The 71681-nt window shown below is 44.9% G+C and overlaps 4 protein-coding genes across 4 annotated transcripts; 3 read left to right on the top strand and 1 right to left on the bottom strand.

The window, feature by feature from the left end:
• The first annotated feature begins 16458 nt into the window (after positions 1-16458).
• Positions 16459-17586, top strand: LOC124690380 (cyclin-F2-2-like). The gene is made up of 2 exons (XM_047223770.1): positions 16459-16588; positions 16664-17586. Exons 1-2 carry the CDS (start codon positions 16459-16461, stop codon positions 17584-17586), a joined length of 1053 nt encoding a protein of 350 aa, XP_047079726.1.
• A 16039-nt stretch (positions 17587-33625) lies between these two features.
• LOC124692706 (26S proteasome non-ATPase regulatory subunit 6-like) lies at positions 33626-36228 on the top strand. Its single transcript, XM_047226137.1, has 8 exons — positions 33626-33803; positions 33888-34002; positions 34683-34773; positions 34871-35016; positions 35103-35322; positions 35392-35500; positions 35614-35782; positions 35892-36228. The coding sequence occupies exons 1-8, from the start codon at positions 33641-33643 to the stop codon at positions 36064-36066; spliced, it is 1188 nt and encodes a 395-aa protein (XP_047082093.1). The 5' UTR covers positions 33626-33640; the 3' UTR covers positions 36067-36228.
• A 97-nt stretch (positions 36229-36325) lies between these two features.
• Positions 36326-38659, bottom strand: LOC124692708 (protein HHL1, chloroplastic-like). The gene is made up of 6 exons (XM_047226138.1): positions 38301-38659; positions 38076-38213; positions 37879-37965; positions 37746-37793; positions 36788-36995; positions 36326-36672 (listed from the first exon to the last, which is right to left on the bottom strand). The coding sequence occupies exons 1-6, from the start codon at positions 38565-38567 to the stop codon at positions 36659-36661; spliced, it is 762 nt and encodes a 253-aa protein (XP_047082094.1). The 5' UTR covers positions 38568-38659; the 3' UTR covers positions 36326-36658.
• Positions 38660-51350: 12691 nt separating this feature from the next.
• LOC124687821 (protein CNGC15b-like) lies at positions 51351-53733 on the top strand. Its single transcript, XM_047221557.1, has 2 exons — positions 51351-51545; positions 51672-53733. Exons 1-2 carry the CDS (start codon positions 51418-51420, stop codon positions 53731-53733), a joined length of 2190 nt encoding a protein of 729 aa, XP_047077513.1. The 5' UTR covers positions 51351-51417.
• Positions 53734-71681: the final 17948 nt, after the last annotated feature.

Raw genomic sequence — 71681 nt, 5'->3', positions numbered from 1 at the left:
GCTTAAGACGTGGCAGGCCTCGTGTGGGCCTACCATCTACCACGGGGTTTCAGCCGGTTAACGCCGTTAACCGCGGCTAACGGCGTCCGCCACGTGTCGGCTTGCATGACGTCGGCGGTCAACGGGCTCCCGGAAACACTTGGGCAACGGTCCGATTTTCCGTGGCGGAAGGGCGCCCAAGCGCGACGAACCGAAAAAATCGTCGTAGGACTTTGCCTGACGCAGTTTCCACAACAGAACCCATATCGTCGGGTTAGGCCCATGGGCGACAAAAAATACCCCTTAGCGGACGATTTTGAGACGTTGTCTATCAGAACTTTTCTTGTAGTGTACTTATGCTCGATAGTGGGTTCATGCCTGCATTGACACCTGGGACAGTGACAGAAAGTTCTAAGGTTGTGTTGTGCTGTTGCCACTAGGGATAAAACATTGATGCTATGTCTAAGGATGTAGTTGTTGATTACATTACGCACCATACTTAATGCAATTGTCTCGTTGTTTGCAACTTAATACCGGAGGGGGTTCGGATGATAACTCGAAGGTGGACTTTTTAGGCATAGATGCGGTTGGATGGCGGTCTATGTACTTTGTCGTAATGCCCAATTAAATCTCACTATACTTATCATGTCATGTATGTGCATTGTTATGCCCTCTCTATTTGTCAATTGCCCGACTGTAATTTGTTCACCCAACATGCTTTTATCTTATGGGAGAGACACCTCTAGTGAACTGTGGACCCCGGTCCATTCTTTAATACTTGAAATACAAATCTGCTGCAATACTTGTTTTACTTGTTTTCTCTGCAAACAATCATCTTCCACACAATACGGTTAATCCTTTGTTACAGCAAGCCGGTGAGATTGACAACCTCATCTGTTTCGTTGGGGCAAAGTACTTTGGTTGTGTTGTGCGGGTTCCACGTTGGCGCCGGAATCTCCGGTGTTGCGCCGCACTACATCCCGCCGCCATCAACCTTCAACGTGCTTCTTGGCTCCTCCTGGTTCGATAAACCTTGGTTTCTTTCTCGAGGGAAAACTTGCTGCTGTGCGCATCATACCTTCCTCTTGGGGTTGCCCAACGAACGTGTGAAATACACGCCATCAAGCATATTTTCACGGCGCCGTTGCCGGGGAGATCAAGACACGCTGCAAGGGGAGTCTCCACTTCTCAATCTCTTTACTTTGTTTTTGTCTTGCTTTATTTTATTTACTACTTTGTTTGCTGCACTAAATCAAAATACAAAAAAATTAGTTGCTAGTTTTACTTTATTTGCTATCTTGTTTGCTATATCGAAAACACAAAAAAATTAGTTTACTTGCATTTACTTTATCTAGTTTGCTTTATTTACTATCGCTAAAATGAGTAATCCCGAAGTTGAAGTTCGTTCATTTAAGCAACAAGGGGGAGAATGTTTAAAAGATGCTTGGTATAGAATTAGTGATGCCCATAATAGGTGCACTAAGAAACACTCCACTACTATTCTACTCAGGAATTTTTATGTTGGTATCTCTAGCTGGAATAGATATGTTCTTGATTGTCTCGCGGGAGGTAACTTCCTAGGTGCTCCCGCTTTAGAAGCTAGCTGCGTTATTGAGAGTTTATTTGGAACACCACCTGTTAATGAAACTAAAAGTGAAACCTCCCTTGAGGATGTTATGAAAAAATTGGAAACCATAGAGAAAAATTGTAGCGTTGAAACTAAATTGGAAATATTACTTGATAATACTTGATAAACTTGATAAAATCCTAGGAGGAATTAATGAAAGGATTGCTACTCTAGAAACTTGTGCTATCCATGATAACCAAACCCATAGAATTGGTAAACTTGAAGAAGCTATGAGAAAATTGGGTTCAACTTTTTCTTCTCTTAAATTTAATGAGAAAGCTTATGTGGGTAAGGAGCAAAAATTCATGTATGTTTCTAAGGTGCCTAAACCAAAGAATTACTATAGGCCTAAAATTGATAAAACTCCCAACACCGCTGGTAATGATGTTGATGCTTCGTCTCTTGATGTTACTTGAGATGCACTTTCTGCGCCTAGCTGAAAGGCGTTAAAGAAAAGCGCTTATGGGAGACAACCCATGTTTTTACCTACAGTACTTTGTTTTTATTTTGTGTCTTGGAAGTTGTTTACTACTGTAGCAACCTCTCCTTATCTTAGTTTTATGTTTTGTTGTGCCAAGTAAAGTCTTTGATAGAAAAGTAAGTACTAGATTTGGATTACTCGCGCAGAAACAGATTTCTTTGCTGTCACGAATCTGGGTCTAATTCTCTGTAGGTAACTCAGAAAATTATGCCAATTTACGTGAGTGATCCTCAGATATGTACGCAACTTTCATTCAATTTGAGCATTTTCGTTTGAGTAAGTCTGGTGGCCTAATAAAATCCATCTTTACGGACTGTTCTGTTTTGACAGATTCTGTCTTTTATTTCGCATTGCCTCTTTTGCTATGTTGGATGAATTTCTTTGATCCATTAATGTCCAGTAGCTTTATGCAATGTCCAGAAGTGTTAAGAATGATTGTGTCACCTCTGAACATGTGAATTTTTATTATGCACTAACCCTCTAATGAGTTGTTTCGAGTTTGGTGTGGAGGAAGTTTTCAAGGATCAAGAGAGGAGTATGATGCAATATGATCAAGGAGAGTGAAAGCTCTAAGCTTGGTGATGCCTCGGTGGTTCACCCCTGCATATATTAAGAAGACTCAAGCGTCTAAGCTTGGGGATGCCCAAGGCATCCCCTTCTTCATCGACAACATTATCAGGTTCCTCCCCTGAAACTATATTTTTATTCGGCCACATCTTATGTACTTTGCTTGGAGCGTCGGTTTGTTTTTGTTTTTTTTTTGTTTGAATAAAATGGATCCTAGCATTCACTTTATGGGAGAGAGACACGCTCCGCTGTTGCATATGGACAAATATGTCCTTAGGTTCTACTCATAGTATTCATGGCGAAGTTTCTCCTTCGTTAAATTGTTATATGGTTGGAATTGGAAAATGCTACATGTAGTAACTCTAAAATGTCTTGGATAATTTGATACTTGGCAATTGTTGTGCTCATGTTTAAGCTCTTGCATCATATACCTTGCACCCATTAATGAAGAAATACTTAGAGCTTGCTAATTTGGTTTGCATATTTGGTTTCTCTAGAGTCTAGATAACATCTAGTATTGAGTTTTGAACAACAAGGAAGACGGTATGGAGTCTTATAATGTTTACCATATGTCTTTTATGTGAGTTTTGCTGTACCGTTCATCCTTGTGTTTGTTTCAAATAACCTTGCTAGCCTAAACCTTGTATCGAGAGGGAATACTTCTCATGCATCCAAAATACTTGAGCCAACCACTATGCCATTTGTGTCCACCATACCTACCTACTACATGGTATTTACCCGCCATTCCAAAGTAAATTGCTTGAGTGCTACCTTTAAAATTCCATCATTCACCTTTGCAATATATAGCTCATGGGACAAATAGCTTAAAAACTATTGTAGTATTGAATATGTACTTATGCACTTTATCTCTTATTAAGTTGCTTGTTGAGCGAGTAACCATGTTTCGGGGACGCCATCAACTATTTCTTGTTGGATATCATGTGAGTTGCTATGCATGTCCGTCTTGTCCGAAGCAAGAGAGATCTACCACCTTCATGGTTGGAGCATGCATATTGTTAGAGAAGAACTTTGGGCCGCTAACTAAAGCCATGATTCATGGTGGAAGTTTCAGTTTGGACACATATCCTCAATCTCATATGAGAATAATAATTGTTGCCACATGCTTATGCATAAAAGAGGAGTCCATTATCCGTTGTCCATGTTGTCCCGGTATGGATGTCTAAGTTGAGAATAATCAAAATCGAGAAATCCAAAATGCGAGCTTTCTCCTTAGACCTTTGTACAGGCGGCATGGAGGTACCCCATTGTGACACTTGGTCAAAACATGTGCATTGCAAAGATCCGGTAGTCCAAGTTAATTAGGACAAGGTGCGGGCACTATTAGTATACTATGCATGAGACTTGCAACTTGTAAGATATAACTTTCATAACTCATATGCTTTATTACTACCGTTGACAAAATTGTTTCATGTTTTCAAAATAAAAGCTCTAGCACAAATATAGCAATCGATGCTTTCCTCTTTGAAGGACCATTCTCTTTACTTTTATGTTGAGTCAGTTCACCTATCTCTCTCCACCTCAAGAAGCAAACACTTGTGTGAACCGTGCATTGATTCCTACATACTTGCATATTGTACTTGTTATATTACTCTATGTTGACTATTATCCATGAGATATACATGTTACAAGTTGAAAGCAACCGCTGAAACTTAATCTTCCTTTGTGTTGCTTCAATACCTTTACTTTGATTTATTGCTTTATGAGTTAACTCTTATGCAAGACTTATTAATACTTGTCTTGAAGTACTATTCATGAAAAGTCTTTGCTTTATGATTCACTTGTTTACTCATGTCATCACCATTGTTTTGATCGCTGCATCCACTACATATGTTTACAAATAGTATGATCAAGGTTATGATGGCATATCACTTCAGAAATTATCTTTGTTATCGTTTTACCTGCTCGGGACGAGCGGAACTAAGCTTGGGGATGCTTGATACGTCTCCGACGTATCGATAATTTCTTATGTTCTATGCCATATTATTGATGATACCTACATGTTTTATGCACACTTTATGTCATATTTGTGCATTTTCTGGAACTAACCTATTAACAAGATGCCGAAGTGCCGCTTGCTTGTTTTCTGCTGTTTTTGGTTTCAGAAATCCTAGTAACGAAATATTCTCGGAATTGGGCGAAATCAAAGCCCGGGGCCTATTTTTCCACGAAGCTTCCGGAAGTCCGAAGACGAGACGAAGAGGGGCCACGGGGTGGCCAAACCCTAGGGCGGCGCGGCCCCACCCCCGGCCGCGCCGGCCTATGGTGTGGGCCCCCGTGCCGCCTCTTGACTTGCCCTTCCGCCTACTTAAAGCCTCCGTGACGAAACCCCCGCACCGAGAGCCACGATACGGAAAACCTTCCGGAGACGCCGTCGCCGCCGATCCCATCTCGGGGATCCAGGAGATCGCCTCCGGCACCCTGCCGGAGAGGGGAATCATCTCCCGGAGGACTCTACACCGCCATGGTCGCCTCCGGAGTGATGAGTGAGTAGTCTACCCCTGGACTATGGGTCCATAGCAGTAGCTAGATGGTTGTCTTCTCCCCATTGTGCTATCATTGTCGGATCTTGTGAGCTGCCTAACATGATCAAGATCATCTATCTGTAATTCTATATGTTGTGTTTGTCGGGATCCGATGGATAGAGAATACTATGTCATGTTAATTATCAAGTTATTATACATGTGTTGTTTATGATCTTGCATGCTCTCTGTTTCTAGTAGAGGCTCTGGCCAAGTTTTTACTTTTAACTCCAAGAGGGAGTACTTATGCTCGATAGTGGGTTCATGCCTACATTGACACCTGGGACGATGTGATGTAAAGTTCTAAGGTTGTGTTGTGTTGTTGCCACTAGGGATAAAACATTGATGCTATGTCTAAGGATGTAGTTGTTGATTACATTACGCACCATACTTAATGCAATTGTCCGTTGTTTGCAACTTAATACTCGGAGGGGTTCGGATGATAACCTCGAAGGTGGACTTTTTAGGCATAGATGCGGTTGGATGGCGGTCTATGTACTTTGTCGTAATGCCCAATTAAATCTCACTATACTTATCATGTCATGTATGTGCATTGTTATGCCCTCTCTATTTGTCAATTGCCCGACTGTAATTTGTTCACCCAACATGCTTTTATCTTATGGGAGAGACACCTCTAGTGAACTGTGGACCCCGGTCCATTCTTTAATACTGAAATACAAATCTGCTGCAATACTTGTTTTACTCGTTTTCTCTGCAAACAATCATCTTCCACACAATACGGTTAATCCTTTGTTACAGCAAGCCGGTGAGATTGACAACCTCACTTGTTTCGTTGGGGCAAAGTACTTTGGTTGTGTTGTGCGGGTTCCACGTTGGTGCCGGAATCTCCGGTGTTGCGCCGCACTACATCCCGCCGCCATCAACCTTCAACGTGCTTCTTGGCTCCTCCTGGTTCGATAAACCTTGGTTTCTTTCTGAGGGAAAACTTGCTGCTGTGCGCATCATACCTTCCTCTTGGGGTTGCCCAACGAACGTGTGAAATACACGCCATCAATGATACTTTACCTCCTATATATGATGATTACAATGATGACTATTATATTTTCAGTCCACCTACTATTGAGGAGAAAATTAATTATGATTACAATATGCCTCCTATATATGATGATTATGGTGATGAGAATAATAATGATAGCTATTTTATTGAATTTGCTCCCACTACAATTAATAGTAATGACTATGCTTATGTGGAGAGTAATAATTTTATGCATGTAGCTCATGATAAAAATGTTTCATGTGATAGTTATATTGTTGAGTTTGTTCATGATGCTACTGAAAGTTATTATGAGAGAGGGAAACATGGTTATATGCATCTTAATAATATTAAGTTTCCCTCTTTATGTTGAGAATCTTGAAGTTGCGCTTGTGTTACTTTTCTATGCTTGTTGCATTATGCCTACATGACTTGTTTATTTACAAGATTCCTTTTCATAGGAAGTGAGTTAGGCTTAAATTTGTTTCATACTTGTTTTTTGATGCCCTCTTTGCTCCAAATCTCATCCTTATGTGAGCATCATTAAAATTGTTGAGCCCATCTTAATGGCTATAAAGAAAAGCACTTCTTGGGAGATAACCCATGTTTTTATTTTGCTACTGTTTTGTTGTGTCTTGGAAGTTGTTACTACTGTAGCAACCTCTCCGTATCTTTATTTTATTGCATTGTTGTGCCAAGTAAAGTCTTTGATAGTAAGGTTGATACTAGATTTGGATTACTGCGCAGAAACAGATTTCTTGCTGTCACGAATTTGAGTAGGTCTCTCTGTAGGTAACTCAAAAAAATCAGCGAAAATTCATGAGTGATACTCAGATATGTACGCAACTTTCATTCAATTTGAGCTTCTTCATCTGAGCATGTTAAGTGCCTCTAAAAAATTCGTCTTTACGGACTGTTCTGTTTTGACAGATTCTGCCTTTTATTTCACATTGCCTATTTTACTGTGTTGGATGGATTTCTTTGTTCCATTAACTTTCAGTAGCTTTGGGTAATGTCCAGAAGTGTTAGGAATGATTGTGTCCTCTCTGAACATGTGAATTTTTGATTATGCACTAACCATCTAATGAGTTTGTTTTGAGTTTGGTGGGGAGGAAGTTTTCAAGGATCAAGAGAGGAGGATGATACAGTATGATCAAGAGAGTGAAAAGTCTAAGCTTAGGGATGCCCCCGTGGTTCATCCCTGCATATTTAAAGAAGACTCAAGCATCTAAGCTTGGGGATGCCCAAGGCATCCCCTTCTTCATCGACAACTTATCAGGTCACCTCTAGTGAAACTATATTTTTATTCTGTCACATCTTATGTGCTTTACTTGGAGCGTCTGTATGTTTTTGTTTTTGTTTGAGTTTGAATAAACTCGGATCCTAGCATTCCTTGTGTGGGAGAGAGACACGCTCCGCTCGTTCATATGAACACTGGTGTTCTTAGCTTTACTTTTAATGTTCATGGCGAAGGTTGAAACTGTTTCGTTCATTGTTATATGTTTGGAAACAGAAAATGCTTCATGTGGTAATTGGTATATTGTCTTGAAGAATTTGATACTTGGCAATTGTTGTGCTCAAATAGATCATCTTTAAGCTCTTGCATGATGTACTTTGCACCTATTAATGAAGAACTACCATAGAGCTTGTTGAAATTTGGTTTGCATGATTGGTCTCTCTAAAGTCTAGATATTTTCTGGTGAAGTGTTTGAACAACAAGGAAGACAGTGTAGAGTCTTATAATGCTTGCAATATGTTCTTATGTAAGTTTTGCTGTACCGGTTCATACTTGTGTTTGCTTCAAACAACCTTGCTAGCCAAAAGCCTTGTACTGAGAGGGAATACTTCTCGTGCATCCAAATTCTTGAGCCAAAACCTATGCCATTTGTGTCCACCATACCTACCTACTATGTGGTATTTCTCTGCCATTCCAAAGTAAATTACTTGAGTGCTACCTTTAAAATTTCATTCTTTGTCTTTGCAATACATAGCTCATGGGAAAATAGCCTTAAAAACTATTGTGGTAAAGAATATGTAGCTTATGTATCTTATTTCTTATAAGTTGCTTGTTGAGCGGTAACCACGTTTCCGGGGACGCCATCAACTATCACAATTTTGTTGAATATCATGTGAGTTGCTATGCATGTTCGTCTTGTCTGAAGTAAGGGTGATTTATCATGATCAAATGGTTTGAGTATGCATATTGTTAGAGAAGAACATTGGGCCGCTAACCGAAGCCATGTATCATGGTGGAAGTTTTAGTTTGGACATTAATCCTCAATCTCTTATGAGAATATTATCTGTTGCTGAATGCTTATGCATTAAAGAGGAGTCCATTATATGTTTTCTATGTTGTCCCGGTATGGATGTCCTTAAGTTGAGATCTATCAAAAACGAGAAATCAAATGCGATGTATCTCCTTGGACCTTTGTACAGGCGGCATAGAGGTACCCCTTTGTGACACTTGGTTGAAACATATGTTATGCAATGATAATCCATGGAAATCCAAGCTAATTAGGACAAGGTGCGAGCACTATTGGTATTCTATGCATGAGGCTTGCAACTTATAGGATGTCTTATGCATAACACATATGAATTATTACTACCGTTGACAAAATTGTTTCTATGTTTTCAAAATAAAAAGCTCTAGCACAAAAATAGTAATCAATGCTTCCCTCTGCGAAGGGCCTTTCTTTTACTTTATGTTGAGTCAGTTTACCTACTTCTTTCTATCTTAGAAGCAAACACTTGTGTCAACTGTGTGCATTGATTCCTACATATTTGCTTATTTGCATTCATCATGTTACTTTGTGTTGACAATTATCCATGAGATATACATGTTGAAGTTGAAAGCAACTGCTGAAACTTAAATCTTCCTTTGTGTTGTTTCAAAACCTTCTATTAAGAATCTATTGCTTTATGAGTTAACTCTTATGCAAGTCTTATTGATGCTTGTCTTGAAAGTACTATTCATGAAAAGTCTTTGCTATATGATTCAGTTGTTTAGTCATTATCTTTACCATTGCTTTGAATCACTGCATTCATCTCATATGCTTTACAATAGTATTGATCAAGATTATGATGGTAGCATGTCACTTCAGAAATTATTCTTTTTATCGTTTACCTACTCGAGGGCGAGCAGGAACTAAGCTTGGGGATGCTTGATACGTCTCCAACGTATCTATAATTTCTGATGTTCCATGCTAGTTTTATGACAATACCTACATGTTTTGCTCACAATTTATAATGTTTTTATGCATTTTCCGGAACTAACCTATTAACAAGATGCCGAGGTGCCAGTTCCTATTTTCTGCTGTTTTTGGTTCCAGAAAAGCTGTTCGGGCAATATTCTCGGAATTCGACGAAACGAAAGCCAAACATCTTATTTTACCGGGACGGACCAGAACACCGAAGGAGAGACGGAGAAGAGGCCCAGGGCCTCCAGACCACAGAGCGGCGCGGCCTAGGAGGGGGGCGCGCCCAGGTGTGGTGTGGGCCCCCCAGGCACCCCCTCGCGCCGCCTCTTCGCCTATATTATCCCTCGTGACCTAAAAACCCGACACCAATTGAAGAAACTCCAGAAAGACTCCAGGGACGCCGCCGCCATCGCGAAACTCCGTTTCGGGGGACAGAAGTCTCTGTTCCGGCACGCCGCCGGGATGGGGAAGTGCCCCCGGAATCTATCTCCATCGACACCACCGCCATCTTCATCGCCATTGCTGTCTCCCATGATGAGGAGGGAGTAGTTCTCCCCCGAGGTTGAGGGCTCTACCGGTAGCTATGTGGTTTATCTCTCTCTCCCATGGTGTGATCTTTATGTGATCATGAGCTTTGTATCACTATTAATCTATGTGCTACTCTAGTGATGTTATTAAAGTAGTCTATTCCTCCTCCATGATGTAAAGTTGACAGTGTGTGCATCATGAAGTACTTGGCGTAGGTTATGATTGTAATCTCTTGTAGATTATGAAGTTAACTATTACTATGATAGTATTGATGCGATCTATTCCCCCTTTCATAGCTATTGTTGACAGTGTGTATGCTATGTTAGTACTCGGTCTAAATTGCAATGGTCTATTATGCACCCTAGAGGTTACTTAAATATGAACTCCGTGAAGTTGTGGAGCTTGTTAACTCCGGCTTGAGGTGTGCTTTTATAGCCCTGCACAATGAATGGTGTTTGTTATCCAACAAGAGAGTATTTGAAAGTAGCACAAAGGAAGAGAAGTTATTTATTTATGTGATCATTGTTGAGAGTGTCCACTAGTGAAAGTATGATCCCTAGGCCTTGTTTCTAAGTATTGAAACACCGTTTCCAACAAGTTCTGTTACATGTTCGCTTGCTGCCATATTTATTTCAGATTGCAATTACTACTTACAATCATCAATATTACTTGTATTTCACTATCTCTTCGCCGAACTAGTGCACCTATACATCTGACAAGTGTATTAGGTGTGTTGGGGACACAAGAGACTTCTTGTATCGTAATTGCAGTGTTGCTTGAGAGGGATATCTTTGACCTCTACCTCCCTGAGTTCGATAAACCTTGGGTGATTCACTTAAGGGAAACTTGCTGCTGTTCTACAAACCTCTGCTCTTGGAGGCCCAACACTGTCTACAGGAATAGAAGCGTGCGTAGACATCAAGTACCCGAGTAAAGCATTAAGACTCCGTGAACACACGTGATCCTCACAACATAGCCATCCTCTCTGGCTATCCCAATTCTTGGTCACTTTGGAGCCTCGGGTTCCGGACAACAATATGTGTATACAAATTGCAGATATGATCAAAAATAATAAGTATCCTCACGAATCAATAACATGTTCAGATCTGAGATCATGGCACTCGGGCCCAAAGTGACAAGCATTAAGTATAGCAAGTTGCAACAATGTCAAAATACTAACACCAGATACTAGGCACTATGCCCATAACAATCTTATAGCTATTACATGACCAATCTCATCCAATCCCTAACATCCCCTACAGCCTACAACGGGAAATTACTCACACATGGATGGGGGGAACATGGATGGTTGATGGAGAGGCGGCGGTGATGGCGATAGCGATGATCTCCTCCAAATCCCCATCCGGTAGGGTGCCGATGGAACTTCTGGTCCCTAGATTGGGGTTTCTGGTGGCGGCGAAGCAGCGAAACTGTTTCTGGAAAAACGTCGAACCCCCCTCGATTTTCAGGTCGAGGGGCATCTTATAGTGCGAAGGAGAGGTCGAGGGGGTGGCCGAGGCGGCCACACCACCCCTAGGCGCGGCCAAGCCGGGCCCGCGCCTAGGGCAGGTGTGGGCCCCTCGTGGCCCCCCTCCGTCTCGTCTTCTGGCTCCGTGAGTCTTCAGGTGAAATATGGGATTTTCTATATTTTCCGGGATTTTTCTCGGAAGTTGGTTTTCTGGACAAAAACAAGACACTAGAGCAATTCTACTGAAAGCAGCGTTAGTCCGCGTTAGTTTTTTTCAAAACACACAAGATATAGGGCAAACAACAGCAAAAGTGTTCGGAAAAGTAGATACATTTTGGATGTATTAAACAGTAAGGCCTAGCTGTTTGTTGGCCAATGATGGGCCTTGTACTTAATAAATTGGCCTGTCGTCGGCTTAGTGGGCTGGCGTAAAAAGCCTAATCGAGCTAAAATCCTCATATTAAAAGTGAGCCTAGCGAGGTTTTACGGACAGATCCAAATGCACTGTTCAGAATTGCTTACAGACCCAGTTGGCCACTGAGGGTTGGGCTAGTTTGCTAATTTTGGCGGCCCACTTAACTAATGGGTAGGCTTGTTAACTCAAACCATCATTAGTGAGCCGGCCTACTCGTCTTGATGGGCTGGCCTATAGATACACCGACATGCCGTACAATTTAAGTGGGCCGTCCACCTACTATATCCTAAATGGGCCAATCCATTTAACAAGTTGACTGGTCAAGGCAAGACATTCTACCTACATGTGCACTTAATGGGCCGGCTCATTTATTTAGTTGACTAGTCAAACCAAGTTAGTCGGCTTGGTCCAACACCTCATTGGGCATGCCCGGTCTTCTTTATTGAGTTGGTCTTCTTAAGACGTAGTAGGTCTTGTGTGGGCATGTCATCTACCATGGGTATTCAACTAGTTAACGACGTCTGCCACGTGTCAGTTAGCATGACGTCAGCAGTGGAACGGCCTCCCCGAACTCTTTTGCCACGTTTCGAATTTTTCGTCGACAAAGACTCGTCAATTGGGAAATCCTTGGTGGATCCTTAGGTGGCATGATATGCACCACAGAATTCGTTTCGTCGCCTTAGACTCTTTAACCACGAAAAACACCCCTTAGCCGACAAAGAAAATGCCGTGGTCGACAACAACATTTTTTGTAGTGAAGAACAGTAGCATAAGCTATTACACATCGTCATAGAGGAACATCGTCATGATAAGAGGTAAACATGGAGATGTTAACGCACACATGAACATTAGCAACCATATCAACCCACCATTTAGTGGGATGAAACACCGAAAGAACATCAGGTACCAAATTACCATACCCAGAAGTTCTTTCCTTTGTGTTGCCAACGAACATGTTGATAGAACGAGAATTTTTTCCAGCCTGACCCTTCTTCCCCTTGCATTGCGAACAATGATGACCCAGTGACCAGTCTCTCCACACACTCAACAACGTTCTTTCTTCTTTTTTCCCCTTATTCTTAAAGTTGGTAGTTTGTGAGGCATTGCCCTTTCCCTTGGACTTGCGAACATTTTTCTGCACCATGTTGACAGCAGAACGATTCTTGGTTCCACTAGTGTGTTTGTCTTTTTCTCTCGCCTTCTCTTTGACATCCAAAGATCCACAGATGTTCTCAACCGAGAACTCCTACATCTGATGATTTATAGAAGTGGAAAAGTGCCTCCACGAAGGAGAAATATTAGCGACAATGCAACCCGTGAAAAACTTATCCAGTAACACACACTTGAGGAGATCAAGTTCATTTGGCATGATCTGTAGCTCATGATCCTGTTCACTACATATCAGTTTTCAATCATTATATAATCATTGAACAACTCCATAATGTACAATTCACCTCCGGGATCAGTTGCACCGAAGTTAGCGTCCAACACGTCCCATAATTCCTTTATATCCACCAACTTGTCCCCCAAAACACGGAGGACGACATCCACAAATAGAACAATGACCTCTTTGAATGCTTTATCCTTGTCAGGAGAAAGTGGACCTCTTGGAGCACCAATCGCTACCTAGTGCACACCCATAGCAGTGAACCATAATATGGTTTTTGTTTGCCATCTTAAAGAGACCCTGTAAAAGGGCTCGGCTTGAGCGCAACGATAAAGCCAGACAGTGAAAATTGCATAAACATATAATATTTTTGAATTATTAGATTATTAGGCAATTTCTAATTGAGTTCAAATAAGGAAAGCATCACCACGAACGCACTAGCCAACTTGACCACATGCAGACTATCAAGCATAGCAAGGAGATCTGCAAGTAGAACATATACTAGTATTGCTAAAAGTAAGAAGGGAATCACATACGTCGGCATGGAAGACCACCACCGCAACATCTCCATTATTGATGTTGCCTATTGTGTTGCCGAAGCATGTCGGCTCGATCAGATGTAGGCTGATAATAAAGAGCTAGAACGGCAACGAGAAGTTGCGCCGAGACACTACTCAAAAACCTTATCGACCGATGCAGGATCTTAGCGGAAGCAGTTTCGGAGGACCAGAGGATGACGCATGAATAGGAACACACATGGGGAAGACAAGAGTGGTCGATTTTGTATAGTGTACCCGATATGTTCTCTTTCTCCTCTGTATAGCCTTGGACGCAAGAGGCACTTAGCCAACCTGAACCGACACGCTACGGAGGAACAGTCTGGAAGCCGGGTACGTGTTGAACATGCACACGCGTGTTGACCCGTACATACCTAGTCGGCACACAAAGAAAAAGATAGCCTTTCATAAACCGGTTTCGATCTCGATTTCACTCGAGAGCGTGCGTGGCGAGGCGAGCGGAAGAAGAGTGCGCGACGCCTCTTTCCCTTCTCACTCACTTAGTGAGCTAGAACAACCGGGCCCTTATGAGTTGATCGAACTCCTTCTCAACTTTTTTTGGAGGGAAACACCTTCAAAGTTAGCAATATGAGACTAAACTTAGAGCAACTCTAACAGTAACTGAAAAATGAGCCGAAACCAAAAAATTCCAGCGAGTTTACGGGTTCAGGCCCGAACTCGCAGCCTGGCCCGTAAACAGAGTTTGAGGGCCCGAGAAACTCGATGGCTGCCCCGTATTAAAATAGGCCGCGGAGGGGAGTTTGGTTTCCAAACCCTACTTCCCTCCGCCCCTGCCACCCGCTCCGCCCCCACCAGCCACCTCTCCGACGAGGAATCCACCGCGCTGAAGCGCCGTTCGTCCCAGCTCCGTGACGCCATGGATTTGCGTGGTAGCTCTGCACGGGGCGGCGGGGACTCCTCCTCCGGCGGTTCGAGCCGCCCCCGCGCCCGCCCGTCTACGACAGCTCCGAGGAGGAGGACGCTGTCATCGCGCAGGTGGCGGCGATCAGGAGGCGGAGGCCCGCGCTCGCTGGCGTCGGGAGGAGGCCGACGCCGTCCGTCGGGAAGAGCGCGTCCGCCCCATCAAGATCGAGATCACCGAGCTTGACTCCGAGTAGGAGATCCTCGCCGTCCTCCGTGTCGACGCCGTCCTGCGCCTCGACGCTGAAGCTCCGCCACCACCGGCACCGCCGCGAGTAGAGGCATCGGGCCTCAATTTTCTCGGAATTAGATCACGCGGTTAGAGATAGTAGCTAATTTAGGTTTTTAGTATATATTATGTAAATTTTGATACTCAATCGGAGCATCAAAGTATCATATATATGTGTTCATCGATGAATTCTCCCGCGAGATTTTAATTTCTTTTTTTCGTATTTTACGGTTTCTCTTCTAGATGCAAAATCATCCTAAGCCATGTTTTTTGGAGACTGAATACAGCTTTTTTCGGTTCCGATTTTTTCGGTTACTGAGCATCTCTAGCAGATCCCGTAAACACGCAAACTGAAAACACCGAGTTTAGTTCACCGAACTCGTGTTTACGGGTCGAAAAATTGATGGCGCAGAACAGCCCCGTAAACGAAAACTTTAAAACAGCATATTTCCTAAATATGTTATTAGAGGTCCACCTGTCAGTTTTTTTTTCTTTTTTCCCTACTTTTTTAAGGTTTTCTTCTTCCCTGGGAGGCTCTTCCTCGAGCTCTCCCCGGCCGGCCAGCCCCACGCCGTGCTGCCCCCCGCCGCGCCCAGCCCCGCGCCCTGCCCCGCCCCGCGCCCCGCCCCACGCCATCCCGCGTCAGCCCCGTCCCGCGCCGCCGCGCCCCACCACTCGCGGCCACGAGCTTGCCCCGCCCCACGCTGCTACAAGCTCGCCACCCCGCGCCGCCCACGATCTCGCGCCGCTCCACGCCGCCCACAAATTTGGATGGATTCCGGCGACTGTACCGGCGGAAGCGGTTGGTCTCACCTAAAATTTCAGCGCGCCACGAGTAGAGTTTGGTGTTCAGTTCGCTCTTTCAGCCCCTACATTTACAGGTCGAGTTGGGTTTTCGCGTCCGACCCGTAAATTTATTTTTGACCGGACGTATTTACGGTTACTGATCTGCGCCATTTTCTGAACTGAACCCATAAATCGGCAGTTACTATTCGATTTTACCTAATTTATGGGCTCTGCTAGAGATGCACTAAGGCCACAAAGTTGTCCCAAGCTACATTATGGTGGGCCTTGAAGTTTAAAAAATTGTTGGCTATATGGGTTGCTTACATGGGTGGAACCCGTACACGTCTCCAACACTTAAGATCTAACCCATTTAGTTCTTTTGCATTAGCTCAAAAAAAATATATTTCTTTTGCTTTGAGATTATGCAAACTTAAATTTTACAGGTTAAGTTACAAAATTTGGAATTTAGTATGCATGTTAAAATATATTGTCTTTTTCTCTCTCGACTTACCTAAAATTGCCCTCTACTTCGTCGCGGCTAGTTCGAATCGTTCCCGGTTTCGAGACAGTGAGAGATCCCGTCGGAAAAGAGACCGGCACGCGCCTCGTACCGCCAATCTTACTACACGAACACAAGTCGGATTCGCCGCCGGTCGCCGGAGGATATATAGCGTTGCCACAACGACCATCTCTCCCTGCCCTGCCTCCTCGAACCAACACCAGCAGGAAAGAATCCATCTACCATCCCTAGCTCTCGATCGGCGACGATGACGCAGCACGCCATGGATCCCTGGGCCTTTGCTCGCCCTCCGCCGCCCGGCTTCGGGTTCTCCTGCGCTCGCCAGCCCGTCGCCGACTTGTCCGCCCGTCTTCGACCTCCACCCCCTGGCTTCGTATTCTCCTGCGTTCGGCAGCACGTCGCCGACAGCTTGCCCGCCCGTCTTCGAACTCCGCCCCCCAGCATCGGATTCCCCTGCGCTCAGCTGGCCGTCGACGACGTGCCCGCCCGTGTTCGACCACCGCCTCCCGGCTTCTCCCGTCCTTGCAACAAGGTGCTCCCGCCATCGCCCCGCGAGATCCCCGTGCCGCCGAAGTTCCCAAAGCGCGCGGCGCCGCCGGTATGCACGACCGTCTCCGACAAGCCCTCCGCGAAGCGCCAGCGGCTGTGCTCCGACTACGAAGACGACATCGAAGCCAACCTCCGGCGGACGGAACGGAGCCCCGAGGAGCGACCGCGGCCGGACTACATGAAGACGGTGCAGCAGGGCCGGGTGAGCCCGTCCGACCGCGCCCGCCTCGTCGGATGGATGGACGCGTTCGTCCGGCACCACGACCTCGTCGACGGCACGCTCCACCACGCCGTCGCCTACGTCGACCGGGTCCTATCCGTGCGCGCCATGAACACGCATACCGACTACGAGCTCCGCCTCCTGGGTGCCGCGGCCGTCTTCGTGGCCGCCAAGTACGAGGACGGCTGGCGCACCATGCCGAAGCTGGACCCCGACAAGATCGTCAGCTACGGCAGGTTCGCCTCGAGAAAGGAAGTGCTCGATATGGAGCGCCACATGGTGGCGGCGCTCGGGTACCAGCTGGGCGGCCCCACGGCGCACACCTTCGTCAGCCGCTTCACCAAGCAGGCACAAGGAGAGGAGGACCTGAAGAAGATCCAGCGCATGGCGCATCACCTCGCGGACGAGTCGCTGCGAAACTACGCGTGCCTCGGCTACCTGCCGTCCGTCGTGGCGTCGTCTGCAATCTTGCTGGCGAGGTTTGCGCTGAACCCGCCGGACGTACCGGCGTGGAGCACGGAGATGCAGGAGCTCACGGGGTACAACGTCATGAACTTGGCCAGATGCCTGCATGCTATGCACAGCTTCTCCCAGTCGCTGTTATGTGACCCCCATTGCTGATCATCGAGGACATGCAGTAGAATCGCGTGGAGAAGTTAATGTTCATGTGTAATATATGCATCTGAAGTATTTAGGGTAGTATAGTGTTTATGTGGAGAACTGTCAGACAGATTGATATGGATTTGGTGTAAATTGCTGCGAGTATTGTGTCTCCCTGTGAATTGAACTGTGATCGACCGCATTGAACATGCACATTGATAAGGACTGTACAATCTTGTGGAAGTTGTTTGTAATGTTCAGGCATATGCATCTAAAGTCAATGCATGGTTTGCCTCACTTTTTTCTTCTCACTTTTATGTTGAGAAGAATAGTCAAACTCTGATTGATGGATTTGGTGCAGATTGTTGGTAGTAATATTATGTCTCTTAAACATAAGGCCGTTCCCGGCAGAGAGATACAAGGTGTTGAAGATCAGCTAACAGGAACCGAAGAACAACCAGCAAACAAAAGAAAGGAAAGAAAAAACAGCTAGAGCTTTGAGTCCATTGTCCCGCCATGCCGTCCCGCTGAAGAAGACGCGAAGTTGGAGAAGGAGGACGTCCTTGAGGTACTCCCGCTCGCCAACCTCCAGAGGCCAACCCAAGCCACAATGACATCCGTTTCCACCTCTGAAGAAAGCTCCATGCTTTCTCACCCCGGATCGGAAGGCGCTGCACCTGTCACAGGGTAGAGAGCTCTCCCTGAGCATGCATGGGCATTGTATACTTGCAGCCAGAGGAGAAGGCTCCGCGCAAACGCCTCGCCACGCCGCCATCCATAGACTTCATCTTCGCCCGCAGCAACAACCGCAACAAACGAGACCAAGCTGTTGTGAGAAGACATAGAAGATGCGGTGAAACCGCCCAGCTACCTACCATCCAGCGGCGAGCACATCCACCAACCCCGCTATCTCAAGGCGGCGCCTTCACCAAGGGAACGGCGCCTTCACCAAGGGAACGGCGCCGGAGCACCGCCGCCGCCCAAACCGAAGCTTTGGGTTTTCACCCGAGATAGGTAGGTCACGGAGGAAGGGAATAGACCTCAATGTCGCCTTCAAGAAGGAAATCGGCGCCGACAGCGTCGTCACATCGTGACCGCCACCGTCGGCCAAGAGTTCCCCCCCCCCCCCAGTCTAGAGCCCTTCTTCCGGCCGCATCCACCAACCACCAGATCGAGATCCGTGGCCGGGGAGGTGAGATGGGCACACGGGGAGGAGCAACAAACTTTACCTGATGCCAGAGGCCCAGCGGGGTGGCCTCCGCACCTCGCCGACGCCCACCGCCCCCTCACCGCCCACACGGCCGAGAGCCGCGGTCAGCAGCACCCGACGCCGCCACCCGCCGACAGGTCGACACCGTCTCCGCCATCCAGGGCAGCCGCCCTTGCTTCCGTGATCCTAGACCTGGACGACGAGCCGCACCCCGCGGCCACCCAAGCGCCAGCGAGGGGGGAGAGGAGGGCCGCCGCGCCGCCAGATGCCGGGGCCATCCCCCCAGCACGGGGCCATCCCGCCAGATTCCGTCGCACCAGGGGACCCGCGAGCAGATCCCCGTCGCCCCAATCACCGGCTGCGCCAGGCTTCACCGGCGGCAGCCTCAGGGGACGGCGAGGAGAGGGGAGAGGGGTGGGGGAGGCGGCGGCGGGGGTGGTTACGGTTTCCGCCCCCTCAGTCGCCTAGAGGAGACGACCCGAGGGGGTACCCTGATGTCTGCTCCATATTGTGTCTCTCTATGAATCAAAGGTTCTCCCAATTGCCAGTACTTTTTGGGCCGGTACATGTTTTGTCAGTTTCATGTTTTTCCCCAACTGAACAATGCCCCTTTCCAATAATAATTGCTTAACAGAAGTTCACCATCTTTTTTGCGGGTAAAATACAATGTCTTTTTGACATCAATAATTAAGGAAACTAGGAAAGAAAGCAAAGTAGAAGGAAAAAATATCTATTTTTTGGTAGGAAAACCCGCTGCATGACCTCAGCATCGATGATCATACCAGGGGGCAAAAAAACCTACCCCTACTATAGAAAAATGATCCAAAAGACAACATTCATCACCACCAGTACCACATCTCCAAAACAGACCGCAGAAGATCGGTAACAACTAGCCATCCCGATCAACCAGGGAACGAAGAAGCCCCAAATGTAGCGATCAACCATTTTTTATCGCCAGTAGCCCGCCATACGCCTGATCCGGCCTTGAGAAAGCACCTGTCACTCCATCATTCAGCATGGAGGCCTGGTGAAGAAGTTGGTCAGCGCGAGCCTGATCCTGCCGCTGTCCTCGGTGCCGTATAAACCTGCCCCAAATTTAAGAAAAACGCAAATCGAAGCAATGGTTACCAAGGAGGAAAGGACAACCAGGTGATCAAAAGAGGTTTTGTTTCTCACATTCCAGATATCCTAGGAAATGGCAGTTAAAAGCAACATATGAAACTTTTTTCCTTTTGAATAAAAAGCATACACCGAGGCAAAACATTGCCAAAGGGAAGTGGGGCACCGGGAAGTACCCAGAATTGACCCGAGTACCCCTTACACCGATTTGGTATTAGAACAGTCAAAAAAACAAATGTTTGGTTGTCTCAATTTGGAACACAAAGGAGACCCCGGCCAGCTTCTTTTTTGTAGTTATCTCTAGTGAGAATGACTTGGGATAATTGCCTGGTAAATATCTTTATTTTAAGAGGAAGTTTTGATTTCCAAATCCATTTGTTATACGAGCTTGATAGATACTTCTCCCGATGATGATATAAGGATTTTGTAGTAAAAATCCCATTGGGCGAAAATCCCCATCTAACAGGAACATCCGCAACTTTACCCTTAATATAATCCCATTGCTTCTGATGTCCAGGAAGCAACCTTCTCCTAAAAGGAGTCACCCAATTAGATTCAACCTTTCTGGTAAAGGTTCAATCCTGCCCTTGACAAATGTCAAAGAGCATAGGGTGTGAATCAACCAAGGGAAACTCCCTTTGCACTTGTCATGCGCGCCATATAGTTGGAGTGCAATGCTCGTGTGTTCGAAGGAATGGTGTGCATTGCTTCATCCCAAAGCGCGCGAGTCTCAGCAGAGTGGCAGGAGTGGGTCCACTGCCGTGGCACCTGAAGTGAGCGCAACAGGATTATTCAGTATGTGGGGTGGGGAGGTGTGTGTTTGTTGTGCGTGTGTGCGCCTAATGGCTGCGAGGTTTAGGCAAGCAAGCTGGCCTCATGCCCTGTAATCGAATTCTTCTTCTTGATCACTTAATTCAAAGATTCGTAGATCTCCTGCAAGTTCTCGAAATACATCAAGCCATGAGTCAAGACAAAACCTAACCACATTGCTATTGTGCAAAACCAGCTTCCTACCCTCAAAATACAACTCTATTACTTTTAAGAGGGTTTTTCAACAGGGAGAATCATTTATTCTAGCTTTAACAGAAACCGATTTGTTTCCTTTTCCGGCCCAAAAGAAACGTTTTCGATGCTTATCCAGTTTTTCAATAAAGTTTTCTTCAAAATGAAGATGGACATATAGAAATAAGGGATACCGAAAGGTTAGAATCTAACAAGGTTAATCTACCACCAGAGGCCCATGTATCAAGCTTCTTAACCATCTTTTGCATCTAAAATGTCCCAATCAAAGTTTTTTAACTTTGCAAACGTAACGGGGACCCCTAAATATTTCATACGCAATCGCCCTACTTGGCAATTAAACAAGTCATTATAAAACTTTGGATCTTCAGTATCCACATTTAATGGTAAATACCTCCCTCTTCATGAAGTTTATTATTAACCCCGACATTAACTCAAACATATATAACAACAATTTTAGGTTAACCACTTTCACAGGATCGTGATACAAGTCATCCGCATACTGCAAAATGGCACGCCATTTTCCACTAAATCAGGTGCCAAACCGGTAAATAAACCATTACTATATGCATGTAAGACCATTTTGGTCATCGACTCTCGTACCATATTAAAGAGGAAAGGATCCAAGGGATCACTCTGCCTTACCCCTTTGACACTTTGAAGATAAGGCCTAGTTTCATTGTTAATCTTCACACTAACAATCCCATTATGCAACATTTGATAAGTCCATGAGCACCACAAAGGATTAAACCCTTGGACTCTATGGCAACTTAACAACAAATCCCAAATTACCTTGTCATAAGCTTTTTCGAAGTCAATTTTAAGAATAATGCCAGTTTGTTTTTTCACATGCACATGATGCATAATCTCATGCAAAGAAAGGACGCCATCCATCATGAGATACCTATTCTTAACAAACGCATTTTGCTGCACACTGAAGAGTTTAGCAACATAGGGTGCCAGCCTAATTGTATGGGTTCTTGTGATGACTTTATAGATGCCTCTAAGGAGGCAAATATGACGGAATTGGTGTATTTTGTTAGCATCCGCCATGTTGGGCAATAAAGTGATCACCCCATAGTTGACGAGCTGAACATCAAGTGTTCTAGCATGGAAACTATAAAACACATTCATAACGTCAACCTTAACCACCTCCCAACAATGTTGATAGAACTCTGTGGGAATATCATCTGGCCCCAGCACCCTATTCGATTCCATCGAGAAAAGGGCATCCCTAACTTCCTGATGGTAAAAGGTCTCGTTAGATCATAATTATCCCCCACAGTCAGGATTTCGTTCTCACTCCACAATTTAGGAGGCAGATCAAACATATTACTAGGATCCGGATCAAACAAATCCTTATAATAAGCCATGAAATGACTTATTAAATCTTTCGTACCTTCGATCAAGGTTCCAGTATCATCCAATGAATACACAGCGTTCATTCTCTTTCTACCGTTGGCGATTTATGAAACTATGAAGTGTTTCGGTCACCATGTAAGAGCCATTTAGCATGCGCTCTTTGGTTCTAATAGGACTCTTCATCGGCATTAATGTCATACAGTTCGACAAGGATTTGAGATTTTTTCTTCCAAATGTTCTAAGGATTCAAGTTCAATTTTTAACTCGTTTTTTCTTCTTTTTTAAATGTCCAAAAACATTGGAACCCCAACCTTTGAAGCACTTCTTGATACGTTTTAGTTTGATATTCAAAATGTCAATGTGGTCTGCACATTTTACGCTTTTTCCCCAAATGTCAGCAACAATGGGAAGGAAATATTTGTTATTAAGCCAAGAAGTGTCAAATTTTAAACCCCTCTTAGCAGGAACATTCAAATTATCATCCGGATCTAGCACTAGGGAACTATATATGATCAGACTGATCTTTGATGAGTTTTTTCACAGTAAGCAATGCCCACTTGGGGGACATGACGATACGATCCAATTTCCCAAAGTAGGGCACTTTTGCTTATTAAATCATGTGTATAAACCTCCCAACATATGAATCTCACGCAAAGAAAGAGCGATAACAACAGAATTAAACACCTCGAAAGAATGGGCCAAGGTGGTAGGATTATTTTTTTCCATAACATTCCACAAAATGTTCAAATCCCCCCCCCCCCCCCCACAAAAAATATAAGAACAATCCACCGAACCACAAAAACCAACCCTAACAGGAATTGAACCTTTCTTTCCTCGTGTGCTGGGCCATACGTAACAATTGCCCCCATCTACACTTCTTAATTTTATTCCACAAGTTCACGAGAATAAACTTGCCCAACTTATAAGTCTGGACATCAAGGGTTTCATGGCGAGCACCGTACAAGATGCCGCCTGATTTGCCAACCGAGGGGATCCACTTCCAAAAGAAATTGTTACCAGGATCAATTCTCGGGAAAAAAAACTTTGCCTAATCTAGAAGTCAATTTCTTTCTCAACAGTAGGGGCAATATGAGCCAACACCAAAGAACTCTTCAAATTTATTCGTCTTTTCCAGATTTGCTTTTTTTTTCTAGGGAGGAGGCTTCATTTTATTACTTAATCACATGAGGGATAATAGAGTTATCACGAAAAATAAGAAGCCAAACATGCCGGCCATTTTCAAAAGAACGATAGCTATGAGCTAGGTTGTGTGCATGGACATTGGAGCCTCTTTCCTTCGTGGATGAACTGGACATGCTCAAACTGAGCTTTGCGTTAGGCACTTTCACATAGAATTGAGATAGCTGCTTTTGTTGGAGTCCCGAATGGAGGTTATAACGGATACGTTGGACATGCAGGTCTGCTGCTAGCGATAACGCTTCCCGGCATGCAATTTTCTCCAAAGTCGTTGGATCTGATATTCCAGGAACAGCCCCAGGAAAACACCATTTCCATCTCTGCATATTGCTGCAACCGTACCTCTATTTTCACGCTTTGAAACAACAACGTCAACATTGATCTTCACTGAGTTTTCAAGGGGAGGTATCCAAATAGGTGCAGGCACGTGCAATGGAGGAACCACACGTGGGCATTTGCCGCATTTCAGAGTATTTGATATTTCCAACTCTGCTAGGAAGTTTGTGATGAAATCATTTTTGAGTAGTTAGAGCATCTCCAACAGGCGCGCTATAAATCGGTGCGCTAAACCACTCTGCCGTCGCGATGACGCGCGCTGGACCGATTTTTTCCCGCCGGATGCTCCATTTTGCAGCGCACATTGGCGCGCAAAAAAAAGCACCTCCACCGGATGCTCTATTTTGCAGCGCCCGGCGCAAACAACAAACAAACACAACTATGCATCGAACAAGATCAAACACCATATAAAATTCACAAATAAAATGTTCCATCCAAATACAATACATTGTTCACAACAATGTCAACAAGTACATGAAATTGTTCACACCAAATACAACATGTCCAACATACAACAATACAACATAGTTTTCAGACAATACAACATATAGTTTTCAAACAAATACAACAAGTATGCGGAAATTCAATTCGACTCTTGGGTGCATATGCTCCCTGCACCCAAACACCATATTTCTTATTATTAAAAAAAATTAATAAAAAATTTCGCATGTACATCTCGATGATCTATGTGTGTTCGTGCAGTTCCATGAAAAAACGATATTTTTTATGATCGATCTAAAAAAGATAAAATAAGTCTCACAAAAAGTCTTATTTTCAGCACTAAATTTTGTCTTTTTTACACAGCTCAAACTACAAGTTGATTTTTCATGGAAAAACTTTGTGCGCATTTAGCATGTGAAGATGTACACATGAATTTTTCATTTGGAATTTTTTAACATTTCAAAATATGTCAAAGTCGCAGTTTAAACTAAAGGGAGCATATGCACCCAGGAGCCAAAACATCACTCCCGTAAGTATGCAACTATTGTTGTCCATTCCAATTCCACCATTATTCCACGAGATCTTTTTGAAAGCTCATCATGTGTGTCGTTGCACCGAATGACATGGTATGAGGCAATGAACCGGGCAGTTCTATGTGCGGACCTCCTCACTTGCACGGGAACCCCCATCAAGTCGTAGTGGGTATGATCCACATTTTTCCCGCGATCATCCTCTATAATCATGTTATGCATGATGACACAAGCGGTCATGATATATCAAAGGCATTCTTGGTCCCAAAATCTAGCCGGTCCTCTAACAATGGCAAATTGGGCTTGCAAAATTCCAAATGCTCTCTCTACATCTTTCCTAGCCGCCGCTTGTGCATTGTGGAATTGGGTTTGCTTCTTACCTCGTGGTTGAATAATCGGCTTCACAAATGTTTGCCACCTTGGATATATGCCGTCGGCGAGGAAGTAGCCATAGTTGTACTTGTGTCCATTTGCTTAAAACTCCACCAATGGATCTTCCCGCATTGCAAGTCTTGTCATTAGTGGTGATCGTTGAAGAACATTGATGTCATTGTAAGACCCGGTCATTCCAAAAAAAGCATGCCATATCCAAGTCTCTTGGTCGGCCACCGCTTCAAGGACTACGGTGGCATCCTTCTTGTACCCTTTGAATTATCCATGTCATGCCGCTGGACAATTCTTCCAACTCCAATGCATACAATCAATGGAACCAAGCATACCGGGAAACCCCCGATTGGCGCTGATCTCCAAAAGTCTTGCAGTGTCTTGAGCATTGGGGGCTCTCAAGTATGTGGAGCCAAAGACATTGACAATTTCAACGACAAAGCTCTTCACACACAAGATAGAAGTGCTCTCTCCCATGGCCAAATGATCATCAATTAGATCCGCCGGTATACCATATGCCAACATACGCAAGGCGGCGGTCACCTTTTGATATGTGCTATGACCAAGTTCTCCGGCGGCATTCCTCCTTTGCTCAAAGAAGTGATCATACTTGGTCACCTCCATTGCGATGTGCTTGAACAAGTTGAGACTCATCCGAAAACGCCACCAGAAATAGCTTTCTGGGAATATCAGATTCTCATTGAAATACGACCGCATCAACTTCTCATGCCCTTCAATCCTTTCTCTCCACAACTTCTGTCTACCGAACACCGATCCACCAAATTTTGGCTTCTTAACGACGCGGTATGCTAATAGTAGCGATATGTTCTCCTCTTCCTCTTGGTCGTACACGTCATCCGATGAATCGTATGATGAACTCTGCAAACATACATATGAAATTACTTAACTACAACTAACTATAGTAGCTAATCGGTGAGAAAAATCAAGGAGGCCGGCCGGCGGAGGTGCGTACCTTGCGAGCAAATCGGCGAGCACCATGAGCGCGCCATGTCGTTAGCAAGCTCGAAGACGAAGACGACGACATGGCGACGGCGGCGCGGAGGAGAACGCGACGGCGGCGGGAAGGAGGAGGCGGAGGCGGAGGAGAAGCATCGACTACTGCCCGTCGATGGCGGTGGCGCGGGCGTCACAACGCGGCAGAGCGGCCGCTGCTTCCAGGAGGAGGCGCGGGCGAGGCGGATCTACGCCGCGGCGGTGCGCAGCAGCGGGGCTGGCGACGGAATCGACCGGAGGCGGCTGAATTTCGCGGCGGCGTGATGCGTGTAGTTGACACGTCCGTTGGGAACCCCAAGAGGAAGGTGTGATGCGCACAGCGGCAAGTTTCCCTCAGTAAGAAACCAAGGTTTAATCGAACCAGTAGGAGTCAAGAAGCACGTTGAAGGTTGATGGCGGCGGGATGTAGTGCGGCGCAACACCGGAGATTCCGGCGCCAACGTGGAACCTGCACAACACAACCAAAGTACTTTGCCCCAACGAAACAGGTGAGGTTGTCAATCTCACCGGCTTGCTGTAACAAAGGGTTAACCGTATTGTGTGGAAGATGATTGTTTGCGAGAAAACAAGTAAAACAAGTATTGTAGCAGATTTGTATTTCAGTATTAAAAGAATGGACCGGGGTCCACAGTTCACTAGAGGTGTCTCTCCCATAAGATAAAAGCATGTTGGGTGAACAAATTACAGTCGGGCAATTGACAAATAGAGAGAGCATAACAATGCACATACATGGCATGATAAGTATAGTGAGATTTAATTGGGCATCACGACAAAGTACATAGACCGCCATCCAACTGCATCTATGCCTAAAAAGTCCACCTTCAGGTTATCGTCCGAACCCCTTCCAGTATTAAGTTGCAAAGCAACAGACAATTGCATTAAGTATGGTGCGTAATGTAATCAACAACTATGTCCTCGGACATAGCGCCAATGTTTTATCCCTAGTGGCAACAGCACAACACAACCTTAGAACTTTTCGTCACTCGTCCTGGTGTCAATGCAGGCATGAACCCACTATCGAGCATAAATACTCCCTCTTGGAGTTAAGAGCAAAAACTTGGCCAGAGCCTCTACTAGTAACGGAGAGCATGCAAGATCATAAACAACACATATGTAATAACTTGATAATTAACATAACATGGTATTCTCTATCCATCGGATCCCGACAAACACAACATAGAGTATTACAGATAGATGATCTTGATCATGTTAGGCAGCTCACAAGATCCAACAATGAAGCACAAATGAGGAGAAGACAACCATCTAGCTACTGCTATGGACCCATAGTCCAGGGGTGAACTACTCACTCATCACTCCGGAGGCGACCATGGCGGTGTAGAGTCCTCCGGGAGATGAATCCCCTCTCCGGCAGAGGTGCCGGAGGAGATCTCCGAATACCCCGAGATGGGATCGGCGGCGGCGGCGTCTCCGGAAGGTTTTCCGTATCGTGGTTTTTCGCATCGTGGGTTTCGCGACGGAGGCTTTAAGTAGGCGGAAGGGCAGAGTCGGGGCCCGACGAGGGGCCCACACCACAGGGCGGCGCGGGCCCCCCTTGGCCGCGCCGCCATGTGGTCCGGCCACCTCGTGGCCCCACTTCGTATGCTCTTCGGTCTTCCGGAAGGTTCGTGGCGAAATAGGCCCCCGGGTCTTCGTTTCGTCCAATTCCGAGAATATTTCGTTACTAGGATTTCGAAACCAAAAACAGCAGAAAACAACGAATCGGCACTTCGGCATCTTGTTAATAGGTTAGTTCCAGAAAATGCACGAATATGATATAAAGTGTGCATAAAACATGTAGGTATCATCAATAATATGGCATAGAACATAAGAAATTATCGATACGTCGGAGACGTATCAAGCATCCCCAAGCTTAGTTCTGCTCGTCCCGAGCGAGTAAAACGATAACAAAGATAATTTCTGAAGTGACATGCCATCATAACTTTGATCATACTATTTGTAAACATATGTAGTGAATGCAGCGATCAAAACAATGGTAATGACATGAGTAAACAAGTGAATCATAAAGCAAAGACTTTTCATGAATAGTACTTCAAGACAAGTATTAATAAGTCTTGCATAAGAGTTAACTCATAAAGCAATAAATCAAAGTAAAGGTATTGAAGCAACACAAAGGAAGATTAAGTTTCAGCGGTTGCTTTCAACTTGTAACATGTATATCTCATGGATAATTGTCAACATAGAGTAATATAACAAGTACAATATGCAAGTATGTAGGAATCAATGCACAGTTCACACAAGTGTTTGCTTCTTGAGGTGGAGAGAGATAGGTGAACTGACTCAACATAAAAGGTAAAAGAATGGTCCTTCAAAGAGGAAAGCATCGATTGCTATATTTGTGCTAGAGCTTTTATTTTGAAGACATGAAACAATTTTGTCAACGGTAGTAATAAAGCATATGAGTTATGAAAGTTATATCTTACAAGTTGCAAGTCTCATGCATAGTATACTAATAGTGCCCGCACCTTGTCCTAATTAACTTGGACTACCGGATCTTTGCAATGCACATGTTTTAACCAAGTGTCACAATGGGGTACCTCCATGCCGCCTGTACAAAGGTCTAAGGAGAAAGCTCGCATTTTGGATTTCTCGCTTTTGATTATTCTCAACTTAGACATCCATACCGGGACAACATGGACAACGAGATAATGGACTCCTCTTTAATGCATAAGCATGTGGCAACAATTATTATTCTCATATGAGATTGAGGATATATGTCCAAAACTGAAACTTCCACCATGAATCATGGCTTTAGTTAGCGGCCCAATGTTCTTCTCTAACAATATGCATGCTCCAACCATTAAGGTGGTAGATCTCTCTTACTTCGGACAAGACGGACATGCATAGCAACTCACATGATATTCAACAAAGAATAGTTGATGGCGTCCCCTGAAGCATGGTTATCGCACAACAAGCAACTTAATAAGAGATAAAGTGCATAAGTACATATTCAATACCACAATAGTTTTTAAGCTATTTGTCCCATGAGCTATATATTGCAAAGGTGAATGATGGAATTTTAAAGGTAGCACTCAAGCAATTTACTTTGGAATGGCGGATAAATACCATGTAGTAGGTAGGTATGGTGGACACAAATGGCATAGTGGTTGGCTCAAGTATTTTGGATGCATGAGAAGTATTCCCTCTCGATACAAGGTTTAGGCTAGCAAGGTTATTTGAAACAAACACAAGGATGAACGGTACAGCAAAACTCACATAAAAGACATATTGTAAACATTATAAGACTCCATGCCGTCTTCCTTGTTGTTCAAAACTCAATACTAGATGTTATCTAGACTCTAGAGAAACCAAATATGCAAACCAAATTAGCAAGCTCTAAGTATTTCTTCATTAATGGGTACAAAGTATATGATGCAAGAGCTTAAACATGAGCACAACAATTGCCAAGTATCAAATTATCCAAGACATTTTAGAATTACTACATGTAGCATTTTCCAATTCCAACCATATAACAATTTAACGAAGAAGAAACTTCGCCATGAATACTATGAGTAGAGCCTAAGGACATATTTGTCCATATGCTACAGTGGAGCGTGTCTCTCTCCCATAAAGTGAATGCTAGGATCCATTTTATTCAAACAAAAACAAAAAACAAAAACAAACCGACGCTCCAAGCAAAGTACATAAGATGTGACGGAATAAAAATATAGTTTCAGGGGAGGAACCTGATAATGTTGTCGATGAAGAAGGGGATGCCTTGGGCATCCCCAAGCTTAGACGCTTGAGTCTTCTTAGAATATGCAGGGGCGAACCACCGGGGCATCCCCAAGCTTAGAGCTTTCACTCTCCTTGATCATATTGCATCATACTCCTCTCTTGATCCTTGAAAACTTCCTCCACACCAAACTCGAAACAACTCATTAGAGGGTTAGTGCATAATAAAAATTCACATGTTCAGAGGTGACACAATCATTCTTAACACTTCTGGACATTGCATAAAGCTGCTGAACATTAATGGATCAAAGAAATTCATCCAACATAGCAAAAGAGGCAATGCAAAATAAAAGGCAGAATCTGTCAAAACAGAACAGTCCGTAAAGATGGATTTTATTAGGCCACCAGACTTGCTCAAAAGAAAATGCTCAAATTGAATGAAAGTTGCGTACATATCTGAGGATCATGCACGTAAATTGGCTTAATTTTCTGAGCTACCTACAGGGAGGTAGACCCAGATTCGTGACAGCAAAGAAATCTGTAATCTGCGCAGTAATCCAAATCTAGTACTTACTTTACTATCAAAGACTTTACTTGGCACAACAAAACTCAAAACTAAGATAAGGAGAGGTTGCTACAGTAGTAAACAACTTCCAAGACACAAAATAAAAACCAAGTACTGTAGCAAAATAACACATGGGTTATCTCCCAAGAAGTTCTTTCTTTATAGCCATTAAGATGGGCTCAGCAGTTTTAATGATGCACTCGCAAGAAATAGTGTTTGAAGCAAAAGAGAGCATCAAGAGGAAAATTCAAAACACATTTAAGTCTAACATCCTTCCTATGCATAGCAATCTTGTAAATAAACAAGTTCATGAAGAGCAAAGTGACAAGCATAGGAAGATAAAACAAGTGTAGCTTCAAAAATTTCAGCACATAGAGAGGTGTTTTAGTAACATGAAAATTTCTACAACCATATTTTCCTCTCTCATAATAATTTTCAGTAGCATCATGAGCAAACTCAACAATGTAACTGTCACATAAAGCATTCTTATCATGAGTCTCATGCATAAAATTATTACTCTCCACGTAAGCATAATCAATTTTATTAGTTGTAGTGGGAGCAAATTCGACAAAGTGGCTATCATCATATATAGGAGGCATATTGTAATCATAAAATAAAATTTTCTCCTCAATGCTTGGGGGACTAAAAAGATCATGCTCATCAGAGCCAGCTTCCCCAAGCTTAGAATTTTCCATAGCATTAGCAACCATGGTGTTCAAAGCATCCATAGTAATAACATTCCCATTAGCATGCATATAAAGTTCCATGGGTTTTTTAATTCTCTCTTCAAACACATCATGTCCTAATTCAAGATAAAGTTCATAAAGATCTCTCATATTTTTGTTGTTTTCCATTATGCTTAACTAGTGAAATAAAAACATGCATGATATTAAGTAAAGTAAAACAAGTAACTAATTTTTTTGTATTTTGATTTAGTAAACAAGACAGTAAATAAAGTAAAACTAGCAACTAATTTTTTTGTGTTTTGATATAATGCAGCAAACAAAGTTGTAAATAAAATAAAGCAAGACAAAAACAAAGTAAAGAGATTGAGAAGTGGAGACTCCCCTTGCAGCGTGTCTTGATCTCCCCGGCAACGGCGCCGGAAATTTGCTTGATGCGTGTAGTTGACACGTCCGTTGGGAACCCCAAGAGGAAGGTGTGATGCGCACAGCGGCAAGTTTCCTCGATAAGAAACCAAGGTTTAATCGAACCAGTAGGAGTCAAGAAGCACGTTGAAGGTTGATGGCTGCGGGATGTAGTGCGGCGCAACACCAGAGATTCCGGCGCCAACGTGGAACCTGCACAACACAACCAAAGTACTTTGCCCCAACGAAACAGTGAAGTTGTCAATCTCACCGGCTTGCTGTAACAAAGGGTTAACCGTATTGTGTGGAAGATGATTGTTTGCAGAGAAAACAGTAAAACAAGTATTGTAGCAGATTTGTATTTCAGTATTAAAAGAATGGACCGGGGTCCACAGTTCACTAGAGGTGTCTCTCCCATAAGATAAAAGCATGTTGGGTGAATAAATTACAGTCGGGCAATTGACAAATAGAGAGAGCATAACAATGCACATACATGGCATAATAAGTATAGTGAGATTTAATTGGGCATTACGACAAAGTACATAGACCGCCATCCAACTGCATCTATGCCTAAAAAGTCCACCTTCGGGTTATCGTCCGAACCCCTTCCAGTATTAAGTTGCAAAGCAACAGACAATTGCATTAAGTATGGTGCGTAATGTAATCAACAACTACGTCCTCGGACATAGCGCCAATGTTTTATCCCTAGTGGCAACAGCACAACACAACCTTAGAACTTTCGTCACTCGTCCCGGTGTCAATGCGGGCATGAACCCACTATCGAGCATAAATACTCCCTCTTGGAGTTAAGAGCAAAAACTTGGCCGAGCCTCTACTAGTAACGGAGAGCATGCAAGATCATAAACAACACATATGTAATAACTTGATAATTAACATAACATGGTATTCTCTATCCATCGGATCCCGACAAACACAACATAGAGTATTACAGATAGATGATCTTGATCATGTTAGGCAGCTCACAAGATCCAACAATGAAGCACAAATGAGGAGAAGACAACCATCTAGCTACTGCTATGGACCCATAGTCCAGGGGTGAACTACTCACTCATCACTCCGGAGGCGACCATGGCGGTGTAGAGTCCTCCGGAAGATGAATCCCCTCTCCGGCAGGGTGCCGGAGGAGATCTCCAGAATACCCCGAGATGGGATCGGCGGCGGCGGCGTCTCTGGAAGGTGTTCCGTATCGTGGTTTTTCGCATCAGGGGTTTCGCGACGGAGGCTTTAAGTAGGCGGAAGGGCAGAGTCGGGGGCTCGACGAGGGGCCCACACCACGGGCGGCGCGGGCCCCCTTGGCCGCGCCGCCATGTGGTCCGGCCACCTCGTGGCCCCACTTCGTATGCTCTTCGGTCTTCCGGAAGGTTCGTGGCGAAATAGGCCCCCGGGTCTTCGTTTCGTCCAATTCCGAGAATATTTCGTTACTAGGATTTCCGAAACCAAAAACAGCAGAAAACAACAACTGGCACTTCGGCATCTTGTTAATAGGTTAGTTCCAGAAAATGCACGAATATGACATAAAGTGTGCATAAAACATGTAGGTATCATCAATAATATGGCATAGAACATAAGAAATTATCGATACGTCGGAGACGTATCACGGCGGGGCGGTGGGGAAATAGGGGCGTGGGCGTGGGGGGAGGGGATTTCCAGCCGTTGGCTTTTCGCGTGTGCGCAGAGCGTTGCCGCGCGCTGTAGCCGACGCGTCACATGTGGTGCTCCGAATTGTGCAAAACGCCGCGCGCCAAAAAAAAATTGCAGCGCCGCATCGTTTGCCGCGCCTGCTGGAGCGCCTATTTTCCTCCCGCGCGCTGCATACCGGCGTTTTTTTTACAGCGCGGCCTATATATAGCGCCTGTTGGAGATGCTCTTAGAACCGGACTCGCCAATAGAAATATGGTTAATGGGCCACGGCCCATACATTTGTTAGATCGCGCATTTACAGCTCGGCCCTTACTTTTCGTCGATAACGAGCCCGGCCCTAGCAAGAGACACAGACACCACCCAACCCCAACCAACCACGGCCCGAACTCCGGACGCCTTCGCCTTGCGATCCAAGCGAACCAATCGGACCCCAACCCAGACGAGCGGCGGCGACATGGACGGCGGCGGTGGCGGCGGCAGCACCAGCGGCGAGGATGGGAACCAGGAGAAGCACCTGGTGCTGGCCAACAAGCTCTTCCTGCTCTCCCAACCCGACGTCGACGACCTCTCCAAGGTCGCCATCCGCGCCGATGTACTTTCCGCCGTCAAATCCGATGGTAACCGCGCCGCCCCGCCCCCCTCGCCGCTCATCCACTGTTCCAGCTAAACTTATTTGTTTCTGCTGTGGGGTTGATTGCCAGACATGGCTGCGCTGTTCGAGTCGCTGGCCGCCACCGGCGTGTTGGAGCCGGACGCCTCGCTGCTCGCCGAGATGCGCGCCCGGATCGACGAGGAGATCCGCAAGCTCGATGAGAAGTGAGTGGGTTCTTCCTCTTGTTTTGCTTATAGTTTTTGGATAATAGCCTAGTGGTAATTCGGGCTCTACAAGTACCTAAGTAGACTCTAGATCTTGTCAGTAAATTGCTTTGCGTTGGACCGGGCAGGCTTGGCTTATGAACTAGCTATCCGCGTTTAGGATGACACGAAGTGAGTTCAGATGAACTGAGTTTGACGTTTGCCTTTCCTCATAAGAGGGCGAAGCAAATCTAGGCATCCCCCAATTCTGTGTTAGAACTGTGCTTGTATTATGTTTAGTATTTCTGTGAAGGCTACGAGTCCATTATTTGCATCAGGAAACTATTTCTGTTAGGGCGTACAATTGCGCTCTGAGAAGAGTAGTTAGAATTTCAAGGTCTCTTGCATCCTCAACTCTGGGGAAAACTCATTTCGGGATAGCTTGGATCTGTGGAGTAGTCAATGTTAAGAGTAAGCTGGGTTTCTTTAGTGGGGCATAAGGGACCTGGATCAGAAAGAAGAAGGAATTATTAGTTACTAAACATGAAAAGTGCTCCTTTCAATGATTATGGAATTATGCTCTGTTTCCTACTATCCATGTCGCTCTCCCAAGTTATCCTGTATCTAATGTTTCCACTGTTCTCAAGTTTCATAAGTACGGGTTTGGTTCCTCTAAACTAAACTTTGTTTTGCATACAAAGAATTGCCGACGCTGAAGAGAATTTGGGCGAGAGTGAAGTGCGTGAAGCCCATCTAGCCAAGTCCTTGTACTTTGTAAGGGTTGGCGAGAAGGTATGAGCTTGTTTACTTCTATATTTTGTCTGAGGCCTGGTTAACGACGCATTGTGTTCTAATATAGTTGTTTACATTCCTGAAATCAATGTTATAGGAAAAAGCGTTGGAACAACTTAAAGTTACTGAAGGAAAAACTGTAGCCATTGGCCAGAAGATGGATCTTGTGTTCTACACTTTGCAAATTGGCCTTTTCTACATGGACTTTGATCTCATCTCAAAATCCATTGATAAGGCAAAGAAGTAAGCCCCGTTCTGTTTGTAGAGTTCCATTCTTCCGTTTGGAACATCAGTGTAATGGTGTTTGACCACTTATTCACTGATTGTAGGTTGTTTGAGGAGGGAGGTGACTGGGAGAGAAAGAACCGATTGAAGGTGTATGAAGGCTTATACTGCATGGCAACCAGAAACTTCAAGAAAGCCACCAGCCTGTTTTTGGACTCAATCTCAACTTTCACAACTTATGAGCTGTTTCCATATGATACTTTCATTTTTTATACAGTCCTCACGAGTATTATCTCATTGGATCGTGTATCTCTAAAGCAAAAGGTATTTGAACGTCGCCCTATCTTCTAGGTTTTCGTGTCATAATTACCTCTAACAAAATGAACTTGTCAGGTGGTAGATGCACCAGAAATCCTGGCAGTGATTGGCAAAGTACCACACCTTTCTGAGTTTCTCAACTCCCTGTACAACTGCCAGTACAAGTCATTTTTTGTTGCATTCTGTAAGTCTAGATTTATACTCCAGAGGATCTGTTCAGTCTTGCGGTCATTATTTTGATAAAAAAAATGTATATGCATGTGTTTGTATTAATACCTGTTGAATAATTATTTTCAGCTGGCTTGACGGAGCAGATCAAGTTAGATCGTTATCTTCAACCTCATTTCCGCTACTACATGAGGGAAGTGCGCACTGTTGTCTACTCACAATTTTTGGAGTCATACAAGAGTGTGACAATGGAAGCTATGGCATCTGCATTTGGTGTGACTGTTGATTTCATAGACCAGTAAGTGATGTGAAACGGCTGCACTACTTAATATATATTTTTTACTACTGTATGTCACATTTCCTTTTCTGGTGCCATATTCATAGGCTTTCTCCTTCACTTGTTGTAGGGAACTGTCACGCTTCATTGCAGCTGGGAAGCTTCACTGCAAGATCGATAAAGTTGCTGGTGTTCTGGAGACAAACCGCCCTGATGAGAGGAATGCTTTCTACCAGTCTACCATCAAGCAAGGGGACTTCTTGCTGAACCGCATCCAGAAGCTTTCTCGAGTCATTGATCTGTAGAAAGTTGCATTTCTTATTGGAGCTTTGGCCCAGTAAGGTGCCAGATTGTTCTGACATATTTCACGAATGTCTCATGTGAATTTAGAGCATGTATCTCCGCAGATCAGACTGATGGATGTTTATTCTGAGATCAATCTGTTCGGTTTCTTTTTCAGAGCACTATCATCTGTTGTTTTGGTTCTCACAAGTTATTTGTTTGCATATTTGGCATATATTGCAATGTTTTCCATTTGTTCTTCTCATAGAAGGCATTTCCAACTGGATTCAGATAGTCTTGACTCGTAGGGTGATACACATGAGCACACGTTTTTTTACAACCACTGTTAACTCTTGCAAATGATTAAAATCAATATACAGCTCTGATCTTTGCCGTTCTGTAAGTACATCAAATGACTCGTTCCTAAGATTTCGCGAGACTGCCTAACATCGTACTCTGAGAATGAACAAAGCGAGTTATCCACAGGGAGGTTACACGATGTCTGTTGCAAAACTCGAAAGCTTCAGAGAAACTGCATAACAGCTCTTGGAAAATTACAGCCGGCGGTTCACTGGATCCTCGCTTCCACGACCCCTGTTGTGCTGGGTGACACAATCAGCTCTCCGGCTCTGCAGGATAAAAGAAAGTTTGTGTGTGACGATGGCTATAAAAAGGCTGAAGATTTCATATTATCCGACCCGACTATGAGTCTGGGGGAGTAATATTTGTTATCTCTCCACTTACTGAACCCTTGCTTCGGCTTCTGCTGCTTCCCCTTCTTCTTGCTTCGTCTCTTGAAACGGGGCTTCTCATCTTCTGCCTGTGCTTCTGCTTCTGCCGTGCTGGCAGTTCCTGTTATCTGTGCAAAGGATTCTTTGGCGCCGGAGGTCACCTCACCGAAGAAGTCCTTCACCTTGTCAACTACACTTTTCAGCTCTTCCTTTTTGGGGAGCTGAGAAGAAAAAATGTACTTTCTGTTAATGCACCAACACATTCATGTTTACCATACTTGATGTGGATGTTACTTCTGCACAATTGTAATCATATATATTCATAATAATTTGGATAGGAGTACAAGGGAGAGATGCAGAGTTTATAGAATTAAATATGGCTAGTGTTGGCCTGTGATAACTTTTCAAGGTAGTGAGTTTCTATGTGGTTTGCGGATCCCAATCACATTTGTACAATAGTAGTACCAATGAATGGATATGACATCTAAAAAAAAGAATGGTTATGGCCAAAACGAATAACAAAAATCGTTAAAATGATCACTGTAGAAAATCCTGAAAAAAAAAGCTAGCGCAACCAAAATCTTTGGTAGCAAAGACAACGTAATGGGCAAAACTTGGGAAATTCTAATTTTTGGTTTGCAGATGCTCCGCCCACACGTCATGCGGAAAAGAGATGTACTCCCTCTGTCTCACGAAACTTGTCTTGAATTTGTTAAAATTTGGATATGTTCATGCACTAGAAAGTGTCTAGGTACATCTAAATTTTAACATATATCTAAGACAACTTTCATAGGACGGAGGGAGTACCACATTCGAGTAACTCTACCAAAAATCTTACGAACGGCTTCATGAATCTGGCATCAAACTAAGTGCAAAATGAAGGGGTATAACTAAATATCTGCAGTGTTGCTCCATCGCACACACAGGTAATATAACAAGGCAAGAAAGAGGTGCACTGGAGAGAAACGTACCTCCATCACGCCACTTGTCGCCAGTGCAGATCTCAGGTTTCCTTTCTCCTGCTCAGCCAAATGAGAAGTATAAATTGCAATTCTCCACTTGAGAAACTACCTGCTCAATTTGTACCACGGATCAGAAAATTACCACGACTTTGTAGCCGTATCTAAACTCGGTTTCGCCCTTGAGCACGCGGAACTGCTCTCTAGCGGTGTCAATTATGTCATCCTCATCCTTCATACACGGCGCATAGAAAACGCTCAGATTTTACATTACACAGGTATGAGTAGATTCCTAATGCGTATGGTTAACAGAGCCAGGGTATGAGATGATCTGATTGTTACTTTGTAGATGACGGTGGCGAGGTTCCTTGCGAGCGTGTCTTTGTAGATGTACTTGCCGAGGAAGTTGTCCTTGGCCGCGAGCATGATCTTAGCGGTGGTGCCGCCGGTGACGATGTTGAGCGGGTACCAGAAGTACACCTGTGGGTGAAGACGGACGGTTTCGTGATTGAAGAAGCTGGAGTAATACAGTATAATCAGAGGGAGCGAAAGGGCCACGAGGCAGACATTGGCGGTGCGGATGAAGATGACGAAGCGTGGGTTGCCGTCGTCCTCGATCTTGGGGAGCTGCGGCATACGCTTCTGCTGCTGGGACTGCCGGTCCGACCAGCCCCTGCCCCCGCGAGCCTCCACCACCAGCGCGCGCCTCGCCGGCCTCACGGCAGTCCGTGCCAGCTGCAGCCTACACGGCAAGAAACAGCCCGCGCCGGCATCACCGCGCGTTAGGTGCCGGAGCTGCGCCGGCCGCAGCGATACGCCGCCCACGACCTCCATGGATGCCTCTGTTTCGTCTTGTGTGACTGTCCTTCCTCCGTCGAGGCACTAGGAGAAGCAGTGGAGGGGAGACGAGGGAAAGATAAGCAAGGAGCTTTAGCTTATCTGGAGAGGAGCCGGCTGGTGACTGGACAAGTGGTAGCCGACACGCGGGCCTTATTTTACTCATGTATAGATACTCTCACCGCTTCTCAAATACTCTACATTTTCCGTCTAAATTATGTTCTAAATTAGTTTACGGTTGAGCTTTGTAATGAACAACGATATATAAAACGAACTTTTCTATTGGATGCAATTATTTTCAATGTGGCATGAATTAGTGGAAGTAATAATAATAATAATAAATACGTTCATTGGGACTACAATATCGACTTATTGCAAAGAAGAGGCTTTCCAAGTAGATTCCCTAATTAGATCGCCGCACTCCTCTTCGCCATGACCTCGCGGGTGCTCTTGAATGGGGTGGCCGGTGTGCCTATTCGTCATGGACGGGGCTTACGCCAAGGGGACGCCCCCTTCAAAGAGGATATTCAAAACCTAGAGGCAATCCTTCATAGCTTTGGAGAGGTGACCGGCCTATGCACCAACTTCCAGGAGAGCAGTGTGGTTCCTATCCGTTGCGGCGCCTTGAACCTTGATGACATCCTTGAGGGACATCCTGGCCTCCCGCGCATCCTTTCCCCTTAGATACTTTGGGCTTTTGCTATCGATTCGAACCCTCAAAAGGGTGGACTTTCTTCACCTCGAGGATAAATGTGCCACGAAATTACCAACTTGGAATGGGAAACTCGTCACCACGGCCAGGCACGTTAAGTCTGTTATTGCCTCCCAAACAATCTATCATTTAGCGTCGGGTACCATAAAGTTCATCTGGTAGGGGGGGGGGGGGCTAGAGGTCTTGGTGAGCCTGGCCCAAGTGGCTAGGCTGCATCCCCTCAGCTCATGTGGCCCCCTCCCAGAAAGTTGGGGCCCAATGTGGGACCACTGAAACCTTCTAGAAGATTATCGATACGATACCCGAAAAATCTCGAACTTTTCCTGAACCCTAAAATCAACTTTCCTTATATGAATATTTATCTCCGGACCATTTCGAAGCTCCTCGTGATGTCCTGGATCTCATCCGAGACTCTGAACAATATTCGGTCTTACGATAATTAATATCTCATTTCTACCCTAGCGATGTTGAGCGTTAAGTGTGTGACCCTGCGGGTTCGAGAATCTGTGGACATGATCGAGACACCTTGATGACCCACAAGTATAGGGGATCGCAACAGTCTTCGAGGGAAGTATTACCCAATTTATTGATTCGACACAAGGGGAGACAAAGAATACTTGAAAGCCTTAACAGCAGAGTTGTCAATTCAGCCGCACTGGAAACGAGACTTGCTCGCAAGAGTTTATCGTAGTAATCGGCTTTATAGTAGTAGCAATAGTGAAATAACAGCAGCAGAGTAACAAAGACAGCAGTAGTGATTTTAGTAAACAGCAGGATTAAAATACTGTAGGCACGGGGACGGATGACGGGCGTTGCATGGATGAGAGAAACTCATGTAACAATCATAGCAGGGAATTTGCAGATAATAATAAAACGGTATCCAAGTACTAATTAATCAATAGGCATGTGTTCCAATTATAGTCGTGCGTGCTCGCAATGAGAAATTTGCACAACATCTTTTGTCCTACCAGCCGGTGGCAGCCGGGCCTCAAGGGAAACTACTGGATATTAAGGTACTCCTTTTAATAGAGTATCAGAGCAAAGCATTAACACTCCGTGAACACATGTGATCCTCACATCGCTACCATTCCCTCCGGTTGTCCCGATTTCGTCACTTCGGGGCCATTGGTTCCGGACGAGCGACATGTGTATACAACTTGCAGGTAAGACCATAAACAATGAATATCATGATGAAACAATAACATGTTCGAGATCTGAGATCATGGCACTCGGGCCCTAGTGACAAGCATTAAGCATAACAAGTTGCAACAATATCATAAAAGTAACATCTACGGACACTAGGCACTATGCTCTAACAATCTTATGCTATTACATGACCAATCTCATCCAATCCCTACCATCCCCTTCGGCCTACAGCGGGGGAATTACTCACACATGGATGGGGGAAACATGGCTGGTTGATGGAGAGGCGTTGGCGGTGATGGCGGTGATGATCTCCTCCAATTCCCCGTCCCGCGGAGTGCCGTAACCGGAGACTTCGGCTGCCGAGACGGAGTTTCGCGATGTGGCGGCGTTCGGAGGGTTTCGGCAACTTCGACTTCTCCCCGTGCGTTTTTAGGTCGAGGCGAATAAGTAGTCCGAAGGGGGCGTCGGAGGCCAGCCGAGGGGCCACACCACAGGCCGCGCGGGCCCCCCGGGCCGCGCCGCCCTATGGTGTGGGGCCCTCGGGCCTCCACCTTACTTGTCCTTCCGGCTCCGTCGCATTGCGGGAAAATAGGCCCTTTCGTAAAAATCCCGAGGTTTTTCCCGAAAGTTGGATTTCTGCACAAAACGAGACACCAGAACAGTTCTGCTGAAAACAGCGTTAGTCCGTGTTAGTTGCATCCAAAATACACAAATTAGAGGCAAAACAATAGCAAAAGTGTTCGGGAAAGTAGATACGTTTTGGACGTATCACACCTCTCTGATCAATAATCAATTTCGGGATGTGGATGTCCATAATGATTCCCACATATTCAACAAAGATATTTATCGGTTGCACCACAATGTCGAGGATTCAAATAATATCGTATTCCACTCCCTTTGTCTCGCGATATTTTACTTGCCCGACATTCGATCATCGATATAACCATAACTAGTTCAATCTCGTTACTAGAAAGTACTCTTTACTCCTACCGTAACAAATCATTCACTTGTGGCTAACGCCTTATTCACATGCTTGCAAGCGATATAGAATGTGCATTACCTGAGCGGGCTCTGAGTATATCTGTCCGCCACACCGATGGAAAAATTCTACTCTTGGTACATACCACCCAACAAGTACTTTCCGAGATCCCCAAAGACACCTTTATGATCACCCAGTTACAAAGTGTCATTTGATGTCCTCAAAGCATTCTTCCTGTACAGGGAGTAGCATAATCTCATGGTCTAAGGATTGGAGTATTTGACATTGGAAAGCTACAACAATTAAACATTGACATAGTCGTATTGCTTTGCTTAGTTAGGTCTTGTCCATCATGTCATTCTCCTAATGATATGACCCCATTGTTAATTGACAACACATGGCCATCGCTAGGAAAGCTTAACCATCATTAACTAATGGACTAGTCTAATAGAGGCTTACTAGGGACACGGTGTTTTCTACAAACCCCACAAGTATTAATGTTTCTGCTTAATACAATTCTAGCATGAAGTATAAACATTTATCAAGAACAAGGAAATATGATAATAACTATATTAATTTTGCCTATAGGGCCTATTTCCAACACAAATGGGAATAAAAACTTCTTCGTCGCCACAAGACCAGCCCAAAAATGAGATTCTCTAGATTTTCCAAGAAACTTGAGACAATGCATTCATGCCAATGTACTTTCTCCTAAGAAGGGTTTGACATATTCCGTCCTCGGTTATTAGCTTGAACAAACATTTACCGAGGAGGGACCTATTTGTGATCTGAAGGTATTGGATTCAAAGATCTCCTTGATCTTTCGGGCGGCACACTACACTCCATTATGTCAATCGATATTTTTTCTCACTATCTCCTTGCCATAAGAATCTTGACCGGAAATAATCCAATCTTTTCAAGACTCCTCTGGGAAGTTGGAAGAATGATATCATATGCAACACCATATTGCTGAGTACGGAGTTGGTAAGAACTAATCTTCATCCCAAGGATAGTAATTTTCCTTTCTAGCTGCATAATATAATTTTGAGTTTGTCCTCCATCATTTTCCATTTGGCATTTATAAGTCTCCGATAATAAATTGGAACACCCAAATACCCAATAGGAAACTGGCATTGCTGGCAACCAAATAATTCAGCATACAAGTCAACCTGGTCTTGAGCCTCGCCAAAACAAAACAACTCACTCTTATGGAAATTTATTTTCAGACCCGAGAATTGCTCAAACACTAAAAGAATAAACTTTAGGTTCCTTGCTTTTTGCATGTCATGTTCCATAAAGTGAATTGTATCATCAACATATTGAATAATGGATAATCGACCATCAACCAGATTGTGGTGACCCAGCATACCAGTGCATGGTGTAGTATGCAAGTCGTTGACATAACACCAATGAAACACCATTCCACTAGTATTACATCCCTCGGAGTGGTACAACAGAAACATTTGCGCGTCCAAGGCATGTCTATAGAATTACCTCACCGACTCTTTACAAAAGATCAGCACAACCTCCTACTTTACAATGTGGTAAAACTACAAATAAACTCCAGAAGAACAACTCGTGGACTAGACTTATACTGACTCTACCTATAGAGGTACTTGACTGGCTAGAGAGACTAGATTGGATTCTACCAACTTAGGTGCTAGGATTAGGGAGCTAGTTCCCTTCTACTTCTAATCTAGATTCTCTCCCTGGTGGACGTAGTGGTTGATTCCATTGACTCTGCTAGTAGGGTCATGTCTCTTGAAGTAGTTGACTTCCTCTGTCTTCGAGTTTCATTGTAGATCCTCCTTTGATGCCTCCATATCTAAGCAGGGGGTTCAAAGAAGGGTGAGTACGAGTGTACTCAGCAAGTTCATTATAGGAAAGAGGTGTTTAATGCACTAGCTACAGCCATGCACCAGAAAGGCGTAGGCAATGCAAGTTTTTGTAAACATTTCTTCAAAGGTTGCTTTTATTCTGAAAAACTATGTCCGTCAGCCTTCACAGGGTGTCTAGAACTTCATGGATTTCCTTTCCAGCGGCGTTCGCAGTTCCAAACCCGGAACAGGGAGTGACAAGCCACAATTTGATACACTCTACAGAGGTGTGTTATTTTACCCATAAGAGATCTTATCCTTGTTACCAGTCGGGCGATCTTTCCCATCCACACTTCCTTGGTGTGAGGCCAGGTATAAGGTCCTAGCGAATCACTGGGCCTTCCCACGACCTCGCATACCCACCCAAATGTTGTAGCCATGCTAAGTTTAGGTTCCGACTTCACCTTGATCACTTACCCATCGGCGCATGACCCTGAGACACACCCTACAACCCCTCATAGATACACCAAACTGTGGGAGCAATACGGGGCTCCCTTCCTGCCAGTCTCAGCCAGCCCACTGGTAGGTGTACCCTTTGATATGCGAGAGGGGAAAGAACAACTAACTATTCCATCCCACTCTAGATCTTATGGTTAACACGAGTATTACGGCGCAAGAATCACTGGACGACATTTGTTGTTAATCCTATGTGAATACATACCCAGTTGCAAGGGAACCTCCACCAAACTCATACCATGGTTCCACTGCACCACATAGTCATATTCGTAATTGTAAAAGTAATACTTTGATTTTAATGCAGAAGTGATAAGTATAATACTTTGTAAGTAATTTGGTAAAAATAATCAAGGTGACATGAGCAAGCGATGAACTTGCCTTTCTTGACTACAAGATTGTGCAGGCAAGGACTTCGATACGGGATAACTCCAAAGTTTGAAATAGCATCATTGTCCGGTAAGGACAATGTTTAAAAGATTGGCAAATATGCTATAATGCATAAGTATGAGATGCAATCGTCCTAAGCGTAACCTAACCCCGATGATTTAGGATTATTGAGTTGTGATGATTTATTGAGGGTGTGTTACACTTTTAGAGTGGTTCCACAAACAAGGTTCTTATTAGGGTTTAATTAGTTGGCTATTGCTGATGAGTTGTATAACAAAGCATAACAATGTAGGAACATACAATCATAACAATTGTCACAATTTTAACATGTGAAGAATAATTGTTAGTTTTAGGTTCTATAAGGCATGGCTAATGTTTACTTGTTATATACTTCAAAATAATAAATTTTGAAAACATGTTCCTTAAGGAATAATAAGTATTTCCAATAATAACCTCTTACTCCAAAGGTTTATTATGATTCCTAGTTGAATTTCTGAAGTGAGTATTAGATGGATCTTACAAACAAGATTGAGTTCCTAGTCATGTAATGGTTGCATGGTTTAGTTAATCATGAGCATATTAATTAATTTATTATACATGGTTGCTATCATGGTTGGTTATATCTTACTCGTGATAGACATCTATTGTCTATAGGTCCTATTAGGCATGGTTGATGACTATTTTTTATTTACTTTAAAAGAATAACTTTTGAAGAACATATTACTTAAGTAATAAGAAGTATTTCAATTAAAGCTTATGGTTTCTAGGGTTTGCTCTAGATTCACTAAGTAAGGAATAATTGGTGCCTAAACAAGATGGTTCATAAATATTTAGTGCTTATAGGTTTAGTTGGGTATGGGTATGTGATGTAAAATACTGGACCTGGTTGCTATTAAGGTGGATCACAATGGTTTGACACTAAACATGGATAGTTAAGGATGACAACTTTGAGAATAGGAACTAGGGTTTACATTTAATTGGTCCTACTTGATCATCTAGGTTTTATTAGTATGAACACATGAAATACCAACTTATTAGTAATAAAGCTTCTTTTATTTTACGATAACATGGAAATGTATTGAGTTTGTAATGATGAATACATGAATGAAAGTGAAGGTAATATGATCACATTTCATCAATCCTAATGTTTTAGAGTTTCACATAAAATTATGAAGTTATAATTTATTTCATAAATTAGGGTTTCCTATTTGTCCAACCATTGTTGAGAAAACATTTGTTGAGTAATGTTGAAATTAAAAAATAAATCTTAAGTTCAAGTTACTATTGAGTTTGGCATTTATCTGATTTTCTTTTTATCATTTAAAAGAAAGGATAAATAAGGTAAATGCAATTTAGGATTTTAAATTCCCCTAAGATAATATTGATGCTAATATGATAAAAGAGAATTAAGTTTAGTGTTTTAATTATTTACTAAATGGATTTTATTTATTTTAGGAAGTTTTACTAATTATTGAATTTTCTTGAAATTTTGGATAAAAGAAAAGGCTTAAATAATTAATTTTTCATTTTAATAAAAAAATCATATTATATTTTTATTGGATAGATTTTATTTTTGTGAGCATTTTGATATCTCATTTGTATTTTTTTGAGTTGAAATGAATTTTATATGCATTTGCAAAGTTTCAGATATTTTGTGGAATTTCAAATAACATAAAATACTAAACGTACCAGGACAGAACCTAACTCTAGCCATTGGCAGGTGGGGTCTACGGCACCTCAGCGACAACGTGGCACTGACCAAGGCAAAATTGACTGGACAGAGGAGTTCGTCACCGGCGAGCGGGACGGTGATGGTGCTGACGGTACAGGGCTCCCGCGACCCTATGGGCACGTGCGTTCGAGCCGCCCGATGTGGTGAGACGAATGAGCGGCGCTAGTGACCAAATGGTCACCGGAAACGGTGACGGCGAGCAGTGCTGCGGCGGCGCAACTACGATGAGATCTCGAAACTAAACTACTGGCGGCCCTAGGATACCATAGATAGTGCTGGAGACGCGGAGGCTCACCCTGATCCTTCCTAGATGGTTGTCGGAGTGAATCATGGATGGAGACGAGCTCCACTTTGCCATTCCCGATGATGGCAGTAGAAAGGTAACCGCTAAATTCACTTAGCTATGCCCTCCCCTTGATGCTGGGCTCCAACCAGGTGATCTACACGACGAGGCGCTCCTCCTCTACCATGCTACAGGCTCCGGGGTGGCTCCAGTCGTCGGCTTCTTCCGCGACTCCAGCGGTAGAATGTGGTTTATGGTGATAGATAGATAGAGCTAGATAGATATGTGAAAGGCGGCGAAGAATTAGGGTTTCATGACGGTCCTCTCCGCGGTTTTATAGAGCTGTTGATGGTCTATAGCGACGGCACGACGATGACGTTTGGCCGAGATGCTCGGCGATGTTGGTTTTGGGCGGGAATCTTGATGTTTTCAGATAGGACGGGCGCGGTGGAGCTTGTACTTTCCTATGAGATGGTCGTTGGCGTCCGTGTTGGTCAAGAACGGCGGCGGGACGTGGCAGTGCCTGCTCGCTGGCGTGTCGAGCTCGGGGAAGAAGATGATGTGGTTTGGCTTATGTGGTTATATTGAGACGGTATTTGAATTGGTTGGGCTGGCTACTGGGCTACTTGGGTTGATACGGTGGGCTAGCATGTGTTGTTGCTTGGCCTGCCCTAGCTGGATTCCCTCTCTCTCTCCATTTCTATTTCTTTTCTTTTTCTATTTTCAAATTCCAATTGAATTCAAATTTGATTTGGAGTAACTTGAGTGTGTGGCTTCTGTTGATTTTTATTGAAAATGATTTCCAGAGCTTTATTTATATTAGAATTATTCCAGGAGGATTTGTATTGATAGCAACTTAATTTTTTAAGTAGGCACAAATGTTAAATGAGATGATTTCATTTCCCTCTCCTTTTGGATTCAATTCTATTTGGGTTATTTTAAATTTGTGACTTAACTCTAAAATGTAATAGAAGTATCTAGTAGGTTATGGTATGCTAGTAATAATGTCTATATGTGCATTTGTGCCCCTATTATACATATTGCAAAATCTCCCATATGTATCATAATAGGATTTTTTTATCTTTCTCATCTTGTAGTATTAAAATACTTTTGTTAATAATTGAATAATTCCCTAATGATAAGTTAGGTTTTATTTTGTATTACATGGCAATGATTTTCAAGACAAACCTTATTACTTGGTTTCTTGTTCAAGGAAATGATCTCAGGGCATTATCATGTGTTGAATTATTCCTAAAGACTTGGAGACTAGTTTAGGTTTATTCCAAAGTCTTTGGTATTGTTTTCTTAAACCTTGGCTTAAAATGTTTAGGATATATATTGTTTCTCTCATAGGGCATACATTTTCTCATAATGGGGTTTTTGGGTTATATAACACTTGTGAATTTGGCCCCTTAGATGATATGCTTATTTTTATTTCTAAATATGAACAATTAAGCATACTATTGAGATTTGGTTGTGAGGTTTAGTACTAGAGTTTTCCTTATGCTTACCCATTGAAGCATAAGTTGGAAATGAGGTGTGGTTATAGGGTTCTACTTATGATCACCAAGTGATTCACAAGTTAAGGTTGGGATGTGGGCAATGGTTCTAGGTGTGAGTTGACACGATGTTAAATTGGATAGGGTTGCTCTTCCTAACCATTGATAGGATGTTTATCTCAAAATATAGTTAGTATGGCCACAAGTGCTTGGTTAAACAAGGTTTTGATATTCTTCAATTTTTTCTCTACTCAAGATATTGGAGTATGATATGTGGTGGATGATATCTACTTATCACATTAGGGTTTAACTTGTACTCCTATATCTCCAAAACATGATCATGCATTATACATGATCAACTTACTTCAATAGATTCTTACTTAAAGTTCTAAGGGTTTTTGATCATTACCAAATTGTGATGATCATGGTATGGGCTTCCTAAAGTATAACTAGAAGGATCTGGCTATGGTTATATCAGTTGCCTCACTCACTCAACAAGGACTTGGATTATAACCTAAGGTCCCTATGATATGTGGTGGATGATATCTACTTATCACAGTAGGGTTTAACTTGTACTCCTATATCTCCAAAACATGATCATGCATTATACATGATCAACTTACTTCAATAGATTATTACTTAAAGTTCTAAGGGTTTTTGATCATTACCAAATTGTGATGATCATGGTATGGGCTTCCTAAAGTATAACTAGAAGGATCTGGCTATGGTTATATCAGTTGCCTCACTCACTCAACAAGGACTTGGATTATAACCTAAGGTGCTACTCAAGAAATGATGATGTGATCATCTAAATATATGGTCTACCTAGGAATTCTACCTTGGTATATTTTGTAGCTTGTGCTTCAGGAATTCTGATAAACCTGCTTCTTGTGGTATGCCTCCACCTCCTAGATGCTTCATCTTGGTCCTATCTAAGGTATGGAGGGGGCCAATTCTTTGGTTTGCTTGTATCATGGTACAAGATGATGAAATGGATGATGTGGGAAGATCCTTTTATAGGCTTGAGCATGCTCTAGTATCATGACACCTAGGTAGATGACTCATGTTTTAGTTCGAGTATTAAGGTGCTTGGTTGTGATGCTCTCATCCCTAGTAATCATTTAAGCATGAGGTGGCATAGCTTAGTATGCAAGCTATGTAGATATTTTCATCCTATGTGGCATGGGTATTATCCTCTCATATGATTTGTTTTTGGATAGCCAAGTGGCATTTGTTACTAAATATCTTGTGGATGGTTTTATACTTGCGGATAGTACACCATATCATATATGATTGGCTTTATCTTATAATTGTGGTCAAAATGTCAAAATTGAAGGTTATGCATAACTTTTGGATGTTTGTTTTTTATTCCACCTAGGCATGATCCTATGAGTTTCAAAATACTCATAATTTATTTTTCAAATAGTTTGAATTATAATTTGTAATGTAAAAAAATTTAGTTTTGTGATATTCCAGATATTTAATAAGTTATGATTCAATTAAGAATGTGTGGCTATTATGCACTTAAAACCTTGTGGTTTACCATATTTGGTAATAAGTTTAGAAGTGAATTTAATTGTACACAAAGGTAGTTACTAAACTTTTGAGTGTTAATAATTTAGAGTTTGATTCTGACATAATGGGTTGTTATTTTAATTCACGTGCCATTTGATCTAACCCATAGATCAAATCACTTTTACCCAAAATAGGTTTTAGCAAAGCTAACATGGAAGTTTATAGCACTTCACTTGATGATCTACTTCAATTCCATCAACTCAAGTGAAACTTCAGTCACTGTGAAAAGTTTTATTTAAAAGCACAAAAATTACCCAGATTTTCTATGCATGAATGCAATGCACATATCTGTTTCCTCTCCTTTTGTAACCCCAAATCCTGGGATATTACACAGATGTGGAATCACATCTTCAATTTGTCCATCTGACTTTGCGCGTTCAATCAAAATAGCTAGCATATCAACCACTATGTTAAATAACACTGGTTGTTAATGGGTCGAATTGCCTTAGCCCCTTCTTAGCATGAAAGTACTTGGCAATGTAATCATTGAATTCAATGGTACACTTCCTCATGAGACCAAGCTGTGAATCAACACACGTCACTGATGGCTGTGAAATATGCCACTTTTTCTCACGTTTAAATCTTTAGCTATGTCAAGAAGTTGACTAAGTTTCCCTCTCAATGTGTTATTAATGACTAATTATTGCAAATATGTGCACTATCTTCTATCTTTGAATGGTGTACAGGAAATAACGCCATAATGGCAAATAGACCTGCAATAACTGATAAAAATCATGTCACAAATACAACAAAGTTGACCAAACGTCGAAAGGTGATTCCAGAAGCTTTAGCGGACATAGGTATGGGCAAGCTCTGCCCATACCGTCCTCCCGTACGGTGTCCCGCAACCTTCCCGAGGTCAAACCCTATAAGTTCTATGAAGGAACCGATGCCAAAGAGAGAGCCATTCGTTGCCAAACAGAGCCACCATTCATCAGATCCATCTACACCACACCGAATGAGATCCACCACCATAGTTCATCCATTTCATCTCACATCTCCTCCATAGCCATAGCCATCACCATTGTAATAGAGATCTCCTTGAGAATTGGCGACCATTGTAAGAATATTGTGATTTCAATTCAAGTGTTTGCAACAATAATTTTTATCTTTGATCTTGATATTATGTGTGAGTAGTCCCCGCGGGCTGCGGGTTGAGGTGAATCCTCGCAACGTTTATATGCATCTAATCTCATAAATATGTGTAATAATTGAATAGGAGCTTTGCAATCTTGTATCCTTGTCTTTTTGCCTCGATTCAATGATCTGCAGGTACCCATGTCTATCGGATCGATCAAGGGAAGAGGCTGGATGAGGGGAGAACGGCGTGCTACCGTGAAACCTCAGTGACAGAAAGAGGAAAGTAACGGTACATGTTTAGTGATTGACTCGGAATCAATGGCACAACCATCTAGCTTAATTCTTTGATATGTATTCATTTAATTAATAATTGTTGTTACTCGCGGTTGTGGGAACAATGGTTGGACCAAGAGGCTCTTGTCACCTCGTTTTAGGGGAAAGAGTATTTACGGATGTGCTGCTCACAAATCTCTTATCACTATTTTATTTTCTACACATTGGCACTTCATTTCTCTGTGTGTGTGCGCGTGCGTGTGTGCGTGTGCGTGTGTGTGCCTGCGTGTGCGTGTGTGTGTGCATGTGCATGTGCTTGTGCGTGTGTGCATGTGCGTGTACGTGTGTGTATATTAAAAATTCTATGCTCAATTGTACCTTTGGAAAAATAAAATAAAATGCTAGACGGATTATTTTTGCAAGTTTGAATTGAACTTGATAACTTGTATACAACTCGATCGGTCGACTAAGACTTTCAACTGATTATCTTCACTAAGTATTAGCAAAACCGTGACAAATGGTAAACATGAAGAATGAGCATGCATGAACACACACAACCGCAAAAAAAAAAAAAAAAAAAAAAAAAACAGCCTCAAAGAAGAGCATCAAGTAGATAACACAATCACATGCGCACAGGTAACAACGTACGGTTGGTGTTTTGGCTATCCATATTTTGACTTTTTTCCATAAATAAAAGTCTCCTCTTGCGGTTGTACTAGTAGCTTATAAGTAGACTCACAAGATCCCTGCATTTTGGGACAAATTGCAGATGACCTTTTGATTCTTATGGCTGAGCAGGGTGTTGCGGTCACTCTCTTCCCGGCAGCTGAGGAAGACGACCTCACGGCATGCCTGTATCCACGTCCTACCAGGCTACCAGCCGGTATTTGCTTATATACTGTTGGTTTGCAGTTATCACCTATGCATGCCAGTCAAAGAACACTAGCATGGCATCCGGTGCTTCACGAACTGTCAGGTGAGCACGCGTCTTCACAATCATCCTCATAGACATTGATACACACTGACATAGCTGATCAGGTGTCCTCTGCATGGCGGCATATAGAACTAATCTCTTGTAGCTCTGCGTTGCATGTTTGAGCAGGTTTCAGAAGGACGCCGACGTGCAGCACTTGAGGACGAGCCCTAGTTTGGAGAGCCTAGCACAACAAACGGGAAAGACGCGCAGGAAATCCCATGATCCACGGAGCTGGTTTCGGCAGGGAGGATCTGCTGCCTCTCCTGATCAGAAACAGCGCAAGGAGAGGCCGCTGTCGCGGGCGTTCTCGGAGGAGTTCGAGTCGCTGGTGCACGGCGGCGAGCAGCAGAACCTCTTGTACTTCTTCTTGGACCCTCGCGGGGAGGTGATCCACCTGTGGCACAAGGTGTTCCTGGCGGCGTGCCTGGCGTCGCTGTTCGTGGACCCGCTGTTCCTGTACCTGACGGGCACGCGGCGTGACCTGTGCGTGGAGTTCTCCTACTCCCTGGCGCTCACGCTGTCCATGATCCGGTCGCTGCTGGACGTGTTCTACGCCGTCAACATCCTGTTCCGGTTCCGCACGGCCTTCATCGCGCCGTCGTCGCGGGTGTTCGGGAGAGGGGAGCTGGTGATCAGCCCATACCAGATCGCCAGGAGGTACCTCGCCTGGGCCTTCTGGTTCGACCTCTTCGCGGCGCTGCCTCTGCCGCAGCTGGTGGTGTGGTCCGTGGTGCCGAGGCTGAGGGAGTACTCCGCGACGGCCAGCAGGAAGAACGTCCTCCGCTTCAGCATCATCTTCCAGTACCTGCCGCGGCTGCTCCAGATCTTCCCGCTCACGAGGCGGATCGTCATGGCGACGGGGGTGATGACGGAGAACGCCTGGGCCGGAGCCGCCTACAACCTCATACTCTACATGCTCGCCAGCCACGTGCTCGGCGCGCTCTGGTACCTTTTCTCGGTGCAGAGGCAGGAGGCGTGCTGGATGGAGGCGTGCCGCCTGGAGGCCCCGGCGTGCCAGCCTCGCTTCTTCGACTGCCGAACCGTGAGCAGCAGCAGCAACAGGACCATCTGGTACGCGCTCACCAACATCACCACCCTCTGCGCTCCCAGCAACAGTGGCTTCTACCCGTTCGGGATCTACGCCGAGGCGTTCGAAGCCAAGCTCACCACCGCCTCCTTCACGCACAAGTACTTCTACTGCTTCTGGTGGGGGCTCAAGAACCTCAGCTGCCTAGGCCAGAACCTCTCCACCAGCCTGTCCATCGGTGAGATCAGCTTCGCCATCGTCATCGGCGTCCTCGGCCTTGTGCTCTTCGCGTTGCTCATCGGAAACATGCAGTCCTACCTCCAGGCCACGATGGTCCGGCTGGAGGAGTGGCGGACGAAGCGGACGGACATGGAGCGGTGGATGCAGCACCGGCAGATCCCGCGGCCGCTCAAGGAGTGCGTGAGGAGATACCACCAGTACAAGTGGGTGGCCACCCGCGGCGTCGACGAGGAGGCTCTGCTGGAGGATCTCCCCATGGACATCCGCCGTGACATCAAGCGGCACCTCTGCCTGGACCTGGTTCGAAGGGTGCCGCTGTTCGACGAGATGGACGAGCGGATGCTGGAGGCCATCTGCGAGCGGCTGCGGCCGGCGCTCTACACGCGGGGCACGCGGTTGGTGCGGGAGCTGGACCCCGTCGACTCCATGCTCTTCATCATCAGGGGCCACCTCGACTCCAACACCACGCAGGGCGGGAGGTCCGGGTTCTTTAACTCGTGCCGGATCGGAGCGGGGGAGTTCTGCGGGGAGGAGCTGCTGACGTGGGCGCTGGACCCGCGCCCCGCCGAGGCGCTGCCGAGGTCCACGCGCACCGTGCGCGCCGTGTCCGAGGTCGAGGCGTTCGCGCTCGTCGCCGACGACCTCCGGTTCGTGGCCTCCCAGTTCCGGCGCCTACACAGCGCGCGCATCCGCCACAGGTTTCGGTTCTACTCCCACCAGTGGCGCACCTGGGCCGCATGCTTCATACAGGCCGCGTGGCGACGGCACAAGCGGCGACGCGCGTCGATGGAGCTCAGGATACGCGAGGACGGCAGCGAGGCGTGGCCGGGAGGAAGCGTCAGGCGCCGTCGCTACAGTTGCGACGGCAAGTTGCTCAGGAAACCCATAGAGCCGGACTTCGCGGTGGAAGAAGAAGACTGAAGCACTTCGAGTCAAGCATGCATGCTTTTGCCTCGTTTCAAAAAAAAAAAAAGTACTGTACTTCTAGTGTGGTTTTATGTAGTTTCTGGAAGACTTTCAAGTGTAATATGGGTTCAAGATTGCTTACACTGCTTTATCGAAATAAGTTTTCGTCCCACTTTATAAATAAAGCAACCACGTCTATACAATTTCAAGTACAGGCAAAAACAAGAACTAATGATCACCATAAGGTCTGTTGCTGGAGCCACAACACAACATGCCCGAAAGAAGAAAAAAAACCAAGCGATACCACCCTAAGACAAAGGGCAACTCAGAGGCTGGATGGCATAGAATGTGACGAGCCGCCGCAAGAAGATCCTCTAACATGCTGTCCAGACGCTCCTTGTCCCGTTGTCTACACAACGGTACCACTGCTGCAACAAAGCCAAGAAATTGTAGACATAGTCAGAAGAGCGTCGAAGAAAGATATGCTCTATCACCATCTTGTTACGCACAGTCCATAAGGTCAAAGCCACGGACAATAACCAGAAGAGGCGCCTCCTCATGTCGGTGTTGTTCGCGTGGGCCTCAATGAACTCTCCGATGACTGAGGCCTGCCACTCAGGCCCTAGAGCCTCATGCAAGAAATTCCAAAGGAACTGGGCAGCGGGGCAAGAGAACATGATGTGCGTCGTCGATTACGGAACAGCACATGATGGGCACGGGACATTACCCGGCACGTTCCGCTTAGCGACCTCCACACCCGATGGAAGGCGGTCTCTAAGCATTTGCCACAGGAAGATTTTCATCATAAGAGGAATCGGCGCTTTAAAAAGCGGGGACGTCCAAGATAGGTGTGCCCCTCTAAAAAGGGCAATATAGGGTGATATCACTAAGAACATGCCAGAAGTGGTAAGGCGTCAGGAGGGAGAGTCTACCCCGCCCGGAGGTCCCTCCGGGAGGAGGTTCCGCAACGATTCCAAACTCAGGGCCTCTCCCTGGGTCAGGCCTCGGCGGAACTGGATATCCCAATCCCCCTGAGCAGCTTTTGCAACTAGAATACATGGGTCAGCGCAAATGGCAAACACTTCCAAAAAGTCCTTCTGGATGGGTCGGTCGCCAAGCCAAGGATCAAGCCAGAACATGGTCCGTCTACCATCGCCTATGGAGAGGGATAAACCATCTCTGATCCCATTCTTAATGTCCTGGAGGGACCTCCAAAACTGAGATCCCTTCCGATGCTCGCAACAAGTAGCGGCCGGCCATGCAAGTACTTAGCCTTCACCAACTTCAGCCAAAGGCCCGTTATGATCCTCCATACCCATTTCAACATTAGGGCCACATTCATGTCACTAGTAGGGAAATGCTTATAGGTGGAGCTTAGTTCTGTGGCGCACCAGCAGAAATGCGCCACGTAAAAAAAAAATTGTGACGCACGACAAAGAATGCGCCACAAAAATAAGCTATTTTTGTGGCGCACTACTGAACCGTGCGCCACAGAAATTATGTGGGGCCCACATCCTGCCACCACAAATTATTAGTGTAGGTGCGCCACAGAAATAAGTGTTTTTGTGGCGCACTGGTTCTGGTGCGCCACAGAAGTAGTTGATTCTGTGGCGCACTTGTGCTGGTGCGCCACAGAAATAGCGCCTTCTATATCCAACCGTACCCCCTCCCCCCCGCCCGTACTTCCTCCTCCACCCCTCTTCCTCTCCCTACCGCCGCGCGCCGCCGCCTTCCATGGTGAGCGTCGCCGTCGCCGCCGCCGCCTCCTTCCTCCGCGAGGGCCGCATGCCGCCACGCTCCACCCATCCCCGCCACCAGCAGCACAATCCGCTGCGGTGTGGAGGAGGAGGGGCCGCCGCATGGAGGAGGAGGGGCCGGCTCCGCGTCAAGGAGGAGGAGCCGCCGCGTCTTCCTCCTTCTCCACCCCTGCCATCATCGTCAACCTCCTCCTCCACCCCTACCCGGCCCCTTCCTCTTCCTCTACCCGGCCCCTCCTCCAACAGCATCGTCGGTGAGCTCCACCTCTCCCCTCCCCTCCCTCTTCCTCTCCCGTGCGGGCACAAAGTGCTCGACAAAATTACTTTGTCTCTTTGTCCCTGGTTGCCTCCTTAATTGATGCCTTATGATCCAAATGACCCAAGTTCCTTGCATGATCCCATTTGTCCCTAATGTTGCTTAAGATGAATAAATTCCCTCTAATCACCATTTGGAGATCAAGACTAGTTCTTGATTTCCATTAGCTAGACTCCAATATTAAAAATGTCTCCCAAATATGGAGACAAACATTTTAACATTACCCCAATGTTATTTCTCTCAAATGGACAGTTTCGATGGTATGCTTGCTCCTCACCTGTACTTTATCAATTCCCTACCGATCCTAAGTACCCATGAATATCTAGTGGTGTTCTTCTGTTGTTTGAGTTACTTGTCAACACATGTGTTTGCATGTGTGTGTGAGCTGCTTGCGGATGTTTATCCACTGTTGGCCTTTATTCTTGGTAGCTCAAAGTGTCATGCACTTACTTGGATCATCAAATGTTTCCCTTTGTCCCCGGTTAATTGTCTCCTTAATTGATGCCTTATGATCCAAATTACTATATTATTGGATTGAGTGATATGGCTCTTGCTTGTTTGCTCTCCAAATTACCAAGTGATGAATATATAATCCCTTTGGAGCATCTGCCCCATGCTATATATGTGTATTTGACCATGCTTATGATGGATTTCTTTTAAGGACTCTAGCCAGCATCACTTGAGTAATGATAAATTTCTATTTCTTGTTGGCTTTGATGAAAATAGAGATATCCACAGTAGGGGATCATGTAAATGAATGCCACTGTGGTATCCTTTGAAGAAAATGGACTGTTTCTGATGGTTTTAAAAGGCTAGGTGGTGCTAGGTGATTAAGTTGGCTACCAAGACTTGTCTCATCTGGTTAGCTTGTTGCTTGTTTAGGCATATCTATCACTTACTGGATTTACTGGTTCTTGATTGGCCTCTGTTTTGCCAGCATCACTTGGTCTATATACCAAGTGATGAATAATCCCTTTGGAGCATCTTCTCCATGCATGCTATGTGTGTTTGAGCATCTTGACTTATGTCACCATGGTTGCTGGTTTGTTGGTGTTTTTGTACTTGCCGATGATTAGATGGTTGGTTGATCAATCGTACACTCGGGGGTGGAGCAAGTGAGCCTGGTGTGATGGCACAAATATGAATATTTTGTGCATCCTACCTGGCCTCACTTACTCCATCCGTGGATGTTAATATTTGTTTCGACCAACAAAGTATGAGGCATTCCATTTAGTTCATACTAGCTACTTCTTAATTGCATTGGCCTTTCTTCCATTTTAGTGCCGATGATTAAATTGTTTGGTCACTTGTACACTGCGGGGTGGGGCCGGTGAGCCTGGTGCGATGGCACAAATATCAATCTCTTGTGCATCCTACCTGGCCTCACCGACCACATCCCGAATGTTAATATTTCTTTCGACCAACAAAGTATGAGGCATATGATATCTAGTTGAGATACCACTTGGCTCTTTCTTCCATTTTAGTGCCGATGATTAGAATGTTTGGTCACCTATACGCCGCAATATACTTTGTAGACGGGCCCTCCTTTCCCCGGCCGCCGTTCCGTGAACGAGTCCTTGACGAGACAACAACGCCGACCTGCCTCTCCGGCGCAGAACCACGCCAAACCCAGCCGCCTCCCTTATGGCCGCGTCTCCTGCGCTCTACGCTTTTCTCCATGGCCGGACTATGATTGGACACACCGAGGGAATAATGATAATATCCATCACCACTATCGTCAGACTCCACAGGTGTAGAGTACTTTGCAGCAGATACCACTTTTCTTCTCTCGCCGTCCAGTACGTGAACGAGTCCTTAATGCAAAGACGGTGCCGGCCTCCCTAGCATCATGCCGACCCCTGTTGCCGCGCTTCAGGCCGTGTCTCACGCGCCCTGCACTCTTCGCCTTCTTGCCCGGTGAACGAATAGACTAATCGTTGGAATAAGGAAGCCGATGACGGCCGATCGCAATCTAATCTTGCGACCGGCCGTCATCGGTTTCCTTATTCCAACGATCAGTCTATTGGTTCACCGGGCAAGAAGGCAAACAGTGCAGGGCGCGGGAAACACAGCCTGAAGCGCGGCAACACGGGCCGGCATAATGTTGGTCAGGCCGGCACGGTCTTTGCACCAAGGACTCGTTCACTGGACGGCGAGGGAAGAAAAATGGCATCTTCTGCAAACTGCTATGCACCTGTGCTGATGGCGATTATCATTATTCCCCCGGTGAGTCCAATCGTGGTCCGGCCATGAAGAAGAGCGCAGGAGACGCGGCCACAAGGGAGGCGGCTGGGACTGCCGTGGTTCTGCGCCGGAGAGGCAGATCGGCGTTGTTGTGTCGTCAAGGACCCGTTCACGGAACAGCGGCCGGGGAAAGGGGGCCCTTCTACAAAGTATACTACGGTGTATACTGCAACTATGGTTTCTGTCAACACCCAGATTTTTAAGTCCAGATGCCTATTATATCATACATCGCAATCCCAGGAAGATTGTTTTTGCGAGACATAATAGTAAGTAGTTCAGAGTCATCATTTATTACAACACATACTTGTCTTACAACATCGGATCACATGATCCAATATTACACAAATAGATTGTTCAACATCACAAATAAGTAGCGGAAGCGTAGTAGTAGTGGACTATCTATTCCACAGGCAACGCTTGACGTTAGAAGACGATCCTAGTTATCGTAGACGTCCTGTTGTCCATCATCCTGATACTGTTGCTCCTCTTCAAAGTCTGGCATTTGAATAGCCAGGGCAAAGCCATGAGTACTTTTAAAGTACGCAAACTAATACTATGGTAAAAACTTAGTGAGTGTAGTAAGGGGTGCTAAGCTCTAGGTTTATTTGCATAAAGCCAAGTTTTAGTTCATCAAACATTTAGTAAAGACTCATCATTTGATAGACTAACTCAAGTGGGAACATTAGTGTCATTCCCACAAATCATTTGTGATCCAAGTCAAATCACCTTTCAATTCATCATTACTTTTTAAGATCAAAAATTCTGATAACGGAAATAGTATGGCCTTTCCAATCGTCCATAACCGTGGACACGGCTATTCGAATAGGTTTAACACTCTGCAGAGGTTGTACTCTTGTGCCACAACTTTTGATTACATCCGTCGAGGATAACCTCGAATCATCGTAACTCAATACGCGGATCATCAACCTTAACCTTTCACTTATATATGCTAGTATAGGCACCTCTCCCCATGAGCTTGGCCTCCCGGTGAAAACCAACTGTTAACCCGGGAACTGCACAGGGCTTGGGTCGTACATTCACCTCATATTCACATCATTTCTCATATACGGAGGCAGCCTCGGCGTAACCCCTATGATGCTTGTTTAGAGGGAACCCATACTAAAATACACAAGTTTCTAGTTAAGCCCTACCCATATTCAGGTATTGTGGGGGTACTTGTATAATTGGAAGGGTATCGCATTCAAACCCAATCATCAGTGTTTTGGTAAGTTTCACCAAGTCAACCATGTCACCTTCAAATTCACTTTCTTTCGAAGTCATTTCACTTCACCTAGTTCCCATATAGAGTAGTCAAATTTTATTTGATTAGCACTAGCAACTATTTCATGAGGGGTGCTAGCTAGCTTTGATTTGTGCTAAGCTAACCTTCAATCCTGTTCTACTCTATACCAAGTGAATCATAAATCAAAAGGTACTTTGAAATAAATAAGCAAAAATAGTAGCAAGGTAAAAACATGGGATAGGTAATACATAAAATTAAAGGGTGATGGTGCCTTGCTCTTGTAGAGCTTTGCATCATGGTGGTTAGCAAGAGTATTAGCTTGCCTTGGTGGGGATAGGAGTCAAAGTTTTCCTCCTCCTCTTGAGAGTAGCTTCCCTCCTCCAAGTACTCCTCGTTACTAGCGTCTATATACGAATATGAGGTACACAATCACCACAAAAATACTTGCATGCTAGACTAAAACACACAAAAGGGTTCACACAACTAATTCTCACATCACATCAATCATGGCATGGTGGATTACTTGGTTTGTTCTTATTTAAGAGAAAAAATATTTCCTCTCATTATAAGTATTTATTTGATTTGCTATTTAAGTCTTTGGAGAAAATAATTTCCTCTCATTAAATCCTATCAAGATTTAATCTTCACAAATAATAATAAGGTATGAAATATAAGTTGACCAAGGTCAACGTATGAGGGAGTAATAATTTAAATGAGGTGCTACACCTCATACAATTTAAAACTAACATTTAAATGGTTTAAAATCTCTAAGTAATAACAATCAGAGGTTTATTAGCCTAAGGTCATTTCCTCTTATTGTATTACTTAGGATCAAGATTTAAATGAGAGAGTAGCTCTCATACTATTTATAAGATTCAAATTCCACACTTTAAATGCACTAGAAATGGCTACTTAGCCATTATTTTGATCCAGTACATGATCATGCAAACAACTTGGCTATATTATTGCATAATCAATTAAAGAACAACAATTCTGATTTATGAGAGTTGGAATCAACTCAAAATCAATTTTGGTTGAATTTTAAATAAAGCTTCAATTTGCAAAAGTCCTTGTCTTGTTATTTTTTGAATTTTAAATCTACTACGAAATTTGAGATGGGACCAGTGGCATTGGCTAGAGAATTTCCTTAGCTTTCCAAAGATAAAAAGTTGGCTAAATTTGGTGTAGTAGTTTGAAAGTTATTCAATTTGGAAGTGGACACCAGTATTGAATTTGAACTGAAACTATTTAAACGAAATTTGAATTCGTGGGCTGCGCGGGAAATGGAAACGGGCCGAAACAATTTTAACTCGCAACGCACGGCCCAGCAACACAGCCCGTGTGAGTGGGCCGCCTGACGAGGTGGGGGACACCTGTCGGCGACGCTTAACAACGCGAAACGGTACGCGTGATAGGATCCGTTGGATTAGAACTTGATCGGGCGGTCGAGGATCATCGTCGTCTCCGACGAGATCCCGACAGAGTGACGGCGAGCCTAGGGGGTCGGAGGACCTACCGGCGTTCCAGCGGGGTGCTGCTAGGTGCGAGGCGACGTTGTCGACGGTGCTGAAGCTCCTGGTAGCAGTGGCGAGGCGCGGGGAGGCGTCAATCGTCGGCGGTGATCTGCGGGCTCCGGCGTACTTCGTCTTGCAATTGGTGGTGCTCCGGCGAGGTGGTGTCAAATTAACTGGTGGGGAAGAAGCAAGGATGGGAGGAGAACGTGTAGTAGGAAAAGCCTCATCAGTGGCGCACCAAAAACACATTCTGTGGCGCATGGGTGGTGCGCCACAGAATTCTCGCCACAAAAATAAGGATTATGTGGCGCACCAGCCAATGCGCCACAAAAAGCTTATTTCTGTGGCGCACCGGGTGGTGGTGCGCCACAGAAACAGGAAGTCTTATTTCTGTGGCGCACCACCGCCGGTGCGCCACAGAATTTTTTTTTTAAATTTCAAAAAAAGTGACGGCCAGATCTAGATCTACATCTAGATCTGGGGCCGCCGAATTTTTTTTAAAATTTTTCTGGAAGGTCGTCGGAGGTGGGTGATTGGTTGCGTGGGTGGGATGGGTGGGTGGGTGGAGGATGAGGCCGGCCGGAGGAGGTGGTGGTGGTGGAATAGGAGGAGGTGGAGGTGGAGGTAGTGGTGGTGGTGGTGGTGGTGGTAGAGGAGGAGGAGGAGGAGGAGGTGGTGGTGGTGGTGGTAGAGGAGGAGGTGGTGGTGGTGGTGGTGGTTGTTGTTGTCGCCGGAGGAGGATGAGAAGGTGGTTGTTATGGAGGAGGTGGTCGCCGGAGGAGGTGTTGGTCGTGGTCGCCGTAGTAGGTCGCCGGAGTAGGTCGCCGGAGTTGTTGGTCGCCGGAGTAGGTCGCCGGAGTTGGTCGCCGGTGTAGGAGAGGAGAGAGGAGAAGTGGAGGAGAGGAAGAGAAGAGGAGAGGAGGAGAAGGGGAGAAGTGGAGAAGTGGAGGAGAGGAAGAGAAGAGGAGAGGAGGAGAAGGGAGAAGTGGAGAATGGGAGAAGGGGAGAAGTGGAGAAATGGAGGAGAGAAGGAGAAGTGGGCGGCAGAAATTTCAAATTTCGAACGTTATTTCTGTGGCGCATGGGCACTTGGTGCGCCACAGAATTTTTTTTTCTTTTTTTTTGTATTTTGCAGCAAAAAAATTTTAACTGCCCGTAACTTTTTACTCTTTTCGAATTTGTAGATTCTAAAAATTCGGATGTAGATTTTTCGTGGGAACATTTTGATATATTATGCGTTTTTTTCGAGTTCGTATGCAACCAGAAATCCAGTTTGATGATTTTCCCACGTAATTTTGCAAAAAAAGTCGAAATTATTGTTTGTTAATTCTCGGTGGTAAAAGATGACATAATACATAGGCATCTTGAAGGGATTTATTTTTTGAAAATTTTATCTATTTTTTTATTTTTTACGAGAGGTTAAAAAGGCGATCCACGGGGGGGGGGTGGAGTTGCATGGAACTCATGTGCGCCACAGAAATAAGGCTTTACGTGGCGCACCATCCCACGTGCGCCACGGAAAGTCTTAATTCGGTGGCGCACCGAGAACGATGCGCCACGGAAAGTCTTAATTCGGTGGCGCACCGGGCCGGTGCGCCACGGAATGTCTTATTTCTGTGGCGCACGTGATCCTGTGCGCCACAGAAATAGTGAAACCAATGATTGGGGCTGGCCCCACCAAATTTCTGTGGCGCATGGATCCCTGGTGCGCCACAAAATTAAGCTATTTCTGTGGCGCACCGTGTATGGTGCGCCACAAAATAAGTTTCTGTGGCGCATTTTAAACGGTGCGCCACAGAACTAAGCTTCGCCTATAAGGGTTTTTCTACTAGTTGGTGTGAAGAGATGGTGATCGGGACGTCTCTATTTATAGCGGGGGAGGTGGCCGGCGGGTGCGGTGAAGGAGCGTCCATGGCGCGGCGTCTAAGGTGCTCAAAGGGGCAATGCGAGGACGGCTATGTGTAGGCGTCGTCCTGGCGATGCTCAAGGTGCAGCGAGTGCAGAGAAAAGAGGATGGGATCGATCGGGCGCGTGCTCATCATGCCACGGTACCCGCGGTACTTCTCCGGCGAGGACGACGATGACAAGGCGGCCGCAATCATTTGATTATGTCTACGCGGTAGAGGGTGGCGAGGAGATGCTCGACGCAGGCGTAGCCTTTGCAGGGGAGGGCGAGGGTGCTCGAGCGTGCGACGTACTGGCGCGTCCAGAGCGCGCTCACCGCGTCGGCTGGCATGCACTGGCATGGTTTTGGATGCGCGCGTTCTGGCCAATGTCGTGCCTTGGCGAGCTCGGGCCGTGCACCGGCATGATCGTGGTGATGAGTAGATGCTCTGGGACATGGTGGTGCTGAGAGAGGGAGGCCAGAGAGAGAGTGACCAAAGGTGGCCGGCATGGTACGGGATGGAGCTTTTCTCTCCTCTTTTCCACTTTAAACGAAGAGAGCAAGGACTAAGATCGATGCAGGGGATGCAGGAGGAGCTAATGATCACGAATTAAAAGTGGTTTAGGCAAGAAACCATCGGGTAATAGCATGTATGGCCAAATCCAGAGACTGCCTGCAAGGTGTTCGGAGAAATGGCCGCAAGAACATTTTTGAAGAATTTTGGAAATCTTTTTGGTGAGTCTCTAACATATAATTAAGGGATTTCTATTTTCGTGCCCTCGGTTCCTTAGTTGTGCTCAGTTTTCCCCAGCTCCTTAGTTTTTCCTCAGTTTTCCCCAAGTGCTTGTTTGAAACCCGCAGAAGGCAGCTCAGACGGCAGGATTCCTGTTAAGTTGACCGCTCCGTGCTGACATGTGGGGCCACGTCGTGTGGGCCCGCGTCGCGTGGGGCTGGTAGAAAGGGACCGCGTGGGACAGGACGAGATAGCGTTTGGTTGCACGTGAGCAGGAGCTGGGTTTTGTCTCTCTCGGCCATCGGCATTTCCCTTTAACAGTACCTTTTATGCCTCCTTCTCTCTGCCTTTTTTCACCTAATTAGTATCAAATCTAGAGAAGCTTGCATTTCTGTCTTTCTTCAATTATTATTTGTGCCTTTTGGCCCTCGTTGTTTGCCCAATATGGCAGCAAATCTAGTAGGGAGCCCAATCTAGTACTCCATCTGGTCCATATGTATGTAGTTAAATCTAGAAGCAAATCTACAGGGAATGTATGATAAATTCACAAGGTCATATAGTAGAATAGGGATAGATAATATAGATAATAAGCTGCATTCAGCAGCCAAACATAGTAGGGTTCGAGGTTCTTCACAGCGATACGAGCACCATCATACTAACAACATAACAACGAGGGATCCCTAGCTAACAACAAAGGGATCCCAACAACAAAATGGAGGAGGCAGCGGCAGACTACGTCCAGGACTCCGCCTACCCCATCTGCCTCTGCCTACACTTGTTGCTCCCCTTGGGAGCCTTGGGCTTGAGCGGAGGCATGCGCCCGCCGGAGATCTCCACCCGCTGGATGCTGCGGAGGTGTATGCCGAGCGCCAAGTGCTTGGCGCGGAAGGAGTTGGGGTTCACCGACGCGCCGACCTTGGGGTTGGTGTGGCCGATGTTCTCGGCATGCGTGAGGACGCAGTTGAATTCAGTGCCGCCGAGCCTCCTAGTGCAGAAGGGGCACCTGTAGACACCCTTGGCGACGTCGAGGTAGGAGACGTACTGGCCGACCTGCAGCCTCCGCAGCACCTGGCGAGTCTTGACGTCATGGTGCTCGTCATCACTGCCGACGTCGCTGCCAGACAGCTGATCCATATCAAACGGGAATTTATTAGTGAATGAGTTGCAAACGTGCATGATAACAAAGTTAGGAAAAACAGAGGCAGCCTCGGTTAGAGTGGACACGATTATATGTCTACGAGGGACGGTGTGAGCGAACCAAAGCTCATGCACAACAGATTTGTACACGAAATGGTTCGCTGAACCCTCCCTGTAAAAATACGTGCCCACCGATTCATCATAGGCAAAGAAACAGATTCCGGATCTGAACTTGAACACATTCCAGATTATTTGCAAAATTAAACGGTTGATATCTTTTGATTCGTGCATAAAATAACTGATTGAGATCCTATGATTACTTGCATAAATTAACCGATTGAGATCCCATTATTACTTGCATAAATTAACCGAACGGCCGAACCCCAAATCTTAAACGAAATCAAGGAGGGATCAAAGCAAAATGGAATAAAATCGGCGCAAATATTAGCCCAATACTCATCCATCCACAGATCCATCTACACCAGCACAAATAGGGTTCAAAAAGGAATGGGGAACAAAAAGGAAGCAAACCGTAGTTACCTCGTTCCATGGGTCCTCTATGGAGGTGTCGTAGCGGTTCGGGGGCGGGACGTACGGCACCGGCTCGTAGGGGTCCCATCCCGGCGGGATCTGACCGCGACCGGCGGCAGCAGCCTCGGATGCACCGGCGGAGGCGGCGGCGACGTCCGTTGAGGGGACGGCGGCGAAGAGGGAGGCGTCGCGCTTGGAGCCGACGGCGCCGTGGACGATGGGATTGGCATTCTCCTTGTCCATCTCGCCGGCAGGGGAGAGGGAGAGGGAGAGGGTTTTTTGCTTTGGAGAAGATGATGGGACGTGAGAGAGGCGGCGTTGCGTAGGCGAGTGAGAGTGACAGAGATAGTGGGAGGAGGCGTCTATAAAGGCAAGGGGTGGTTAATGCGGCCCGCGTCCTACGCGTCCACCGCTGCACGTCTGCACGTCTTGGACTTCTGCAATGCGCCACGCGTCCACGATTGCACGTCTTCGACTTCTGCACCGCGACCGGCGTCTACGCGTCAACAATTGCACGTCTTTCATTTCTGCACCGCAACACGCGTCCTCGAGTCTAACCCTGGAAATTTAGATATACTCAGGTATAACCTCGAGCATTATACTAGCATTTTTTGTGTGCTCAGTTTTCCCCTTGAGTGCTAATATCGGCTAGTGCAATATGCTCAGTTTTACCCTCAAGTAGCTGGTCAACGGACAGTCAACAAATGGGATTAACTAGTTAAATGAGTCATTTAATGTGCAAAAAATTCCGAAAAATAGTGGCACATACTCATGGAGTCTTTACCACAAATTGCCAGTTCTCAAAACATAGATAAGTCATAGATAAATCAAGTTTTACCACAAATTGCCACTTCTCAAAGGCCTTCTCAAATCACCTAGTAGCTATGAAGGTGCATGGTTTTCCACAATAAGCCCTTCCCAAAACAGCTTTCCCCAAAACATACTTTGTCTAAATGAGGCCACAATTCTCACACTCATGTATATTTGTATTGCAAATAGTTTGAGATAGGTCAAGATGGGTTTTATTGTACAAAACACGCATTTTCCATTTTTTAAATCTCATATTTGAATCCCTTAGTCTGTTTATTACATAGGTGCCCTTGGTTTCTTGATACTACTCAGTTTTGCCCTCTCCCTCCACAAATTCTCTCACACGTGCAACATTGCCCCGATTGGTCTAGCCCATGTCACGCGGATCGTGCCCGCCGACCGTTGATCGTATGATCTAACGGGCGGGATAACCCCTCTCTCTCTCTCGTCGGCGGTTACCTTCCACTCTCTAAGTATGCTAAAGGGCGGTTTTCTGTATTTATTTTCACGCGCTAAAAATTATGAACTCTTTTAGGTATTACTTTTCACGCAAAAAATGATAAACCATCACCGATTTGTTGTAGCCATAAATTTTCATGCAAAAAATGATAAACCGTCACCGATTTGTTGTAGCCATTAATTTTCACGAAAATCCCAAATGATAAACCATCACCGATTTGTTGTAGCCATTAATTTTCACGCAAAAAATGATAAACCATCACCGATTTGTTGTATCCATTACTTTTCACGCAAAAAATGATAGACCATCACCGATTTCTTGTAGCCATTACTATTCACGGTAGCCTAACTTGTTACAAAAGCTGGTTTCAGTGAGACCTAACCAAATTTGGCATACATTATGCCATATCTATAAGGGAATAACAACAAGGAATATCTAAAAGGGAAAGTTTCACAAAATTTGAAATTTATGGCGAAAATGATGCCATACATGATGCTCGTTTTTCGAGGTTTTGACCTGAAAATCAATTGGATATTATAAAGGGAAATAAAAAGTTCGAAAAATATAAAAATGAAACAATCTATTTATCTATGTATAGAAGATCAGTTTGTATGAAATTTGAGGTCATTTAGAGGAGGTAGAATAAATCACCTTGTTAGAAAAGCTGGTTTCGGTGAGACGAAACGGCATGCGTTTAAGCAAAGTGATTTTTTCGAACATCTCCAAATGATCCCAAATTTGCCATACATGATGCCATACGTGTAACAACAAGGAACCCTATCTAAAAAGTGTCAAAAAAGTTTGCCCAACCGTATAGCTCTATCAAAAAGAACCTCACCATGGCGCTAGTATAATTTTGGGCTTAGTTACAAACTTTCGTTACCTAACCTTCAACACGAAACTTGTTTCAAATCACTTTTGGCGTACAAGAAACAAATCCCTCCTTGATTCGAGCACCACAACCTCTAAACTTTGCCGATGCCGATATCGGCATGGTCAGAACGGCTATGCTCGACGCCATCGCTAGGTCACCGTCGGGATGCACCCTCAATCCCGTCCCCTCATTCGATCAACGACACACCGAGAGATACCGCCGAGGTCAATGCCGAACGTACATGCTGATGCCAATGCCAAACATGCATCCACGCCGATGTGGGCACGGCCACGCCGCCCTGCTATGCTGGACGCCACAGACCACCGCGAGGTCTTTCCTTTCGCCACCACACTCTTCTAGCACCCATCTATACACGCCAGAAAGGAGAGACACTAGTTTTCTCTACATTGCTCGCGTTCGTGTCGGATACGGTCGATCAAAGTTTTGAGGTAGTCGTCGATGTCGTCGACCATTTCTTCTCTTCTTTGCATGGTTAAACGCGTCTAGTTCATATCTATCTAATGCGTCCGGGTCTCGCCTCATGCTGTTGTTTGTGGACGTCGATCTCATCTCGGCACCCCGCAGGCCACCTCCTCCGTGCCATCACCGTAGAGCTCCGTTTAAAAATCTATTCCTACCCGTGTATTGCCCCTTGTATCGGCGCCATGGCCCACTTGTCATTCGATATACCGAAGCCCCACTCGTGCGTGTTTTGGTCGGGGATACAACGATGCTTACGGTCAAACAAAGATGGATGGTCCGACGTGTCTTTGCGGGCTCTACGTGGCCCCACTAGTCAGAAGATAACGGTCAACCGTCGGGCAACCGGCCGTTACAGCATCTGTGATGGTTTCAGCCAAGGTCTTGGGGAAAACTGAGGAAAACTAAGGAGCTGGGGAAAACTGAGCACAACTAAGGAACGGAGGGCACGAAAATAGAAATCCCTATAATTAATGTGAGAGATTGGTGGTGGTGGTATTCAATTTGGAGTTGTTTTGCAAAAATTTCAAAATGGGGTCATCTTCACTTTGATTCAAAGTCACCACTTGTCAAATCCATACTGGTCAACCTGGTCAAAGTTAGCCATGATGGTCAACATCAAAGTTGTTGACTTTGACATGGTCTTGGATGAGGTGTCAATGGTTGACCAAGTTTAGTTTAAGAAAGAATAAAATCAGAGGGGTAAAGTGAGGAAGATGTTAAAAAGTGCACATATGACCATGATCATATGTGAGATGGTTTTGAGATTTATTTGAATTTGATTCTGGTTTCTTTGATGCATCTGGGTTTGTTTAAGTTATATAAGTATTTTAGAAACCAAAGATCAAGCAATGGTGGCCTTTGGTGATGATTTGCAAAATTGGCCCTATGTGTATGTGAGGGTATTTGGCCAAATTTTGTATTTCTTTTATTTCTCTCAAAGAGAGGTGCTATAATCATGAATTAGGGTTTAAGAGCAAGTGATCAACATATCAACACTCATCATGGCAATTGCACAAAGAAAATCACACTTATGCATGAAACTATATGTGACACTATATGCATAGAAAAAGTTTTTGTTTGTTGCAAATTTTGGGTAAATGAAATCACTCTCTTTATTTATTATTGTTGAAACTTGGGATGTTACAAACCCTTCCCCCTTACAAAAGATCTCGTCCCGAGATCTTAAAGAAAACTAGGTACTAAAGAGATCTGGGTACTCAGTCTTCATGAAGTCTTCCCTCTCCCAAGTGGCTTCTTCTTTGGTGTGATTACTCCATTGGATCTTCAGAAACTTGATACTTCTGGTGCGGGTGGTTCTGAAAGCTTCCTCCAAGATGCGAATAGGTACTTCGCGATATGTCAAATCTGAGTTGATATCCACAGCTTGATGGTCGATGTTCTTGAAAACCTCGGTCTTCTCAGGTACCTCTAAGCACTTCCGGAGTAACGATATGTGAAACACATTGTGCACCGCTGACATTTCTTCCGGTAATTCCAGTTGATAGGATACTTCTCCTCGATGACTCAGGACTTTGAAGGGTCCGACATATCGGGGTGCAAGCTTTCCTCTAAGCTGAAATCTCTGCATTCCTTTAAGGGGGGACACTTTGAGATATATGAAATCTCCGATCTCGAAGGTCATCTCTCGGCGTCTCTTGTCGGCGTAGCTCTTCTGTCTTGATTGGGCTGTCTTGAGGTACTCGCGGATCTTGTGAACCTTCTCTTCAGCTTCGCGGAGAATATCTGGTCCAAAGACTTAACTCTCTCCGACTTCCGACCAATTCAGAGGGGTACGGCATTTCCTTCCGTACAGGGCTTCAAAGGGGGCCATTTGCAAACTGGCTTGATAGCTGTTGTTGTACGAGAATTCTGCGTACGGCAAGCAGTCTTCCCACTTGGATCCATACTCTAGCACACATGCTCTCAGCATATCCTCCAGTATCTGGTTGACTCGTTCAGTCTGTCCATCCGTCTGCGGGTGATAGGCTGTGCTGAAATTCAGCCGAGTTCCGAGTCCTTCATGTACCTTGTGCCAGAATCTGGAGGTGAATTGGGATCCTCTATCGGATACTATCGACTTCGGTGTTCCGTGCAGGCTGACTATCCGTGAGATATATAACCTGCAAGTCTTGGTCCTTGATAGGTGGTCTTGACGGGGATGAAGTGGGCAACTTTGGTCAATCTGTCGACCACTACCCAGATAGAATCATTCCCTTTACTAGATTTGGGCAGTCCGGTGATGAAGTCCATTCCGACAGAATCCCACTTCCATTCGGGAATCTGTAGGGGTTGCAACAATCCTGCGGGTCGTTGATGTTCTGCCTTGACTCTCTGACAGATGTCACACTTGGCGATGTAACTTCCGATTTCTCTCTTCATTCCATGCCACCAAAATTGTTCCTTCAGATCTTGGTACATCTTGGTTCCTCCGGGGTGAATGGAGTAAAGGGTGTCATGGGCTTCTTTCAGAATGACTTGCTTCAACTCTGAATCTGATGGCACACAAAGGCGTCCGTTGTACCATAGCACTCCTTCTTCATCTTCGGTGAATCCCGGTGCCTTTCCTGCAGCTATTTGGCTCTTGATCCCATCAATACTAGCATTTCCCTTCTGGGCTTCCTTGATATGACTAATCAGGGTGGGTTGGAGTTCAATGCTGGCTAGAAATCCTTCGCTAACTAGCTCCATTCTAAACTGTTCAAACTCTTGAAACAGGCTAGGTTGCTCTTCTGCAATCATGGAGTTCAAGCGACACGGCAGTCTACTCAAAGCATCCGCTACCACATTGGCCTTGCCGGGGTGATAGTGAATCTCCATATCGTAATCCTTGATTAACTCTAACCATCTCCTCTGCCTCATGTTCAGCTCCTTCTGGGTGAAGATATACTTCAAGCTCTTGTGATCTGAATAGATCTCGCATCGATTACCCATGAGGTAATGACGCCACACTTTCAGTGCTAAAACCACGGCTGCTAGCTCTAAGTCATGGGTTGGATAGTTCTGCTCATGCTGCTTCAGTTGCCTTGACAGGTAAGATATCACTTTCCCTTCTTGCATCAACACACATCCAAGACCAATCTTGGAGGCGTCGGAATATACGTCAAATGGCTTGGTGATGTCCGGCATGATCAGTATTGGGGCTGAGGTCAGTCTGCTCTTGAGCTGTTGGAAACTCTCTTCACACTTGTCCGTCCATTCGAACTTCTTGTCCTTCTTCAACAATTGAGTCATCGGTCTTTCTATGCTTGAGAATCCTTCAACGAACCGGCGGTAATATCCCGCTAATCCGAGAAATGCACGGACTTCAGTCTGGGTGGTTGGGGCTTTCCATTCTTCAACAGTCTTGATTTTTGAGGGGTCAACGGCAATTCCTCCTGCGGACAAGATATGTCCCAGGAATCCTACTTCCTTCAACCAGAACTCACACTTGCTGAACTTGGCGTACAACTGATGCTCCCGAAGGGTATCTAAGACCACTTCCAAATGTTGATCATGTTCTTCTTCGGATTTGGAGTAGATAAGGATGTCGTCGATGAAGACAACGACAAATTTATCCAGGAAGTTCATAAAGATCTTATTCATGAGGTTCATGAAATAAGCGGGGGCATTGGTCAATCCAAATGACATGAAATTGTACTCATACAATCCATATCTGGTGGTGAAGGCAGTTTTGGGGATATCGGTGGCACAAATCTTCAGTTGATGGTATCCAGTCCTCATATCAATCTTCGAGAATACTCTTGCACCGGTCAGTTGGTCAAACAGATCTTCTATCTTCGGCAAAGGATACTTGTTCTTGATGGTGACATTGTTAAGCTTACGGTAATCCGTACATAAACGAGTGGCACCATCCTTCTTGTCCACAAACAAAACTGGTGATCTCCAAGGCGACGCACTTGGTCTAATCAGACCTTTGAATAGCATATCATCCAGTTGCTTTTTCAGTTCCACTAACTCTGTCGGGTTCATACTATAG

The sequence above is a fragment of the Lolium rigidum genome, chromosome 2 (assembly GCF_022539505.1).
Source record: "Lolium rigidum isolate FL_2022 chromosome 2, APGP_CSIRO_Lrig_0.1, whole genome shotgun sequence".
Lineage (NCBI taxonomy): Eukaryota > Viridiplantae > Streptophyta > Magnoliopsida > Poales > Poaceae > Lolium > Lolium rigidum.
The sequence above is the reverse complement of the archived record's forward strand: the minus strand, read 5'-3'. Positions and strand labels throughout refer to the sequence as shown.

What these genes read in the sequence shown, in the direction of transcription:
- LOC124692708 (XM_047226138.1), bottom strand. Translation starts at nt 38,567, where the DNA reads ATGGAGGTCGTGGGCGGCGTATCGCTGCGGCCGGCGCAGCTCCGGCAC. An exon ending in TCTTCATCCGCACCGCCAAT is followed by an intron (nt 38,214 to 38,300) that starts GTCTGCCTCGTG and finishes CTTCACCCACAG; the next exon opens with GTGTACTTCTGGTACCCGCT. An exon ending in CGACAAGTGGCGTGATGGAG is followed by an intron (nt 36,996 to 37,745) that starts GTACGTTTCTCT and finishes TTTTCTTCTCAG; the next exon opens with CTCCCCAAAAAGGAAGAGCT.
- LOC124692706 (XM_047226137.1), top strand. Translation starts at nt 33,641, where the DNA reads ATGGACGGCGGCGGTGGCGGCGGCAGCACCAGCGGCGAGGATGGGAAC. An exon ending in ATCCGCAAGCTCGATGAGAA is followed by an intron (nt 34,003 to 34,682) that starts GTGAGTGGGTTC and finishes TTGCATACAAAG; the next exon opens with AATTGCCGACGCTGAAGAGA. An exon ending in TTGTAAGGGTTGGCGAGAAG is followed by an intron (nt 34,774 to 34,870) that starts GTATGAGCTTGT and finishes TCAATGTTATAG; the next exon opens with GAAAAAGCGTTGGAACAACT.
- LOC124690380 (XM_047223770.1), top strand. Translation starts at nt 16,459, where the DNA reads ATGGATCCCTGGGCCTTTGCTCGCCCTCCGCCGCCCGGCTTCGGGTTC. An exon ending in CGTATTCTCCTGCGTTCGGC is followed by an intron (nt 16,589 to 16,663) that starts AGCACGTCGCCG and finishes GCGCTCAGCTGG; the next exon opens with CCGTCGACGACGTGCCCGCC.
- LOC124687821 (XM_047221557.1), top strand. Translation starts at nt 51,418, where the DNA reads ATGCCTGTATCCACGTCCTACCAGGCTACCAGCCGGTATTTGCTTATA. An exon ending in GGTGCTTCACGAACTGTCAG is followed by an intron (nt 51,546 to 51,671) that starts GTGAGCACGCGT and finishes ATGTTTGAGCAG; the next exon opens with GTTTCAGAAGGACGCCGACG.